The sequence below is a fragment of the Balaenoptera musculus genome, chromosome 18 (assembly GCF_009873245.2).
Source record: "Balaenoptera musculus isolate JJ_BM4_2016_0621 chromosome 18, mBalMus1.pri.v3, whole genome shotgun sequence".
NCBI classification, from domain to species: Eukaryota; Metazoa; Chordata; class Mammalia; order Artiodactyla; family Balaenopteridae; genus Balaenoptera; species Balaenoptera musculus.
In genome coordinates this window covers 18,616,131-18,688,219 of record NC_045802.1, presented here as the reverse complement: position 1 = coordinate 18,688,219, position 72,089 = coordinate 18,616,131, and the positions used below count along the sequence as shown (strand labels likewise).

Below are 72,089 nucleotides of genomic sequence, written 5' to 3'. Positions count from 1 at the left end.
CTAATTCTGGTGCCTATGTCTTGTTTTGCAGTGGTGGTGGTTCTGGCGTTTATAGTTTGCTGGCTGCCTTTCCACGTTGGCAGAATCATTTACATAAATACCAAAGATTCCCGGATGATGTACTTCTCTCAGTACTTTAACATTGTTGCCCTGCAACTTTTCTATTTGAGCGCGCCCCATCCTCTACAACCTCATTTCAAAGAAGTATAGAGCAGCGGCCTGGAAACTGCTGCTAGCCAGGCGGTCCAGACAGAGAGGTTTCTGCAGAAGCAGGGAGGCTGAAGGGGACCCTGGAGGAGACAGGGTTGGCTGCACTGAGACCAGTGCTAACGTACAGACACGGGCAACCAGCACGGCCAAACACAGCGCCTCATCCCATAGCTCTGGGACCTAAGGGAAAACAGGTCTGCACGAAGAAAAGAACTGCGAGAGGGGAACCGATGCTGTTAGGGAGAATTAGAAAGAGTGGTTGACATTTTGCAAGTTGGTCAGCAACTTAGCATGATTTTTTTTTTTTAAACAAAGGTATGAAATGTAACTGTACCAGTCTCTCTGGTTTTCCTTTCATGTACCCCCTTGAGGACGTTCATTTTATCCTCCTGAAATCCCACATCACAAAATGTTCTCTGGGGAGGCTTTGTAAGTCCTCATTCTTCGGCTCTGGGGAAATATGACCACTCATTTTCCAGTTAACAAGTGATCCAGAGAGATGCTGCCGCAAAAATTGTCACCTGTGAGGTCAGAGGTGTATTTTGTTTTATGTTTTGGATATAAATGTGATGGTGCATCTACAAGGAATCCAGGATAATGAGAGTTTTAATCCAAGAAATTACTTAATGCTTATATATGGCAGCAAAAAATGAAAGGAATTCTGGGTAGAGTCCAGTGTTCAGGGGTCCCGCCTCTCTCAGGCTCAGAGCAAATCATTAAGTTTAGGCACAGTACCCTCTTTCAGAACCTGGGTACGGAAGCCTGAGGGCAGGGAGCTGCAGCAGGATGTGGCTTCCACAAAGCGACTGTTGATCACATAGATAAGAGCTTTAATACGCCTTATTCGCCTCAGCTTGGTGGGATAAGCAATGATGGAACCAAGTCTGAGTCTGAACTCTTAAGAGCCTTACCCACTCCCACCCCGAGAAGCTGCACTAACAGAAAAAACGAGAGTCAATGGATGTACTCAAGGGTGAAAGAGACTGTGCTGGACATTCTGGCCAACGACTGTGTAACTTTGTTTTAGTTTTTACAGCTTAAATCATAAACCTGTTTTTGGAGGGCTGCTGCTGCCTCGCTGGACTCCAAAGGGCCTCAGTCAACCCAGGGTCTTATGAATGGCGCCCCCTGGAGGTAGGCAGGATACAACTAGGTCAGCTGTAAACTACAAATGGTGACTCCATAAACAAGGGTCCGCTCCACATGCTGACAAGGTCCTGTTGCTTTTTCATGTGATTGACTATGTACAGTGATGCCTTCAAGTCCCCTTGAAGTGTCCTAACACCCTGGCCCTTCCCTCAACTGGTGTGGCAGTGAAGAAGTCCCCCGTCTACACCGTGTTTCTTCCAACTTGGGGCAGTGGTCCCTAAACTGTGTTCTGCAGATTTTCAGGGAGTATTTGAAAAAAGGATTCTGTGGTCAAATATGGCAGAAGAACAGTGCACGCTGTACCCACCTTCCCAAGAGTCACAACACAAAATATCCCATCAGAGGCTCTGAGAAGTTGTTGCTGGGGACACTGATGGAGGGTCTCACGGTGCAGGTGCCAGCCTTGTGCCACAGCCACTCCCCTGCTTGGTGGCACTAAGTGGGGACATGCTGGAGATGCAACCACACAGTCTTTCTTCTCTCGGGAGTTCCTCTCTGGGACAGTCAGAAGCGGCTTCTTCCCTGTGGAAAATTGTGGCTAAGAAACTTACTGATATTTTATTTGCAGTATAATATTTTAGATATAGAAGCAAAGACCTCTCCTTTGAGTTTTCTCATTCAGGTTCTAGAAAAGAGGGATTTGCATCACACTTTCCTGTGACCTAGGTGTGTTCCCAGGTGTGGGCATGAGGAGGATCATCCTTTCTTGCCACTGGGTCCCTGAGATGGAGTATCTGAATTCCATCCCTCCTGTGGATCGCTGTGCACCTGTTTTCAGAATGCCGATCTTACCCATTAGTGGATTGTGAGATGAGTGGAGAGTGTCACGTTTCTTTATTGGGTTGCGAATAGAATAGAGAATCAGTGCATCACGAGTAGTAAGGCTAACTGTTGTGTTGTGAAACTTTTGTTTCAATTATATATTGGTGGGTATCTTTCATGGTTCATAAAATAAAATGTATTCTCATTGTGGGTCATGGTCAAAAATATTTGAAAAGCTGTTCTAAGGTCTAAAATTGTTCTCTGCCACAGAAGAAAGTGTCCTCTGGTGTTGACAACTGGCTATAAAGGGGAGGGGTGTCCTGGGAAGACTCGGGGTGGCCAAGTTAAGGATCACTGGAGAGGGATGGCCGGGCTGTGGGCCCCCCTCCGCCCTGGGGATGGTATCCTGGGTGCTGTGTCTGGGACCTCTCGTTGCCCTCGGACAAAGATGTGTGCTGGGTCCCTGCCGGGCTCCTTCTGTAGGCCAAGTCGCTTTTTTTAGGTGAGGCACCAACCTTGGGGAAGGGTTTGTGTTTCATTCATTCACTCCACAAATATTCACCAAGCAACTGCTAAGTGTTAAACGTGCATGTCAAAATACTCTAGAAACATTAGTCCATGTCATGGTGTTGAAATCAATCAACTTTTTAATGGTCTTTTTTGCCTTGAAATGTGTGATTGTTCATCTAGACTAACCTCAGATTCAGCTCACAGGCCAATAAAAGCACTCACATCGGATGGACCTGCAGAATTTCAGGTTAGTGTCATCTACACGACTTCCCTCCACCTTTCTACAGGAGACTTTTCCCCTTTTGAAGCAATTGCACAGCACCTCCGAGGACCCAGGAGTCCAGGGGACATGACAGCAATGTGTTCATGATGTTTGAAAGTCTGAACATGGCCTCTCCTACCATTTCTACCCAAGTAACAGTAACATTTGCTAGTATGTGGAACCATTCACATATAAGTATTAGTGATTGTACAAGTGCTTTAAGTGGAGCTTTAATAAAAGGCTTTCTTAAACGTAGCTGTGAGGCCATTTTCAATTGTGAGCCAACTTTCTAAAGATTCAGAACTCTAAATATTACAAAGAACCTAGTCAGCTCTGAGCAGCCTTCCAAAATCAGCATCCCCGCTCCTAGGAGCACAGGAACCTTTGTCATTGAGAGGCATGTGCTCTGTGGGTGGCATGCTTTGTGGCAGTCACTCAGCGTGTCCCTCACTCTATGTAAGCTACAAGGAGGTGACAGAGGCAGACTCTACTGGCCACCTTCTTAGGAAAACAACACACACACTTTTGAAAGATTAGCAGACGCTTGTGTAATAAAGGGCCAAAAAGTGCCAGCCGGACCAGGAGACCTGAGTGTGGGCAGTCAGGCGATGCTCTATGTGAATCTTTTTCACAGCACTTGGTCCGTCACATCTTGGGGACTGGTTCCCAGAGTTTGTAACTTGCTCCCTAAGGACAGACTGTGCTTTATCCCCCTTGGCATCTCTTGCCCACAGGTAGATATGTGTTGAACTCAACCGGACAGGGATCTTCACCCCAGTGGGTGGACAGAGATGGAGGCTGAGTAAGCAGATGACTGGGACGTCCATTCTGAGCCATCGGTCAGCCCGAGGGAAAGCACAGGACAGGGGCGAAAATGGCACACAGAGGGCGTGGGTGCTGAAGGGAGTAGAGGACAGGGCTCTGAGGAAGAGGAGAGGAGGGAGGCAAGGGCACCGGTGTAATCAGGAGTTGGAGCCTGCAGAGCAAATGAAGCAGGGTCTGGGGAGGCTGAGCCTGGGAGGCCAGCTGGGACCAGTTAGGTACTGTAATCCAGGCACAGGGCACTCGTGGGGTAGAGGGGTGACACTGGATCAGTAACACACCAGGTTCAGCACCTCCCATCACCAAGACGCCAGCAACCTCGTGGCCTCAGAACAGGGAACATGCCTTTCCCCATCCTCAATCCCCAGTGCCAGGCAACCCCACCTTATTTTCCTGCATCTGTGCCTTTGCACCCCACCCCAGCTCAGGCAGGCCCACAGCATGACGGGTCCAGTTTGACATCTCCTTTCCCTCATCTTTGCAGCGAGTGTGCAAGTCTCGAAAATGTTCCAATAATTCCTACGATTTACGATGATACAGAGATTTAAAAAAACTTAAAAAACATTTTTTGTTTTTGGAAAACCTGCAGTTTTCAAAGTCGTGGTGTCTTAATTTTACTATAATGGTTATACCTGTTCATAACTGGAACATACATAGGGCTCCACGTGATCTCTGTTTCTGTCTTACTTCCACAATAATTCATTACTTTGTCATTACAGTGATTATTAGCGCTCTTCCCTCAGGCTTTTTATTCCCCTCTGTAATTCTCTAGAGCGGTGGTTCCCAAACTTTGGCACGCGTGAGAATCACCTGGAGGGAGAGTTAAAACACAGCTTGCTGGGCCTCACCCCCAGAATTCCAGATTCCATGGGTCTGGGCTGGGACCCGAGAACGTGCCTTTCTCTCAAGTTCCCGGGGGATGCTGGTTCTGATGGTCTCGGGACCACCCTCTGGGAGCCGCTACGGTAGATGGTTGCTACAGAAAATGTGAGCCACAGGGCAGCGGCATGAGCATTACCTCTCGTCTTGTTCACATGCAGACTTTCAGGCCCCACCCCGGAACCTTCTGAGTCAGAATCTGAATTTTAACAAGAGCCCCAGGCGCTTCCGACGCACACTGAAGTTTGAGAAGCACCAATCGAGAGGCTAGACCGACGGCATCAGAATCTCTGGGGGTTGAACCCAGACGTGGTTTTCACAGCTCCTCAGGCAATTCCAATGTGCAGACAAGACTGCGAACCATCAGTAGGCTCTCCCTCACCGAAATCTCTTCCTTTCTCGCTCCACCCTCTCCCCCGCCCCACCCCTTTCCTCCCTTTCCCCGTATTTACCTCCGGATAAAGGAAAAGATACGAAGATAGTAAACAAAGATACTGCAGGTGGGTTTGGGCGGTGGATTCATGGGAAAGTCATTTATATTCCAGCAGAAAACTGTGGAATGACTGTGGTCCGGCGATGGCTCCCTGGCTCCTCAGCCCCCCGGTCCCCTTAACGTCTCCTGCCCACGCCGAGGTCCTTCCACGCGCGGGCCAGGCTGAGCCCACGCTTCCGCGACTGCTCCTTTCCGTCACCAGGCCTCCACCCTGTTTCCTGCTCTTCTAAACATCTTCTATTCTTCTTTTCCCTCAAGTCCTGACTGGCTCCGTGCGCTTTTCCTCAATTCCTCCAGAAAAGGCCTTCTCAGCTCTTCCTGTGGCCTTCTCGGGGGCGTGAGACCCCATGTCACCTGTGGCCCTGGCGGGCAGCCCCGGGACTTGTGCCTGGTGCTGGTTGCTGAGGTCAGCCGGGCGGGCGCGCCGGGCTGCGGGTCCCAGGGAGCGGGCCTTGACTCTGCGAAGTCTCAACCAGAGCTTGCTTCACGCTCCAAAGTCACGTCAGGTCTCCAACCTTTCAACGTTATCGTAACTGAGTCCCTAAAACTCAGAGGCCGCCTGCACACGGGAGAAGAGGAAGTCAGAACTCCAACATTTTAGGTCTGTTTGAAAGAAACGGGCTGCCAGGGGCCCGGGTGCGTGGCGCAGCGAGCGGCGCGAAGCGTGCGCGCCGAGGTCTGCCGTCTGCGCCTGCGCGCAATCTCCGCGCCAGCCCGGGCCGTGGGAGCCCCGGCCCTGCGGGGAGCCGCGTCCCGTCCCAGCTTCGCTCTCCGCGCGTCAATTCACAGGCGGACGTGGACAGACAACAACAGAAAACGGTGTTGCAGCAGCGGAATCAGCAATTTTGCACAGGGAGCTATGGGAGATGTTGCTTACTGTAGTTTGCCTGAAGTTGGGACAAAATTGAACAAACAAGAGGAGTTTGGTGCTTTGGAAAGTCTGAAAGCTGCTTGTCTACTCTTCTTCCTCCGTCAGAAGTAACTGAAATTAATGAAGCTCTGGCAGAAAATCCAGGACGTGTCCAAAAAATCTTGTTATGAAGATGATTGGCTGATCAATGTGACACTCAGTAACCCTTCAGAACTAGATGAACTAATGAGTGAAGAAGCATATGAGAAACACATAAAATCTATTGAGTGAAAATAGAACCCCTAAATAAACTAGTATGAAACAACTTAATCTAGCATAGTTGTCTTAAATTAGTTGTGGATAGATTTTTTAAAAAGCAATTTGTAGCAAAGGAAACTACTTGCAACATGTTACCAGAAGAAAATACCCCTTAACTTCCTAATGACTGCAGATAAACACTATGCATCTTTTCCACAGCACCCTATGATTTTTAGGCTAGGCTCCAGTTACAATACTCAGAATTCCTGAAATTATCTGTGGTAAAACTAGTTATAAAAATTATGTAATTCAAGGATAACATTGTTATCTTAAGCCTTATAACAGCTTACAGCCATCCCTGGATTGGGTCAAAATACTTAACGATCTTCCCATTGGAAATAACTGGCGGTGGAGAAGTTTTTGTTAGTTGTACAGTGTCAGATGAAGAACAATACTATCTTAATTTTGCAACATACTGTGTTTGCTGGTGCTATTTTTATAGAGTGAAGCTACAGCCTTGCAGGAAAATAAGAGAGAGTTTAATAATAAAATATTCAACTTAAAAAAATTAAAAAGAAATAGGCTGTAGAGGTGGTTTAGCAGGGGACAATAATGAATTCCATTTTCTTTTTTTAAATTGAAGTATAGTTGATTTACAATATCGTTAGTATGAATTCCATTTCAATTCATCTCTTTTCCAGTGACCCCATCCCGTTGTTGCATCCTCCCACAAGCACTGGGAAATAGGTCCCAATAGTCAAATCTTAAGAAATGCTGCAATACCATGGAAACTGGTTTTCTTTGGGGGGGGGGGCGGGGAGGGCAGGGAATTGCCCCATGGAAATTCTTTTTGACCATAGAGCTATTTTTTTTTTCCTCCCATTTTGTAACATTCCACAGAACACTCCAGTTTGAAATACGAGAGGGAAGTGTGGGTATGAAATCAGGGCTAATGATAAAGATTGGGGAGTCAACAGCTTAGAAGTGATCATTTAAACAAGTGGTTCTCAAACTTTAGCTTTCATCAGAACAACTGACGGGCTTCTTAAAACACAGATTGCTGGGCCCCACCCCAGAAGACCTGATTCTGTGTGCCTGGGCCCGGGCCTGAGAATGTGCATTTCTGTCTGGTTTCCAGGTGATATACTGCAGCAGCTAGTCCAGGACCACACTTGGAGAACCACTGATGTAAGTGATAGGAACAGATGACCTCTCCAAGGAGAAAGCTGAGAGAGAGAGAAGAAGAGGCTTAGGGTTACACGCTAATGTTCCAGCGCAGGCTGGAGAACTCACTGGACCAGGCAGAAGGGGCAGAAAAAGGGAACGGGATGAATTGATACTACCCAAAGGAAGAGAGTGTTAGGGATCAAGTACCCAGAGAATACAAAGAGAATGAAGTAGGGTTATTAGATAAAATACAAGATTACTAGTTCAATTTGAAATTTGGATGAACAACAAATGATTTTCTTTAGTATAAGTTTAGTAAGTATACATATGATGTACTTAATCCCAATTTACATGACTCATGATTTTTCGACTTAATGATGGTGTGAAAGTGGTACGTGTTCTATAGAAACCATACTTTGAATTTTGAATTTGATCTTTTCCCGGGCTACCTATGTGCAGTATGATCCTCTCTCGTGATGCTGGACAGCAAGCCATAAGCTCCCAGTCAGACCGTGATCACGACAGTAAACAACCTGTACACTTACAACAATTCTGTACCCAGACAGCTATTGTTTTTCCCTTTCAGTACAGTATTCAATAAATTACATGAGATATTCAATAACTTATTATAAGATTGGCTTTGTGTTAGATGATTTTGCCCAACTGTAGGCTAATATAAGTGTTCTGAGCACATTTAAGGTAGGCAGGCCAGGCCATGATGCTCAGTAGGTTAGGTGCATTAAATGCATTTTTGACTTATGATGTTTTAAATTTATGATGGGTTTATCAGGATGTAACCCCATCACAAGTCAAGGAAGATCTGTACTAAAAATATCATTCGTTATTTATCTGAAATTCAAATTTAACTGGACACTGTATTTTTATTTGTTAAATCTGGTATCCCTAAAAGAAGGGTAATGGAAAGGCCCCAGGGTTTGGCAAAAGGAAGGAACTTGGAGAGCCTTTCAATGGAGTGTTGAGGGCAGGAGCCAGAAGCTGCTAAGTTACAGAGGAAATGGCTGTGGAACAGGGCTGAGGTGGTCCTGCCTTGGGGCTTCCATGAAAAGGGATCCCAGCAGCTGAGTAAGGGACTTTGCTGCTGGTCCTGCCCTAACTTGTACCCCAGGCCAAGAACCAGTCTCTCTTGCTGTGGATTGTGCCCAAGCTCCTGGGAGCACAGGGCACTTGTGTGCTGAGTATTTGCAACTCACACTGATGTTCTTAAATCACAAAACTGAAGTAATGTGTCTGATTCAGAACCTCCTGAAACAGAGTATGTAATAAAAATGTGTTGAACTGAATGCATTTAATTTATATATAATCCATTCTTGGCAACTTTGAAAGGCCTTATTTATTTTTCTTTCTGCAAAGGTGTGGAGTAAGATAAAATTTTGTTAAGTGACCGATTAATTCACAAGGTTGAGGGGGGTGGTTCTCATTCTGGAAAAACGTATCTCTGTGTGACAATTGAGACCATAGATAATGAAGTAATATTTCACTGTATGTATAGAATCTGGCACCATGCCCAGCACGTAGTAAGGACTTAATAAAAGTACTTATATGTGTATAGAGAATACTACACATTTTGAGCAGGGAGAAAGACTGATTTCTTAAAAAGTTAGTGCATTGCAATATTATAATTGAATGTTTAATTACATAATTATTGCAATGTATTTATAATAATACAATGTACTTGGCACACTGTTCAGCATGTGGTAATCCTCAGTGTGAGCCAGCATTACTGTCCTCAGTTCATATGCTACTTTCCCTCGTTAGAAAGAATCAGTCTTTCTCCCTGTCCAGAATGTCCTCCATACACACAGTGGAGGCTGATCATGGAGTAGTGATGTGGTCAGGTATATACTGTGCCCAGTGAATTGCCTTCCAAAATGAAAGTCCTGCCCACCCAGCTTTTACAGAAATATTCCCATGGTATCTATACACTCTGCTCTTCATGGAAAGTCAGGGCTTGTTATTGTTATTGCATTGAGAACACCTGAGGAAGACCGTTCTCTTTTCCAACAGTCGCTGCAGGTGCTTATAGGATTTGACAATGTAATAGCTGCCCTTTGTCAGAGCATGGAAAAAGGTATACTAACTGAAGGAAATGGGCCTTCTTCAATAGGCAGGAGGATATTGTGCTTTTGAAATGTAAGTGGAGCTCTTGTAGGCCTTTGTTTTATATAAAGACAGTATAAAGAATGACACAGGCTGGAGGGAATAGCTTTATAGCTGGTCAAGCATTTGTGCTCTGTAGTACGTTAACAGATTTCTATTTCATTGGTTTCATTTGTCCTTCTTAAAAATGTCCCATCTTAACAAGAGCCGTTGGGGAAAAAAATCCAGCGACAAACTTCTGGCATCTTCTTGGCACCCAGCTGCTCGACTACTGTGTCACATTCATAAATGAAGTGATGGAAAATAGGGAGTTTTATTATGATTTCTGGTTTGAGGAAGCCACAGATTTGGTCACTAAACACGATAGTCAAATGAAACTTTGTGGGAAGTTCTGCAGGGCTTGCCAAGGTAACCTAGAATCTCAACTAACCTTTGAGGTTATTATAAACAGTCAATGTTCCAACAGTGGAGGACATTATTCAGTAACTTGGAGAAAGATTCCCAATCAGCACCTCAAAGTCCTCACATTAAGACACGGATCATCTCCAGCTCAACATGTCAGAGGAGCACTGTGCCAACACGTATAGAGTGACTTACCAATCCTGACACTCTCCGTGGAGATTCATTCCCAGAGGTTCAAGTGGAAAAAGAGGAAAAGATAAAGTGCTTCTGTCCACAATTTATGATGCTCTACAGCTGCCTGATATTTATGTATTTTTCCTAATGCTTCCATATTGCTTAAGGTCCTGCGGATTCTTCCCAGGATGAAGATGGAGAGGAAGCACGAATGCAAGCATCACAAAACACACCCCCAAACACAGACTCAACAGAGGTCAAGTCACGGGGCTTTGTGAACATAACTCTTAATACAAAACATGATCTGGATTTCATGAGACACACACAGAAAACTCTACACAATGTGTCAGAGCTTCCTAAAGTAATTCAGAAATCACTGAAAGTATCCAAGAAAATTTTTAAAGGTGACTTTTATTGGTTTATTAGGAGGCAAAGCTGTAAGGTACATGCAGGCCACTTAGTCATTGAAGGTAAATTTGCCAACAGGCCTCTCACCAAATCCATCAGCCACTGACCACTCACCTGTTGAACAGCCACAATCTGAACTTGCAGACTTTGAAGACTTCTGTGTTCTCCAAGAAGATGGTATTGAAAGTGCTGCTTTGAGATTCCCCCCTGGTGGCATAATGGCAGGGCTGAAGTCATTTGGGACATGATGTTTATTATCATTGATCTAATGACCAGGATTTGAGTTATCAGTTCTTTGAAGCAATAAATGTTGAGGAAGTAGGGAGTGAAAAGGGAGGAGAACACATTTATAAAGTGCAATGGTGCTTCTGACTTAAGTACATTATGTTTGGAGTACGTTGTTAAAAATCTGTAATGGCTGGTTGTGGAAGGTACCAGAAAGTGATAGAAGCCATGTGCTCACCTGAAGGGGATTTCAGTGTAGACTTTGTCCTCAAGGGAACGTAAGTCCACCCGAACTGGACATCAGCTTTTTAGCAGATGTACCATGAACACTGTTTCACAGGCGAGACAGAACCTGAGTTCGCAGATGTTGATGACTGATTTGTCTGGTTTTGCCTGTTTTCCTTTGGGTGTTTTTCCATAACCATATCTGCTTCCTCATCTTGATTTATATGCATAACCAGGGAAACTGGTCTTCTTGCAAAAATAGGAGTTTTGTGGTTTATCTAGGAAGAATACAGAAAATATTGCCTTCTTGTTGGTGAAGATGAACAATTTTGTGGTTTATTTCAATCTAATAAAATGTGGACTTTGTTTCAAAAATTAAACAAAAAAGCAGCACTGTAGAGTAACTGTCTACAGTACTTAGGCGGGATGAGGCGAGATAGGTGGGATGCACATGTCAGCCAAGAACATTCACCTTTGGTCATACAAGTGACCATGTAAATGTGAGTACATTATGTTTAAGTTGGTGTGTTAAGATATCACGTGTTGTTTTCTAAGTATGCAGATACCAGCTTCACTTCCCCCTTCATCCTCAAGGCACATTGAACTAAAGAATCCTCAAATTTGAACATTCTCTTTTTTTTTTTTTAGTTAATTAATTAATTTATTTATTTTTGGCTGCGTTGGGTCTTCATTGCTGCACACGGGCTTTCTCTAGTTGCGGCGAGCGGGGGCTGCTCTTTGTTGCGGTGCACGGGCTTCTCATTGCGGTGGCTTCTCTTGTTGCGGAGCACAGGCTCTAGGTGTGTGGGCTTCAGTAGTTTTGGCACATGGGCTCAGTAGTTGTGGCTCATGGGCTCAGTAGTTGTGGCTCACGGGCTCAGTAGTTGCGGCTCACGGGCTCAGTAGTTGTGGCTCACAGGCCCTAGAGCACAGGCTCAGTAGTTGTGGCAAACGGGCTTAGTTGCTCTGTGGCACGTGGGATCTTCCCAGACCAGGAATCGAACCTGTGTCCCTGCATCGGCAGGCGGATTCTTAACCACTGCACCACCAGGGAAGTCCTGAACATTCTTTTTGATTTAAATGAATTTGTATTCCAAAAAGGACAGAAGACAATTTACAAAAATGCCCCCAAATAAGACAAACATTAAGGAAATGGAGAAAGTAGAAACTAAGTAAAAACTAGTGTAGGTAACATAAGATTATAATACCAGAGAGAAAGTGAGGACACGAAACTCATGCCTTGGTGTCTGGTTAGGAAGGTCACATGATTCACAGGAGACAGGAGAGTTTATCCTGTGGGGACTCCAAGATGACATCCTATAAGCTAGAAAACCATAATAATCTTTACAGCATAATAATAACCAACAGTAATCTTTACAGCAATCAGCACTGAGTATCATAGGGCTTTTTCTCATCAGGCCAATGAGAAAAGTTATCCCACACTTGGAAAATGATAGAAGGTGATTACTTGATTTTTTTTTAATGCCTTTTCTATTATTAGAAAATAATATGGCTGCTTGAGTAAAAGCAGGACCTTGTCAAATGGAACTCTCACTTGATATTCTGGGGGAAGGCAAATTTGTTGGCACACCTTTTTTTTTTTTTAATTAATAACACAACTGATAAAAAACAGTGACAATTTATAGCCTGTGAGATGAGAGGTTTGCAGAAACTGATAAAGTATTAGGATTTTATAGCCTGGTAGAAAAGTTACCCCAAAGGTGTTATGGTTTAATCAGCCTGAAGAAAGTTAACTAGGCATATGGTATGGAGGGGGTTCAGAACAGGCTGCCCCAGAAAGTACCACTTCCACATGTGGATTATTTTGAACTGAAGGCAGTCAAGACCCAGCAGACTCAGGAAAAGCTTTTTACCTCCCTCTTAACTGCCTAAAAGAAATTAGAAAGGGGCCCTGTACCAGGAAGAGAGCTATTACCCGATATCACGTTTTCTTCTGAGAGACTTACCTGCACCTCTGGCAAACATCTGTTTACCAAACATCTGCTCTTCTCCTCTTCCCATGAATGGCCCTCCTCCATTTGAAGGCCCAGACCCTTGTCCCTTTTCTCAGCTCAGGGTGGTATATAAGCCTCAGTTGCCTGGCTGCCTTTTGAGTCTCCTATCTTTGCGGCTCTCCCTTACATAGTAATTAAAATGGTTTTTCTTTTGTTAATCTGTATTTTGCTACAAGGGCGTCTCAGCCAAGAACCTAGAAGAGTAGAGGGGAAACTGTTTTTCCTCCCCTACAGTATGAGCTATTTTACTTAGTCCTCTCCTTTCCAAATGTTAAGATCCCCATTCTTCAAATCCGCTCTGCACTAGGGCACGCTGCCATCACCAGAGGTTCCCTCGGTTCTGAGTTAAAGGAGGGGGAGTTGGTTGAGTTGTACTGGAAAACAAACACACTGATTTGTTTACATACTGACCACGGCTGCTTTTGTGACATGACAGAGACCCAATGGCCCAGAGTAAAATATCTACAATTTGGGCCTTTACAGAAAAAGTTTGTCAACCCCTGAATTAAAAAGAAACTTTGACTCCTGTTCCTAAACTGGTATGAAAATTTTGCTTTTCAATATCAGCTAATGTTGGTAGATGATGTGATGCCAAAAACAACTTATGGAAGCAACTCCACAGAGGGCCAAAATACTGCTGCTAAATACCAGGGACTCAGCATCTCCAGGGGTGGGTGGGGCCCAGGAATCCAGGTTTTAACATGGTCTCTGGGCAACTCACATGCACGTGCAAGTTTCAGACTCGCTGGGCCCTCTGGTCTAGACCGGCGGTTCTGTCCAGATTCTGCCTCAGCAGGTTTGAAGTGGGGCCAAAGATTTTGCATTTCTAATAAGCCCCTGAGTGATGCTGATGTTGCTGGCCCAAGGGCCTTAGTTTCCTTGCCTGTAAATTGGAGATGATGAAGATCTATATCATTGGGTTGTTGTGAGTATTAAATGAAGTGATGAACATATATATCCTGCTCCCACCCCTCTCAAGCTGTGTCTGCTTGATCAAGGTACTCAGGGTCTTGGTTCTTATAAGTAGGGGTAATAATAAAAATACCCACTTCATAATAAGGTTGCTGAAAGGAGTAAATGAGATAATATATGTAAAGTAGCCAGAATAGAGCCTGGAACATAGTAAATGCTGAGTAATGTAAGATACCATTATTATTACTATCACCATTGTTACATAAGCTGACTGATGCAAGCAGCTATTCCATCAGCATTAGTTTCCTCTCTATTCCCTCTTACCTGTCCTCTCATCCCTACCCCTCCCTCCAAATTCTGTTGATTTCTAACATGTCTAATTAGAGAACCTCTTCAGGCTGCTGATTCAGAAATGCCCAAACCCAATCCAGAGGATGCCACACTAATGGGGACCCTGACCCCATTTGGACCATGGTATCAGGCCCACTGCCTGCCCACTCCCAGGCTGCCTATGGCAGAGTGACCCAGGGTAACACAGGAAGTGGGCTTGCCGGTCCTTCCCATCTCATGGGGCACAGACGTTCTCAGGGTTCCTGGACAGTCTTACTTTGTAGCACATTAATCTATGTGGCACCAAGTTTACTTTTCTGAGGACACCATTAGGGACAATATATGGGAAACCTGAGAAGTCATTTCTCTTTGGCAGCACTACCCTCCATAACAAAGCAAATGTTCCATGAAGGGCATCTGGATTTTGTTTTGGCTTCTCTTTGCTTCTTTGGGGTTTTAGTGCTGCCAGGAACTGCCTTCCAAGAACTGCTTAGGAAACCTTAATTTCTGGATTCAGGGTGGTGTTTATGGTTACATCTTTGCCTGAAATGACCAAATTAGGACCAATCCTTTGTACAAGGGTGCACTGGCCACCAGGAGTCCCTATTGGTCCTGTGGCCGCCTTATCTCCAGGCATGCAAAAGACATGGTCACCGGTCATGTGTGCCTTCCACATACGAGAGCAAGACCGAGTGTGAGGTACATTTTCTTCTACAAGCCAGGTATTCAGTCTCTGCCAAACATCACCAGTATCAACAAATCCAGTATAGATACTATGTATGGATGATGAGCTCCATGGGACCTCAGCTTGTTTTGCTGTGAGAGGATTCCACACTGCTAGGACCAAGATTCCCAACCAACAGGACCTAGAATAAAAGGAAAAGATCTGGGTTATCTATAGAGAATAAGCAAATGAAACACAAAGTGGGGAGGGATACTAATTAATGATGCTGAGCACCTATTCTTTGCAGGAGCTGTGCTACTTGGAATCATTTAGTTTTCAAGAAAATTTGTGATAAACATATATCCCTCCCTCCCTTCCGCCATCCCCTCTATCCATCCCTCCTTCTTTCTTTCCTCCCTCCCTGAATAATTCAGTCAAAAAACCATTTGACAGGACTTCCCCGGTGGTCCAGTGGTTAAGACTCCGCACTTCCACTGCAGGGGGTGCGGGTTCAATCCTTGTTAGGGAAGTTCCACATGCTGCACAGTGTGGCCAAAAAAAAAAAAAAAGCCATTTGACAACCTCCCCTCCTCTCCTTTTCCCCTCCCTCCCCTTCCCTTGAAGGCAGAAGGGGCTGTAGAGGCAGCAGCACAGGGGCTGGGAAGCCAAGGAGGTAGCCACTGTGCTAGGGAGATTGGTCACATAGGGGGAATTGAGTGGGGAAAAAAAGAAAAAAAACTATATTGAGAATAATGGGAGCCAGGCTTCCCGCTGTTTGGAGAAGAGACTTGCAAGTATGGCAAGGGGGAAGGCTAGAAGAAACCCTGGTGTGCTAGACTGGAATTGAAGGTGTTGGTGTGAACTCTTTTAGCTAGCTAGCTATTGAGAGAGATACAGTTATATGAGTGTGTGTACATGTATTTATACACACATATATAGATATAAATGTTTTGTAGATCTAGCCTCTCAGAGGGTCTAGTGGTAATGACATACCAGTAGCAATGAGCACACTTACTGCCTAGATCTTAAGTTTTTAAACACTAAGGAGCGGGGGATTGGAAACAAGATGGTGGAGGAGAAGGCCCTTGAGCTCACCTCAAGGTCTCATGACAACAACAAGAACACAACTAACTGCTGAACAGCCATCAATAAAAGAGACTGGACCTACTAAAAAAAATATTCTACATCCAAAGACATAAAGAAGAAACCAAATGAGACAGTAGGAGGGGCACACATGTGATCTAATCAAATGCTATACCTCCCGGATGAGCAACCTACAAACTGAAGAATAATTATATCACAGAAGTCTTCCCACAGGAGGAAGAGTTCTGAGCCCCAGGTCAGGCTCCCCAGCCTGAGGGTCTGGCATGGGAGGATGAGCCCCCAGAGCATTTGGCTTTGAAGGTCAGTGGGGCTTGATCACAGGAGCTCCACAGGACTGGAGGAAACAGAGACTCTACTCCTGGAGGGTGCACACAAGGTCTCATACACACTGGGACCCAGGGCAAAAGCAGTGACTTCACAGGAGTCTGGGCCAGACCTACATGCTGGTCTTGGAGGGGGTTGGGGGGAGGGTGGCCATGGCTCTCTCTGGAGTCATAAAAGCCGGTGGCAGAAATATTGGAGAGTGTTCATCTACTTGAACTCTTGTTGGAGGCAAACATCTTGCTTGGGTAATTAGCACCAAGATCTGGCTCCATCCAGAGCCTGTAGGCTCCAGCGCCTCAGGCCAAACACCCAACAGGGCGGGAACACAACCTATCCATTAGCAGACAGGCTCCCTCAAGACTTCCTGAGCCCACAGCCACATTTAGACATGCCCTGAGACATGGCCATGCCCATCGGAGAGCCAAGACCCAGCTCCATCCACCAGTGGGCAGGCACTGATCCCTCCCACCAGGAAGCCTGCAAAAGCCTCTAGACCAACCTCATCCACCAGAGGGCAGACACCAGAAGCAAGAAAACTACAATCCAGCAGCCTGTGGAACTGAGTCTGCAAAGGCAAGTCAGAACCTACCCTGGGACCAGCTGGTCATTGGCCCTTAGATGACAAGAGGAGTGCACTGCTGGGGCATATAGGACAACCCCTACAGACGGCCACTTTTCCAAGGTCGAGAAACATAACTAACATTCCACATACATAAAAATACAAATAGAAATTGAGACAAAATGAGATGGCAGAGGAATATGTTTCAGACGAAGGAACAAGATAAAACCCCAGAAGAACAACTAAGTGACATGGAGCTAGACAATCTACCCAAGAAAGAGTTCAGAGTAATGACTGTGAAGATGATCCAAGAACTTGGGAAAAGAATGGATGCACAGAGGGAGAAGTTACAAGAAGTTCTGAACAAAGAGTTAGAAAATATAGAGAGCAACCAAACCGAGTTGAAGAATACAATAACTGAAATGAAAAACACACTAGAAGGAATCAATAGCAGAATAAATGAGGCGGAAGAATGGGTAAGTCAGCTGGAAGACAGAGTGGTGGAAATCATAGCCATGGAACAGAATAAAGAAAAAAGAATGAAAAGAAATGAGGACAATCTAAGAGACCTCTGGGACAATCACAAACACACCAACATTCACATTATAAGGGTCCCAGAAGCAGAAGAGAGAAAGAAAGAGCCTGAGAAAATGTTGGAAGAGATAATAGCTGAAAACTTCCCTAACATGGGAAAGGAAACAGTCACCCAAGTCCAGGAAGCACAGAGAGTCCCAGGCAGGATAAACTCAAGGAGCAATACGCTGAGACACATAGTAATCAAATTGACAAAAATTAAAGATAAAGAGAAAACATTAAAGGCAACAAGGGAAAAGCAACAAATAATATACAAGGGAAACCCATAAGGTTACCAGCTGATTTTACAGCAGAAAGGCTGCAGGCCAGAAGGGAATGGCATCATATATTTAAAGTGATGAAAGGGGAAAACCTACAACTAAGAATACTCTACCCAAGTAAGACTATCATTCAGATTTGATGGAGAAATCAAAAGCTTTACAGACAAGCTAAAGCTAAAAGAATTCAGCACCACCAAACCAGCTTTACAACAAATGCTAAAGGAACTTCTCTAGGTGGAAAAGGCTGCAACTAGAAACAAGAAAACTATGAGAAGACCTAAATAGACACTTCTCCAAAGTAGACATACAGATTGCCAACAAACACATGAAAAGATGCTCAACATCACTAATCCTTAGAGAAATGCAAATCAAAACCATAATGAGGTATCACCTCACATCAGTCAGAATGGCCATCATCAAAAAATCTAGAAACAATAAATGCTGGAGAGGGTGTGAAGAAAAGGGAACCCTCTTGCACTGTTGGTGGGAATGCAAATTGATACAGACACTATGGAGAACAGTATGGACGTTCCTTAAAAAACTAAAAATAGAACTACCATATGACCAAGCAATCCCACTACTGGGCATATACCCTGAAAAAACTGTAATTCAAAAAGATACATGTACCACAATGTTCATTGCAGCACTATTTACAATAGCCAGGACATGGAAGCAACCTAAATGTCCATCGACAGATGAATGGATAAAGAAGATGTGGCACATATATACAATGGAATATTACTCAGCCATAAAAAGGAACGAAATTGAGTTATTTGTAGTGAGGTGGATGGACCTAGAGTCTGTCATACAGAGTGAAGTAAGTCAGAAAGAGAAAACAAATACTGTATGCTAACGCACATATATGGAAACTAAAAAAAATGGTACTGATGAACCTAGTGGCAGGGCAGGAATAAAGATGCAGACGTAGAGAACAGACTTGAGGACACAGCGGGGGAAGGGGAAACTGGGACGAAGTGAGAAAGTAGCATTGACATACATACACTACCAAATGTAAAATGGATGGCTAGTGGGAAGCTGCTGCATAGCACACGGAGATCAGCTCAATGCTTTGTGACGACCTAGAGAGGTGGGAGGGAGGCTCAAGACGGAGGGGATATGGGGATATATGTATACATATACCTGATTCACTTTGCTGCACAGCAGAAACTAACACAACACTGTAAAGCAATTATACTCCAATAAAGATGTAATAAGATTAAAAAAAAAAAAAGAAAACTATTAAATGGGAAAGCTACCAGTAAAGGCAAACATACAGTAAAGGTAGGAAATCATCCACACAAATGTGATTTATAACCAGTAATCCTGAGAGAAGAAGAGTACAAATGCAGGATATCTGAAATGCATTTGAAATTGAGAGATCAGCAACTTAAAACAATCATGTATATACAGACTGCTATATCAAAACCTCATGGTAGCCACAAACCAAAAGGCTATAATAGATATACATACAAAAAAGAAAAAGGAATCTAAACACAACACTAAAGATAGACATCAAATCACAAGAGAAGAGAACTTCTCTTGTGAGGAAAAAGAGGAAAGGAAGACAAAAGACTTACAAAAACAAATCCAAAACAATTAACAAAATGGCAATAAGAACATACATATTGATAATTACCTTAAATGTAGACAGATTAAATGCTCTATGTCCAAAAGACATAGACTGGATGAATGGATACAAGAACAAAACCTGTATATATGCTCTCTACAAGAGACCTGCTTCAGATCTAGAGACCCATAGAAACTGAAAGTGAGGGTATGGGAAAAGGTATTCCATGCAAATGGAAATCAAAAGACAGCTGAAGTAGCAATACTCATATCAGACAAAATAGACTTTAAAATAAAAACTGTTACAAGAGACAAAGAAGGACACTGCATAATGATAAAGGGATCAAATCAAGAAGAAGATACAATTGTAAATGTATGTGCACCCAGCATAGGAGCACCTCAAAATATAAGGCAAATGTTAACAGACATAAAAGGAGAAATTGACAGTAACACAATAACAGTGGGGGACTTTAACACCCCACTTAAGTCAGTGGACATATTATCCAGACAGAAAATCAATAAGGAAACACAGGCCTTAAATGACACATTAGACTAGATGGACTTAATTGATATTTATAGAGCACTCCATCCAAAAGCAGCAGAATACACATTCTTTTCAAGTGCACATGGAACATTCTCCAGGATAGATTACATGCTGCGTCACAAAGCAAGCCTTGGTAAATTTAAGAAAACTGAAATCAAGCATCTCTTCCAAATACAACATTATGAGATTAGAAATCAACTACAAGGGAGTTCCCTGGTGGCGCAGTGGATAGAACTCCACACTCCAGGGGGAGCCTGGGTTTGATCCCTGGTCAGGGAACTAGATCCCACATGCATGCCGCAACTAAGAGTTCACATGCTGCAACTAAAGAGCCTGCGAGCTGCAACTAAGAAGCCCGTGAGCCGCAACTAAGACCTGGTGCAACCAAATAAATAAATAAATAATTTTTAAAAATCAACTACAGAAAAAAACTGCAAAAAACACCAACACGTGGAGGATAAACAATATGCTACTAAACAACCAATGGATCGCTGAAGAAGTCAAAGAGGAAACAGAAAAATATCTAGAGACAAATAAAAATGAAAACATGACAATACAAAACCTATGGGATGCAGCAAAAGCAGTTCCACAAGGGAAGTTTATAGCAACAAAAACTTACCTCAGGAAACAAGAAAAATCTCAAATAAACAACCTAACCTTAAACCTAAAGCAACTAGATAAAGAAGAACAAACAAAACCCACAGTTAATAGAAGGAAGGAAATCATAAAGATCAGAGCAGAAATAAACGAAATAGAAATGAAGAAAACAATAGCAAAGATCAATGAAACTAAAAGCTGTAGTGAGGTGGATGGACCTAGAGACTGTCATACAGAGTGAAGTAAGTCAGAAAAAGAAGAAAAATGGTCATGAAGAACCTAGGGGCAAGACGGGAATAAAGACACAGACCTACTAGAGAATGGACTTGAGGATACGGGGAGGGGGAAGGGTAAGCTGGGACAAAGTGAGAGAGTGGCATGGACATATATACACTACCAAACGTAAAATAGATAGCTAGTGGGAAGCAGCCGCATAGCACAGGGAGATCAGCTCGGTGCTTTGTGAACACCTAGAGGGGTGGGATAGGGAGGGTGGGAGGGAGTGAGACGCAAGAGGGAAGAGATATGGGGACATATGTATATGTATAATTGATTCACTTTGTTATAAAGCAGGAACTAACACACCATTGTAAAGCAATTATACTCCAATAAAGATGTTAAAAAAAAAGAAACTAAAAGCTGATTCTTCGATAAGATAAACAAAATTCATAAACCTTTAGCCAGACTAATGAAGAAAAAAAAGGAAGGGGGGCCCAAATCAATAAGATTAGAAATGAAAAAGGAGAAGTTACAACCAACACCACAGAAATACAAAGGACCATAAGAGATTACTACAGGCAACTATATGCCAAGAAAATGGATAACCTAGAGAAAATGGACAAATTCTTAGAAAGATACAATCTTCCAAGACTGAACCAGGAATAAAGAGAAACTATGAACAGACCAATTACAAGTACTAAAATTGAATCTGTGATTGAAAAACTCTCAACAAACAAAAGTCCAGGGCCAGATGGCTTCACAGGTGAATTCTATCAAACTTTTAGAGAAGAGTTAACACCTATCCTTCTGAAAGTATTTCAAAAAATTGCAGAGGAAGGAACATTTCTAAACTCACTCTATGAGGCCACCATCACCCTTATACCAAAACCAGACAAAGATACCACAAAAAAAAGAAAATTACAGGCCAATATCACTGATGAACATAGACACAAAAACCCTCAACAAAATACTACCGAACCAAATCCAATGATACATTGAAAGGATCGTATACCATGATCAAGTGGCATTTATCCCAGAGATGCAAAGATTTTTCAATATCTGCAAATCAATCAGTGTGATATATCACATTAACAAATTGAAGAATAAAAATCATATGATCATCTTAATAGATGCAGAAAAAGCTTCTTATAAAGTTCAATATCCATTTATGATAAAAACTCTCCAGAAAGTGGGCATAGAGGGAACCTTCCTCAACACAACAAAGGCCATATATGACAAACCCACAGCTAACATCATACTCAATGGTGAAAAGCTGAAAGCATTCTCTCAAAACAGAAACAAGACAAGGATGTCCACTCTTGCCACTTTTATTTAACATAGTTTTGGAAGTCCTAGCCACAGCAATCAGAGAAGAAAAAGAAATAAGAGGAATCCAGATTGGAAAAGAAGAAGTAAAACTGTCACAGTTTGCAGATGACATGATACTACACATAGAAAACCTAAACACATTACCAGAAAACTACTAGAGCTCAACAATGAATTCAATAAAGTTGCATGATACAAGATTAATACACAAATCTGTTGCATTTCAATACATTAGCAACAAAAGATTAGAAAGAGAAATTAACAAAACAATCCCATGTACCATTGCATCAAAAAGAACAAAATACCTAGGAGTAAACCTATTTAAGGAGGCAAAAGACCTGTACTCCAAAAACTATAAGATGCTGATGAAAGAAATTGAAGATGACACAAACGGAAAGATATACCATGTTCTTGGATTGGAAGAATCAATACTGTCAAAATGACTATACTACTACCCAAGGCAATCTGCAGATTCAATGCAATCCTTATCAAATTACCAATGGCACTTTTCATAGAACTAGAACAAAAAAATTTTTTAATCTGTATGGAAATACAAAAGACCCTGAATAGCCACAGCAATCTTGAGGGAGAAAAATGGAGCTGGAGGAATCAGGCTCCCTGACTTCACACTATATTACAAAGCTATGGTAATCAAAACAGTATGGTACTGGCACAAAAACAGGAATATATATCAATGGTACAGGATAGAAAGCCCATAAATAAACCCCCACGCCTATGGTCAACGAATCTATGACAAACGGGACAAGAATATACAATGGAGAAAAGACAGTCTCTTCAGTAAGTGGTAATGGGAAAACTGGACAGCTACATGTAAAAGAATGAAATTAGAACACTCTTTAATACCATACACAAAAACAAACTCAAAATGCATTAAAGACCTGACTGTAAAACCAGATACTATAAAATTCCTAGAAGAGGGGCTTCCCTGGTGGTGCAGTGGTTAAGAATCTGCCTGCCAATGCAGGGAACATGGGTTCAAGCCCTGGCCCGGGAGGATCCCACATGCCACGGAGCAACTAAGCCCGTGCGCCACAGCTACTGAGCCTGCACTCTAGAGCCCGCGAGCCACAACTACTGAGCCTGTGTGCCACAACTACTGAAGCCCGCGCACCTACAGCCTGTGCTCTGTAACAAGAGAAGCCACGCCAATGAGAAGCCCACACACTGCAATGAAGAGTAGCTCCTGCTTGCCACAAATAGAGAAAGCCTGCACACAGTAATGAAGACCCAACACAGCCAAAAATAAAAACAAATAAATTAATTAATTAAAAAAAAAACTCCTAGAAGAAAACATAGGCAGAACACTCTTTGACATAAATCACAGCAATATCTTTTTGGATCCATCTCCTAGAGTAATGGAAATAAAAACAAAAATAAACCAATAGGACCTAATTAAACTTAAAAGCTTTTGCATAGCAAAGGAAACCATAAACAAAATAAAAAGACAACCTACAGAATGGGAGAAAATATTTGGAAACGATGCAACCAACAAGGGATTAATCTCCAAAATATATAAACAGCTCATACAGATCAATATCAAAAAAAAAAAAAAACAAACCAAACAACCCGATCAAAAAATGGGCAGAAGATCTAAATAGACATCTCCAAAAAAGACATACAGATGGCTAAAAGGCACAGGAAAACATGATCAACATCACTAACTATTAGAGAAATGCAAATCAAAACTACAATTAGGTATCACCGGTCAGAATGGCCATCATCAAAAAGTCTACAAATAATAAATGCTGGAGAGCGTGTGGAGAAAAAGGAACTCTCCTACACCACTGGTGGGAATGTAAATTGGTACAGCCAGTATGGAGAGCAGTACGGATGTTCCTTAAAAAACTAAAAATAGAGCTACCACATGATCCTGCAATCCTACTCCTGGGCATATACCTGGAGAAAACCATAATTTGAAAAGATATTTGCACCCCAGTGTTCACAGCAGCACTGTTTACAAGACATGGAAGCAACCTAAATGTCCAACAACAGATGAATGAATAAAGAAGGTGTGGTATGTATATATATACCTATATATATATATATATATATAATGGAATATTACTCAGCCATAAACAAAGAATGAAATAATGTCATTTGCTGCAACATGTATGGACCTAGAGATTCACTTCATACTAAGTGAAGTAAGCCAGACAGAGAAAAACAAATATCATATAATACGGCTTATATGTGGAACCTAAAAAAAAATGATACAAATGAATTTATATATAAAACAGAAACAGACCCACAGACATAGAAAACAAACTTTTGGTTACCAAAAGGGAAAGAGGAGGGGGAGGGATAAATTAGGGGTTTGGGATTAACATATACATACTACTATATATGAAATAGATAACCAACAAGGACCTACTGTTTAGCACAGGGAACTATACTCGATATCTTGTAAAAACCTATAATGGTAGAGAATGTTAAAAAAAACAGAAGAATATATAACTGAATCACTTTACTGTACACCTGAAACTAACACAACATTGCAAATCAACTATATTTCAATAAAAATTTTTTAAAAAAAACCAACACTAAGAGGAACCAGGGCTACTTGGGGGAATGGTTGATTCCAGGTCTGGGGCAGGGAAGGAACATGATGAGCCTGGAGCATCTTGTTGCACCAGAATGTAAGAAAATGCTCAAAGAATGATGGGGTCACATCAAAAGAATAAAGGAGTCAACTTGTAGGGAATTTCATCAGCCAAATGTGGGACAATCTGAGAATTAAAATAAATAACAGATTACAAGCCACTGAATGAAATAGGAATTCACAAATCCATACTGATATACATGAATAAATGAATGAATGAGGAAGAGGGAAAAGCTCTTCCTTATAGTAGAATGACAACTACTACATGTAGAAGAAATGATGGAAACAGAAAATCACAATCGGACAACCGTCACGATGGTAGTTAATTCATGTGGGAATCCCCAATAGATGTCAAAGTTGGTGCGTGCGGGTTTAACATATATAGGGTATTGGCATAGTTTTGGGAGTATCTCCCCACAAAATACTTATAAATTACAAAGGGGAAAATAATGACTTTATGGTGTAGAAAACTGACAGGCACTAACTTGCCAGATGATTGAGGTTGGCGTCAACAGGGGTGGGATGAGTTAACACAGAGTTGCTTCCTGAGGTCATCCATGGAAAACCGCACAGCATCTTCTGCAGCATTCCCACCTGAGTCTGGTTGTGAGGAAACCTCAGAATGACCCCAGCTGACAGAAATCTTACAGAATGAAAAGCTTGTACCCTTTAAAACTGTTAATGTTGTGAAACAGAGGGAAAGACTGAGGAAAATGTTCCAGGCTGAAGGAAACTAACAAGATGCAAAACTCAGTGATTCTGGATGGGATGCTGAACCAGAAAGGAAAATGACATGTTGAAACACTTTTTGAAATTTGAAAGGGCCTGTGGGTTGAACAGTAGTGTCCAATCGATGGTGATTTCTTGTTTTGGATGGATGAATTAGCATGAGTTAGAGTCCTTATTTGGGGGCAGGGTGGAATTGAGTATACTGTCTTTAACCTGCTCTCAAATGATTCATAAAAAAGAATGAGGGGGAGTGGTGTGCAAAGGTAAGAGAGAGAGAAAGAATTATAAAAGATAGTGTAAATGTTGTAAAATGTTGAAAACTGCAAATCTGGGGAGAAGATATGGGAGCCCTTTGTACTGACAAGAGGTGAAGTAACAGGCAAAGGATCCATGACTGGAGGGTAATTTAGTAATATGTACAAATTTTGAGAAAAATATAACTTACCAAAAACTGACCAAGAAGAAATAGACAGTCTGAGTAGTCCTTTAACCAATAAAGAAATTGAATTAGTAGTGAAATATTTTTCCATTTAGAAGACACTAGGCTCAAATTGCTTTTCCAAGAGAATTTTAATAAACATTCAAGGAACAAATAATTCCAATCTTACACAACTTCTTCCTGAGAAAAGAAAAATAGGAAACACTACCCAACTCATTTAAGAGGTTGCCCTAATCAAGACATCAAAACCAAAGAGACCATGGTAAATTACACACTAAGCTCACTCATGAACACAGATTCAAAAATCTTAATAGGATATTAGCAAATTTAATCCAGCAATGAATAAAAAAATTACCCATAATGACCAAGATGGGTCTACCAAAGGAACACAAGGCTGGTTTAACATTAAGCAATCTTTTAGTACAATTCACCACATTAATTGATTAAGGGAGAAAAACTATAGGATCATATTATTAGATGCAGAGAATGCATTTGATAAAACTCAACATCCATTCATGATAATAATTCTCAGCAAGACAGTAGAGAAAGGACCTTTCTTAAGCTGATTAGAGGCATCTACCATGAGCATTTAATAAAGTTCAACATCTGATTAAAAAAAAAGAAATAGAAGTGAATTTGCATAATATGATAAAGGACAGCTATCAAAAGCCTACAGCAAAAACCATACTTTAAAGTCTAACATTGAAATAGTTTCCTCTAAAATCAGGAACAAGAAAAGATGCCTGTGCCTTTATCTCTACTCAACATTTCCCTAGCGATTCTAGAGTGCAGTAAGACAAGCAAATGATATAAAAGGTTTGAAGATTAGAAAGATACAAATAAAATTTTCATTATTTATAGATAATATAGGTTCAGTCTAGAAAACAAAAGAAACTAAAAATAAATAGTATTAGAATTAATAAAAGTTTAGCAAGATTGCTTAATATAAGATTAATATATAAAAATCACTTGCATTTCTATATATTAGGCACAAATACATACAAATACAATTTTTAAAAAGATGTTATTTATAATAGCAACAAAAAAATAAGATTAAATCATAAAATATATGCAGAATCTTTGTGGAGAAAAATTTTAAAACCTTTTGAAAAACCCAATATACAAAGTTAACACAGAATCACCATGTTCAGGGATGGGAAGCCTCTGTATCTCAAACTGATCTATAAATTCAATGCACTTCCAATCAACACGTCAGAGGAACTTTTTGAGGAATGTGACACTATGATTCTAAAACTTACATGGAAGATTAAAGGGTCAAGAATAACCAAGAAGGACTTCCCTGGTGGTCCAGTGGTTAAGACTCCACACTTCCAATGCAGGGGGCCCGGGTTTAATCCCTGGTTGGGGAACTAGATCCTGCATGCATGCTGCAACTAAGAGTCCACACACCACAGCTAAGAAGTCCGCATGCCACAACTAAGAAGCCTGAATGCCACAACTAAAGATCTCACATGCTGTAACGAAGATCCTGCAGGCCGCAACTAAGACCCGGCACAGCCTAAATTAATAAACAAATATTTTTTAAAACATTAAAAAAAAAAAGAGAGAATAACCAAAATATTCCTGAAGAAAATAAAGTGTTTTTTGTGGGGGGGGAGGGTAAGGGGGCAGAGGTGTAATCAACCAATGATATACAATATAGAGCCCAGAAACAGACTCATGTGTATATGGAAATTTGATACATGACAGAGGTGACATTGTAGATCAATGAGAAAATAGTGCTGGGATAACTGATTATCCAAGTGGAAAAAAAACTGGATCCCTACCTCACATCATACACAAAAATAAATTCTAGATGAATGAGGATACAAATATAAAAGGAAAAACTTATGGCTTTTAGAGGAAATATAAAAGTTATTTTTTAAAAATGGAGGTATAACTGACATAGAAAAATTAAAAAAACTTTATAACCTTGGGTAGAAAATGCTTTTTAAAAAGATACAAAGATACAAAACCCATTTAAGAAAATTATTTGTACATTTAGCACATTAAAATAAAGAACTATGCACTGAAAAACATCATTAAGTGAAAAAGCAAGTGACAAATGGGGAAAAGATATTTACCGTACACATACCCAACTGAGAATGAATATCCGGGATGTATAAAAAATGCTTACAAATGAATAAGAAATAACTACCAAATAGAAAAATGGTTAACAGGTATTTCATAGAGAGGACACATGTATAGCCAATCTATCTAAGTAGAAATCAGGGGGAATCACAACCACAAGATATCATTTTATGCCAACCAGATTGGTAAACATTAAAAGTTTGACAATACCAAGAATTAGTGGGGATATACAGCTATGTAAATTGGCCCAGTCTCTCTGGGAAACTTTTCAGCATTATCAGGGAAACTTGACAACAACAACTCAAGAATTCTACTCCTAAGTGTAGTCCCTAAAGAAACTCTTTCATATGAACATAAGGAGACATATATAAAAATGTTTAAAGCAGCATTGCTTGCAATAGCAAAAAGCTGGAGATAGTGCAAATGTCTTTTGACTCAAATATGGATAAATAAATTGTGGTATATAGCTACAATGAAATACTATACAGCAGTGACAATTAATGAACCACAGTCATACCCATCAACACTGAAAATTCTCTCTTTAATCCTTTACAAAATAATGTACTTTCATAATGTTGGCTTTTGCTTTCAGAGTCTCGGAGCAGTTTTTGTGTCTCACTATTTTTAAGTATTTCAAGTTGTGATAGCGCAAGTTGGTGATGGAAAACAGGCTCTGAGTCACTGGTGGAGGGAGGGGCTTCATTTTGAGTCATGCCTAGGACACTTACAAAACAATAAATTGCACTGGTCACAAATCCACAATGTCAGGTACTTCTCAGATTTTCCAGGGGCCACTTCCTCCTATCTTCAATTTTCCCACAACTACAGTTCTACCTCTTAACGTCTTCATGTGTTTAATAAGAAGCAGAACGTTCCTGTGGTGGTCCCTGGCACTAAGTTCCCCAGGACTGGCCAATCTTAGAGGATAACAACAATCTGGACCGCCCAGCTCCCACCCCGTTCGTCTCCCAAATTCTCCAAGACCTTGACCACGACAGACTGGGCAGGTTTCCATTTCAATTCTCCTTCGCTCTCTGACCAAAACTCTCATGTATGCGAAGCCCTCATCACCCTCTGAGAGTCTGCGCAACTTGGGACTTCGAGCCAAGACATCCTCAAGCGACCAGATTTCAGCAAAACCTACGAACACAGTCAAATACAAGTGTCAAATGATTTATTGTGTAGTGTTTCCTACCTACACGGTCGCGCCCGAGGAGCAGCCCTGTATTGCCTCATCCACGCCTCGCCGTGACGTCACACAGGGCGCCGGGAAATGGCCGCCGGGCTCCTACGTCATTCGGTCGCGCAGAGTTGGTTGTTGCTGTACAGTTGCTGGGAGGAGGCGAGAAGTGGGGTAGCTGGGGCAAAGGATCGTGCAGTACAGCGAAAGGTTTCCAGGGCAGCAGAGGCCGCTGGGCTGGCGATGAAAGAAGCAGGGCAGATGCAAAATCTGGAGAGCGAGGGGGCCGGACGGTCAGTCAGCACCCAGACTGGCAGCATGACCGGTGAGTGCCCCGAATCCTTGTCCCGCCACTCGCCTTTCGCTCTCCTCTGTGCGTCTCCCGCCGTTTCACTCTGGGTTCCCTGCCTGGCCGTCTTCGCCTGCGTTTCTGCTCCTGGGTGTCCCATCCCTGCCCTGGGCGCGTCCCCACCTCGGTCACCGGAATCCCTTGGCCCGGCTGCACTGGCTTTTGAAGTTGCGCTCACTACTCCCCTTTACTTTTCCTCCCAGCACCTGGAGCTGGGATCGACGAGCCTGCAAATTCCCCAAACTGTGTTTTTTATTCGATTTCAAAATTAACCGCACGCGACGCTTTCCTGTATTTCAACTGCTTTATTTTTAAGGTCACCGTATTTTTAGTTTTGGGTTCTAACCACTGACCTTGTTGCAACGCTTCGTCACAGTGCAAAGTAAAGGTTGCTCCACGATGATCTCAGATGCAAGGACTTTTCATAACTTTTTTTGGATTGTTCCCATAGCTACGTGTATCAGCTGTACTATTTTCTTCTGCTGGGTGAAAGAGGGCCCAACTTTGGAAAGTGCTGGAAGAGGTTGCCGGCAAGGAGGTTGAAATCAGTCTTCTGATAAGAAAGTGCTTTGATTCTCTTGCACACGAATCCTTTTTCTCTGCCTCCTGCTAAAACAGCTGAGCTAAGGCTGCAGCACCCAAGTGGCATTGAGCTTAGTTCTTATTTTCATCATTAGTAAAATGTTAAAATGTTTGCCCTCTCTTTTGCAGGTGAAATACCAAGGCTTTCTAAAGTCAACCTTTTCACTCTGCTCAGTCTCTGGATGGAGCTCTTCCCAGCAGTCAAAAGTCAAAGACAAAAGTCTCAGGTATAATTTGTTTCCTTGGACAGTTTTTCCCCTTAGACAAGCGGTGGTCTAAAATTTTATTTTATTGCTCTAGTTTCGGTCACACTTAAACTCAACAAGGCTTCAAATTTGCAAAATACCTTCATGGTTTAGTGTGATACTTGCAATTCATAGCTGTGATAGTTTCTCTTTCCAGTCTAAAAGTGGAATACGTAGTTACCCTCTCAGACTGCCATCTGTATTTTCTTTGGTCAGGTGTCTGTTAAGGTCTTTGGCCCATTTTTTAATCAGGTTGTTTGTTTTCTTACTGTTGAGTTTTAAGAGTTCTTTATATATTTTGGAGAACAGTCTTTTATCAGATGTGTCTTTTATGAATATTTTCTCCTAGTCTGTGACTTGTCTTCTCATTCTCCTGACATTGTCCTTTGCAGAGAAGTTTTAAAATTTTAATGAAGTCCAGCTTATCATTGATTTCTTTCATGCATCATGCCTTTGGTGTTGTAATTAAAAAGTCATCGCCATACTCAAGATCACCTAGGTTTTCTCCTATGGTTATCTTCTAGGAGTGTTATAGTTTTGTATTTTACGTTTAGGTCTATGACGCATTTTGAGTTAATTTTTGTGAAGGGTGTAAGGTCTGTGTGTAGATAGGGAATTCACTTTTCATGATAAAATGATATCTCTTGGAGTAGTTTTCTCCCAAGACCTATGTAAAATGTTTTATAAATAGTAAAACATTATTTAAAATATTATGCATTTTTATTCCCTATTTTTCAACCACTCCCCTAACCCCCACCCTGGCTCCACATATTATTAATGGCTTTGAGAAAGTTCTCCATTTTTTTCATGGATTTTGAAGTCCTTTATTCTTTCTAGTTATTAACAGCTTAGTATTATTTTATGAAAGTAGAAGACTTCTAAGCTGTTGGGTTTTCTGTTTTTGTTTTTTGTTTTTTTGTTTTGTTTTGTTTTGTATTTTGCGGATGAAATTTCTCTTGAAGAGACAGATTAGAAGCAAATGTTCAGAGATTTACGCCTTTTAAAAGTGCATTTAAAAAGCTGGGCTTTGCAGTGGAGTGTTATTCAACCACGGGAAGGAAGGACATCCTGCCATTTGCAGCACTGTAAATGAACCTTGAGCACATTATGCTAAATGAGATAAGTCAGACAGAGAAAGACAATTACTGTATGATCTCACTTATATGTAGAATCTAGAAAAGCCAAACTCAGAGAGAGTAAAATGGTGGTTACCATGGGCTGGGGCCGGGGGGGACAGGGACAGATGTTGTTTAAGGGTACAAACTTATGAGTAGTAAGTAAGCCCTGGAGATCTAATGCACAGTGCAGTGAATGTAGAAAACAATATTGTATTATAATCATCAAACATGCTAAGAGATAGAGGTGCTAATTATTATTATTGTTATTATTTTATTTATTATTTATTTTTTTTGGCTGTGCCGGATCTTAGTTGAGGCACATGGGATCTTTGTTGCGGCATGTGGACTTGCTGGTTGTGGCATGCGAACTCTTTTTTTTTTTTTTTTTTTTTTGCGAACTCTTAGTTGCGGCATGTGGGATCTAGTTCCCTGACCAGGGATTGAACCTGGGTCCCCTGCGTTGAGAGCATGGAGTCTTACCCACTGGACCACCAGCGAAGTCCCTAGAGGTGCTAATTATTGCTACAATGGCAATCATATTACAATATATAAATGTATCAAATTAATATATTATACACCTTAATATTGTGCAATGTCATATGTCAAGTATATTTCAGTTAAAAATAAATTAATTAAAGGCTGGGCTTTTTACAAATTGAGTAACAATTTTGAAGAACTTTTTTTTTTTTTTTTTTTTTTTTATTTATTTCTAGTTGTGTTGGGTCTTCGTTTCTGTGCAAGGGCTTTCTCTAGTTGCGGCAAGAGGGGGCCACTCTTCATCGCGGTGCACGGGCCTCTCACCATCGCGGCCTCTCTTGTTGCGGAGCACAGGCTCCAGACGCGCAGGCTCAGCAGTTGTGGCTCACGGGCCCAGCTGCTCCGCGGCATGTGGGATCTTCCCAGACCAGGGCTCGAGCCCGCATCCCCTGCACTGGCAGGCGGACTCTCAACCACTGCGCCACCAGGGAAGCCCGAAGAACCTTTTTTAATATCAAGATTTGGTCTCATTTTAATTCATTCACACACACACACACACACACACACACACACACACTCACACACCTCAAGAATACATCCTGTTCTTTTTCAGCAGAGAGGCACATTAAATTAAATAAATAATTCCACTATTAATTGCACATGATGTTCATAAAGTTGATTAAGATCTTCTTCCTATTAAGAGAAGAAAAATGTTCTTTAAGCTAAAGTAATAAATTTGTTTCACTTAAATTATTTATCCTGCTTCTGCTATACAAATTAAGTCACAGAAACTCTAAGATGCAATTTCACACGTACTTGTATTGGAAACATTGCTTTTGACACTTTACAAACCTTTGTCTTTTTAAAAATAAAATATTTTTATGTGTTACGAAAGTAATACATGTTTATTATTTATAAAATTGACAGAAGAAAAAAAAAATCCCTCATAATTCCACCACCTAGAGGCTACTATCATTTTTGTGTTGTTTCTCAATCTTTTTTCTCTATTTCCTTTACTCATTTGATATCATTTAATTCTGGATCCTGCCCTTTTCACTTAACATAGGAAAATCCTCATGCTGTAATACTATTATAAACACTGGAGTGGCAACTTAGTCTAATGCTTTGGGAGTAGCCAGTGGTTTCGCAGTTAGCTTGCCTGGGTTCAAATCCTAGCTCCATCTCTTACTAGTTGTGTAACCTTGCGTGAGTTACTTTACCTTTTTCTGTGTCATCTTCCTCATCTGTAAAATGGAATGTTACTGGTACATATTACATGGAACTTTTATTGAAAAATGAATGACTTAATATTTGTAAAGGTCTTAGTGCTTGGCATATACTATGTACTTTATGTGTTTGTTATTTTTATTTTATTTTATTTATTTATTTTTTAAAGTAGAGGGAAGGATTATTTATTTATTTATTTTTGGCTGTGTTGGGTCTTCGTTTCTGTGCGAGGGCTTTCTCCAGTTGCGGCAAGCGGGGGCCACTCTTCATCACGGTGCGCGGGCCTCTCACTATCGCGGCCTCTCTTGTTGCGGAGCACAGGCTCCAGACGCGCAGGCTTAGTAATCGTGGCTCACGGGCCCAGTTGCTCCGCGGCATGTGGGATCTTCCCAGACCAGGGCTCGAACCCGTGTGCCCTGCATTGGCAGGCAGATTCTCAACCACTGTGCCACCAGGGAAGCCCTGTTTGTTTTTAGATCCCACATATAAGAGAGATCATATGGTATTTGTCTTTCTCTGTTTGACTTACTTCACTTAGCATAATGCTCTTGAGATCCCTTTGTGTTGTTCCAGATGGCAAGATTTCATTGTTTTATGGCTAGATAATATTCCACTGTGTGTGTATGTATATATATGCCACAATTTCTTTATCCATCCATCTGTTGATGGACACTTAGGTTGTTTTCATATTTTGGCTTTTGTAAGTAAATGATGCTTCAGTGAACATTGGGAGTGCATATATCTCTTCAAGTCAGTGTTTTCATCTTCTTTGGATAAATACCCAGAAGTGAAATTGGTGGATCATATTGTAGTTCTACTTTTAATTTTTAGAGGACCCTCCATACTGTTCTCCATAGTGGCTGCACCAACTTACACTCTCACCAACAGTGCCTGACAGCTCCCTTTTCAGCACACCCTAACCCCAACACTTGTTACTTCTAGTCTTTTTGATAATAGCCATTCTGACAGGTGTGAGGTGGTATCTCATTGTGGTTCTGATTTGCATTTCCCTGATGATTAATGATGTAGAGTATCTTTTTGTGTACCTGTTGGCCATCTGTATATCTTCTTTGGAAAAATGTCTATTCAGATCTTCTGCCCGTTTTTTAATTGGATTTGTTGGTTTTTTGCTGTTGAGTTGTATGAGTTCTTTATATATTTGGGATATTAGCCTTTTGTCAGGTATGTGATTTGCAAATATTTTCTCCCATTCAGTAGGTTGCCTTTTCGTTTTCTTGATGGCTTCTTTTGCTGTGCAGAAGCTTTTTAGTTTGTTGTATTCCCAGTTGTTTATTTTTGCCTTTGTTGCTTTTGCTCTTGGTGTCAGATTCAAAAAATTGCCAAAATCTATGTCAAGGAACTTACCACCTGTTTTCTTCTAGGAATTTTATGGTTTTTATTATCATTTTATTGTCCTCTTAACGATTGCATAACAGTCCATTGTAGCAGTGTAACATGTTTATTCCCTTATTATTGGACATTTAAATTGTCTGTCATTTTTACCAGCCTTATGGAATTATTAACTACAGCCACTTCAGAATATAACTACTATCTGAGTTTTCTATGTTGTCAAATATTTACAGTGTATGAGTGTGCCTTGAGGATTGTTCAGCAAGTTATATATTGAGTATAAAGAGTAAGAATTTTTAATAATCCAGTCTAAAACTAGATAAATGAGTAGGAGAGAAACTATTTATGAGACTTCTGAGGAAAAAAACCATAAGTACTTAAAAGTTTTGAAATAGAAATCGAGTACTGTTGAACACGGCTGTCATTTAAAAATAGTTCTCTCTCCTACTGGTTTATAGTTTTAAATTTCAGTTAAGTAAGACTTACCTAAATTGCCTGAATGTTACTTTAGTAAGAATTAGAATAACTGCATTGTTCCCTCATATTTCTCTGCACATCACATATTTGTCTTTCTCTCCCAGCTCTTCCCATTGTGTCCTCTGGTGTTGTACCTTATCTTTATGCTAAAAGACCTCACATACTTTTCCAGAACAGAAGTAATATAGGATAACAGTGAAGACAATGGATTTAGGGCTCAGATCCTTGCTTACCCATTTATTAGTTATGTAACTATGGTTGAGATATTTAATCTCTATCCACAATTACTTCATCTGCAAAATGGGAATAATCATAGCTACTTTTGTAAAGTTGTAAAGATTACATGAGGTAATTTAGGGCCTGATACATGGCCAACACTCAGTAAATGTTGGGTATTATTATCATACATATAATCAGCATCACCACTACTACCATCCACACCCCCATAATTACATTACCAACATAATTACTTCCTCCACTTCCTGTTCTGCTTGAACAGAAACCTCATTCCCAGGACATGGCTTTTCTTGTAAATTTCTTAGAGGTTACTCCTTTTCTAGCATCCAGCCCTTGTTTCAGAAAACTAAGAGGTCAACATACACCGAGTTTGTCATTCCCACTTTCAAACTTTCTTCGATTTATTGCATATCCCACCTACTTTGGGGCTCACAGAATTCTGCTATTTCACTCTGTCATCTACTTACCTCATAATCACTTTCCTGTGTGCGTAAATCATAAGCTCTATAAGAGCTGCATCCTGAGCAGCTGGGTTTATGGCTGGCACATAGAAAGGGTTCAATAAATATTTGTTGAATTAATAAATGAAAAATAAATCTGCTAAGAAAATTTGTGTTCAAAAACTGGTTGCATGGATGGATGGATGGATGAATGAATTTATCCCCTGGTTCAAAACTTTCTACTTGAAGTTTTACTTTTAGAGGAGACTTATGGACATTCCTATATTAGTGTCAACAAAGTTCATGGCTTAAAACAACACAAATGTATATTCTTACAGTTCTATAGGTCAGAAGTCCAAAATGGGTCTCACTAGACTAAAATCAAAACGTTGCCAGGGCTGCATTCCTTCTATAGACTCTGAGGGAGAATCTGTTTCCTTGCCTTTTCCAACTTCTAGAAGCTGCCCACATTGCTTAGCTTGTGAACCTCTTCTTCCACTTTCAATGCCAGCAATGGCGGGATGAGGCTTTTTCATGTTGCATCCTTCTAGCACTGACTCTCCTGCCTCCCTCTTTCACTTATAGGACCCTTGTGGTTACATTGGTAATGTGATTACATTGCCCAAATAATCCAGGACAACCTCCCCATCTCAAGATGATTAGCAACTTTAATTCCGTATGCAACCTTGCCATGTAATATAACATAGCCACAGGCTCCAGGGATTGGGGCCGGGAGGTCTTTGGGGGACCATTATTCTGCCTACCACAATCCAGTTCATATCCTTGCTACATAGTTCTTCACCTTCCCAATGCCAGGTAATTTACCTCTATTCCCCTTTAGTCCTTCTTAGCCATGGCCACACTAGGACTTTTCCATTGCTCAAAACTGCCCCAACTCTGAAACCTTAAACTACAGAATTTTATTTTCAGTTCTTCTGTATTTTGGAAAAGTATTCAGGGGCCAGATTATAAAAGCCTTATTTTCTAGGTTGAGTAGTCTGAACTTGAACCTGAACAAAGCAGGAAGTCAATACAGAGTTTCATCGAGGAAAAAAATAAATGGCCACAGCCAAAGAAACCAGTCTTTAAATAGGAAATATTGAATTAATCGCATCTTATGTACTAATCTTTTTTTCCCCCCTTAATCTGCGTTTAATTAGGAAAGGGAGGAAGGCAAGCATGGACCCTTAGGAGATAATGAAGAGATGGCCAGAGTATCTACTGACAAAAAACAGGTGAATTTTTATGATTTAAAAAAAAGATATAGGCTCATAATAACAAAGCAAAAGGAATGGTATAAAGTAGAATAAAAGTCTCTTTTATACTCAAGTTCCCCATTCCCACTTCCAAGAGAGTTTTTGTATCCTCTTCTAAAAATTATACATTTACAAGACTATACATGTCTCTCCAAAGGTTGGGGGTGGTGAGGGAGAACAGATGGGATTATGTATTCTGTAATATGTTCCTACATCTTGCTCTTTCTTAAAATTTTTCAAATTTAACTCTTCTCACCTTCCCATATTAGTTTATATAGATGTGTTGAGAAACACTCTTCATGTTCTTTCAAACTCCCAACACATCCTGCCGGTCTTGCCAAGAATGCAAGGCCCTAACTGTTCTTTACCTAGGCCATTTCTCAAGAGTTGTGTTTGCCACAAGCAACCCTGAGGGTTGAGATAATGTCTCCCTCTGGGACATAGAGCAGGTTTGCTCACTATTTGCAATAAAACACAACAGATTCCCGAGCTCAGTGTTCCTCTCCTGTAACACAACCCGCTTCATGTCCAGGACTCCATATGGACCCATCTGCATGACCCCTTGTGGGACTTGTGGGCAAGGGCACCATCACAAACATGATGCTCACACGGCTTGCTGTGCTGTGAACCATAAAGTCCTTTGTTTCTGACCCAGGAGTTTCATGTCTTCTGCTAGCATCCATGAAACAGTAACAGGCTAACTTACTAGCTTGTAAGTAGGGTAAAATCAAAGCCCAAACCTGGCAAGATGAACCTTGTTCTTTTTAATATTGCATAGTATTTCCTTGCTATTTTAATCTTTTGAGTTTTCCAGAGAGATTCTGATTCATTGGGTGTGAAGTGGAGACATGTATATTTTGAAAAAAGTTACCTTGATGATTCTGATGTACATTCCTGGAGATTTCCTGATTATTTCTGAGAGTGAGTCCCTAAAATGCCCAACAAGAATATAGAAATAATTTATTTTAGAATAGTTAGATGTTTTTAATTATAAGAAAGGCAAAAGGGAAAAAGAGTTGTGAATTGCCATTTAAGTAAATGTACTAGTTCATTTACAAACCAGACTGTCCTCTTTTGCCTATGTTTTAATGTAAAACTCTGTGACTAGGATTACATAGACACTTGCCAAGGTGTTAGTGAAGTGAAGCAAAATCAGAATCCAGAACAGTGATTCACTGCAAAGATTCAGTCTTCTGGGAGTTGGAGTAAGTGGAAGTATCGAAATGAATGCAACTTAGGCTTTTATTGGTTTGGTTTTGTTTTCAGTTTGGGATGGAAAAATCTTGGTCTCAAACTTGATATTTTGGCCTTAACTAGAAACAAAATGGAAAAAAAATGTATATATTTTCTGAAGTGAAAAGGACTCTAGACAAAAAAGTGATAAACTTGGCCTAAAAGATTGTTCCAATAAAAAAATAAATTGATGAGTATGTTTCCTATTTTTTAGGAATAATTTTTTTTAAAGTCTTTTGTGGTCAGGGTTTCTGGCTTTATTTCTGTCTGCATAACTGCTTAGAAAATCTAAAGCTAAAATCATTTAATTGCAGCCATTTCCATTGGTCACAATTGGTTCATTTAAATAAAATGAGCTCTAGTCTACTGAGATCTTTTGATAAGGCCTCATCAGTGATAATTTTTTTAAAAGCTTGCTGGAAGTATCTAGAAGTAGATACTAACATATTCTTTATGTTTGAGGAACGTAAAGCTCTTACGAAATTTTGGGATAGGGAGGGGAAAGGAGTCAAGGTAAATTTAAGGCTTATTTTAAAAGCCAGTATAGACAGGTCTTTCATATTTAATCTATGGTTTTGGACATATATTTTGTAAGGGAAAGATTTTTGTATTCCTTTTAAATGTCCAGAATGTTTAGGAGATGGTTGATTACCTCTGAAAGGGAATTCTATGAAATCTTCTCTGTTCCTTCACATTTCACAAAGTATCATTCTCCATAGTTTCAAAAATTTATACTCATAATTGAAACCGAAACTTGACTATTTTAGTAAATACAGCTTTGGTCTGATCTTTAAAGTGATTTCAGATGTGTCCTATTGGGAATAACTGTAGAGTAAAATCCCTTTGAAAGGGAGTAGGGAATAATGGACGCTCTGTTCTCAGCCCAAGTTCCCCTCATATTGTAAAATCCCTTATGAACCCAAGGATTAGGTTTACATTCCTTACTTCAGGATCTTTTGCTGTGAAAACAGCATAGACTGTTGTGCGGCTTATGTAGAACTGATTTTTAATTCTTTATTTATTTATTTATTTATTTATTTATTTATTTATGGCTGTGTTGGGTCTTCGTTTCTGTGCGAGGGCTTTCTCTAGTTGCGGCAAGCGGGGGCCACTCTTCATCGCGGTGCGCGGGCCTCTCACTATCGCGGCCTCTCTTGTTGCGGAGCACAGGCTCCAGACGCGCAGGCTCAGTAGCTGTGGCTCACGGGCCTAGTTGCTCCGCGGTATGAGGGATCTTCCCAGACCAGGGCTCGAACCCGTGTGCCCTGCATTGGCAGGCAGATTCTCAACCACTGCGCCACCAGGGAAGCCCTAGAACTGATTTTTAACCTTAGTCTATTTTATCTGATATTAATATTGTTACAGCAGCTTATATGATGAGTATCTGTGTAAGTCAGGATACTTTAGGTTTAAAGTTACCACTCTTTAGAACTCCAGCCAGTGCTCGGCCTCTGGGGCTTAAAGCAAAGTCAGCCCAGTCCCTGACTGTGGGTGGGACGCTGCTGAGATAGCTGCAGTTCACTGCTTTTGCTTTGAGTTCTCTCTTCCTTTCTAACACCTGAGGATTATGTCTTCCTTTCTTCTGAGCTTGACTATGCATTTTAAAACATTTTTAAAATTATAAATAATCTATATATTTGTAGGAGGTGGGTCCTACCACATTAGTCCAGACTGCCATAGTCCTAAAAATTGTTAGAGTCAATTTTTAGAAAGAAGTTGAGAATTATCTTTATTTTAATCAGTATTTAAAATATTTTAAAATTTAGTAGACGTAAGCTATTGTATATAGGATGGATAAACAACAAGGTCCCTGTATATCACAGAGAACTATATTCAATATCCTATCATAAACCATAATGGAAAAGAATATTAAAAAAAAAAAGAATGTATATATATGTATAGCTGAACCACTTTGCTTTACAGCAGTAATTAACACAACATTGTAAATCAACTATACTTAAATAAAAAAAATTTTTTTGAAAACTTAATATGACCTCTGATTTAGTTCTGCCTTTTACCATCTATGGGTCTTTCAGAAAATCATGTAAACTCTGGGCTTCACTTATCCATGTGTAAAATCACAGGGTTTTCCAAGTTTTTCCTTATTATCTAGAAACTTAATACTAAGTAGTCTTAGACTAGATTAAGAAACAAGTCAAATCGACTTCATTATTGCCCTTTACTAGGTTAAAATGTATTCATTTTTGGGCCGCTCTCACCTTCTGAGATGGCCCACACTCTGTCTGTGGAGTGTGTTTCTAAATAAATCTACTTCTTACCTATCACTGTGTCTCTCACTGAATTCTTTCTGCCATGAGACATCAAGGACCTGAGCTTCATTAAGTTCTGATCACACAGGAAGTGGGACCCCTTCCAGGGACCGAGAGTGGGCTCTTGTCTAACACTCAGAAATGAATTGCCCGAGGAGACATATGTGCTGACAAAGCAAGAGACTTTACTGGGAAGGGGTGCCCAGGCGGAGAGCAGTAGGGCTGCGCCGCACAGCCTGCGGGATCTTAATCTTGATCAGGGATCGAACTCGAGCCCCCTGCAGTGGAAGTGCAGAGTCTTAACCACTGGACCGCCAGGGAAGTTCCCCAACCCCTTCATTTATAGGTGAGGAAAATGACAACCAAAGTCAGACAGCTAGCAGGGAGCACAACTGTCTTTGGAAGCAAGATGCTTAGAAAGTAGGTGTCATGAGCTCAACTCAGTAGTGTTTCCTGGGGCTTCCCTGGTGGCGCAGTGGTTGAGAGTCTGCCTGCCAATGCGGGGGACACGGGTTCGAGCCCTGGTCTGGGAAGATCCCACATGCCGCGGAGCAACTAAGCCCGTGAGCCACAACTACTGAGCCTGCGCGTCTGGAGCCTGTGCTCCGCAACGGGAGAGGCCGCGACAGAGAGAGGCCCGCGCACCGCGATGAAGAGTGGCCCCCGCTCGCCACAACTGGATAAAGCCCTCGCACAGAAATGAAGACCCAACACAGCCAAAAAATATATATATATAAATAAATTAATTAATTAAAGAAACGTTTAAAAAAAAAAATAGTGTTTCCTGTCTGAAAGAGAGGTATCTGCCATCCCTTCCCAGCCTCCACCTCCTGGTTTTGCACAAGCTTGTGCCCCTTGCTCCTGACAGCCACACCTTCGGCAAGCCAGCTCCTAGCTATCATTCAGACCTCAAATTAAATGTCACCTCCTCTAAGAAGCCTCCTCAAAAAAAAAAAAAAAAAAGTATTCATTTTTTACTAGGGTAAATTTATGATAATTAAATGCATAATTGCTTGGTTAATAAAGCCTAGATTTAGAAAATTTCTGGTAGAAAGTCAACATTACACTTTCAGAAAAAATTTTGGACCTAATGAGAAATGTGCTTTTGTTCAAACTGTGTTCAGATGAAGAACTAAACAAAACTTTCATTTTATTAATAAATCAAGTATAATCCATGATACAATCATTAGATATTATAACTAATCACATAAATTATAAAATAAATTATTATTTTGTATCTTAATGTAGGTGAAGAGAACTGGTCTTGTGGTGGTGAAAAACATGAAAATTGTTGGTCTCCACTGTTCAAGTGAAGATTTACATGCTGGGAAAATCGCTCTGATAAAACATGGGTCAAGGTTGAAAAACTGTGATCTTTATTTTTCCAGAAAACCATGTTCTGCTTGTTTGAAAATGATTGTAAATGGTAAGTGCAGATAGGCTTTGTTGGAGATTAATAGCATTTATCTGAGAACAAATCAAGTGGGAACAAATTGCCTAAATACCACAGAGATAATTTAGAAATATAAATATATATCTGAAGACAGTTTGATGTACTGTAAGAAGAAGAGTTGGAAAACATGGATTCTGGTCTCAGCTCTGTCACTAACTAGTTAGATTACCCTCAGTGTATTGGTAGATTTAATACTAGCTGCTATAACAAATAAGCATCAACATTTCAGTGGCTTAATACACTAGACACTTATCACCCATGTAATAGTCCAATGCAAGTGTTGCTGAACAGCAGACAGCTGTTCTCCATGTGGTTGATCCGTGGGCCTAGGCATCTTCTGTCTTGTTGCTACTGTCATCCTTCTGGCCTCCTCTGCATCTAGAGACAGAGAGTAGAGAAGGCATACCTGCTTCTTAAAAACCCTGGCCTGGAAGTCACAGACATCATTTCTGTTCACATCCATTGTGGGAACTGTAGTTTCTGGCTGGGCGGCTGCCTCCCAATGACCACTCTACCCTTTGGAAGGAGGAGAACAAAGTATTAACATATAGCTATCTATCTCTGCCACTCTGGGCTACTCACTAATCCTCTTTGTGCTTATGATTCTATTTTGCACCCAGGTAAGTATTCAGACCACTTTCCTATTTAAAAAATAGTATATCTTTTACATAGGCACTGTGATAATTGTGATTTATAATATGAATTATATACTTAGTCTTCATTCCATTTTGGACACAGAGCAACTAAAATCTTTTGAATTTCCTGAGTGTTAAGAATGAGAAAGGTATCTTTTGTTATTCATAACAAGTCCCTTTCCACCATTACTGAGTTTATGTTAATGAGGTAACTTTTGGGAATCCCCTGTGGATGGGGCCTGGTTGCCAGGGGAACCAGCCAGGTGACTAGAGGGTTGGAACTTGCAGCCTCACCCCCACCAGACCTCTGGGGAGGAGAGACGGGCTAGAGTTTGAGTTCAAACACCAATGGCCAGTGACCTAATCAATCATGCCTATGTAATGAAGCTTCCTTAAAACCCAGAAGGACAGGGTTCAGATTGCTTCTGGGGAAAAAAAAGGCTAATGTAGTTCCTAATCCTTTCCCTCAAGCTGTTATTTGGGGGCAAAAACCAATTTAATGTAACACATCATGTAATACCAAATGAGTAATAACAGCTGTAAATGACATATGAGCTCAGAGGAGAGACAGTGATCCCTGCAGGCTGGCATGTTATAAATAGCTGGGGCTTAAGCTGGACCTTCATGGGTCAGATGTAGAGGAGGAGGAACACATTCCTGGTCAGGAGGACAATGCATGCGGGGTCATCAAGTTGTGAGAAGCAGGGTTCTGGGGGTCAGTGTTTGGAGTGGAAAATTATTCTTGAAGAGAATAGTGGCAGAAGGATTATAATGATAGGTTGGGGCCTTAATGGAGAACTTTGAAAAACTGTCTGGCCTTTGGGCTTTATCTTATAGAACAGAGTTGCTAAACTTGCTTTCAGGAAGAGCGGTTTTTTTTTATATCAAAGTCTTAAGAGTAAGGATCAGATCGGTGATCAGGGCAGTTCCCTTAAGCTACAAGTGGAAGCACTTCCAGAAGAAATGGTCATGTGGCTAGAGCCTCCTGGCCTGCATCGAGTATTTCAAGCTGGTAGGTAGGCATCTATGATAAGTTATTAGATTCTGTAGTCTTTCCCCTGCAATTACAAATAGAGAAGGTAAGTGTGATAGTGGTGGTGACATTTTTTTCTCCTTTTCCCATTGAAGAGTTTTGAGCAGGATGTAACATGATTAAGATTATTATTTGTTGTTGTTATTGAATTAGAACATGGAAAGATAAAGAGGTTGAGAGCTTGATCAGTAGACTGTTGCATTAGATAAGGTGTAAAATAGGGTTCAGGTGGCGGCATTGATCTAGAAAGGAAAGAATGTGAAAGAACCAGACATTTGTCGACTCATCTCTTCTAGAGTCAAGAGAGAAGAATGAATAAAAGTCGTGTTTTGCGCTGAGTTGACTACACTCAAAGCACTCTTAATAGCCTCAGAGCCAAGAATTAGAAAAATGTTGGAGTACGAGTAATTCACCATTGCTTGTGTCTTTGAGTTCAGACACTTAAACCTGGCAAGAGAGATAATGCAATGTGGAAAATCAGGAAGGACATGCAATGGAAATGCTTTTATGCTGGTATTAGAGCCATATATAAATAAAATTGCTATGTTTGATTAGGCTTATGTATTATTTACTTATCTTGGAAAGGGGCATGGTTTAACCCCATGCTCTAGCTAACTTATTTCAGTTATAATTACTGTTACCTCAGTTACAAAGCAAACATTTCTAAAGCATAGTGGTTCTCAAAGTGTGGTCTGTGACCTCCTCACGGTCCACAAGGTCAAAACTATTTTCATAATAACACTACATTTATGCTAATAGTACTAAAAAAATGTTGAGTAAAACTACTGTTGCAGTTGTATGAATCAAGGCAATAGTAGTCATTGTACTCTTACATAGCCACCTATTTGGAGTTTAAAAATAAAGGTGGAGGGTGTAGGGTTTCATGTAAGAATGTCATTGATGAAACAGTAAAAAAAAAAAAAAATCAATTTTATTAAACCCAACCCTTAGTACGCATCTTTTTAAGATTCTGTATGAGAAAATAGGAGGTGGACATAAAGCACTTTTGCTCTAAACCTAAGTATGAAGTTTGCCTTAAGGAAAACCGCTTATGCAATTGTTTGAGTCACAAACTGAATTATCCAATTTTTTTCATGGAACACCATGAACTAACAAACCATAGTTACTTAGACTTGGCTATCTGGCAGACATTTTCTCAAAAATGAATGAAGTGAAACCATCACTTCCAAGAAAACAACTGACAGCATTTATTGCCACTGATAAAATTTGAAACTTCAAGTGAAAATTAGAATTTTGAAAAACTCCTGTCTACCATCATCATAAGCTTACAGCTTCCCACTGCTTAAAGACTCTTCTGATGAGATTGGTGGTTATATTAATGAATGAGTTTTTTGGTTTTTTTTAAGTATTGTGAAATCAGTAAACTCTTGTTTTCCAAATGACCAGTGCATGATGCTAGAAAATCATGTGTGAGTGAAAGAGCCATTCTAAGTGTAAGATAGACCAGTGGACTTTAACGTAACAGTACAAAAAGTTTGTTGTGTGATTTCAGATTCCACACTGTAACTCACCTCTAAGAAACTATCCCTTCTCAAACTTTTATGTAGTGTGAAAGAATATTCATAATTAGTTGAAATGGCTGTTAAAATACTCCTTTTTTAACTGCGTATCAAGTGAGGCCGGACACTTTTTATATACTTCAATGAAAAGCTAAGGCAAGAGGTTGAAAGCAGAAGCAGATTTGAGAACCCAACTATCTTCTATTCAGCCGGATAATAAAGAGATTTGTATAAACTTTAATGCCATTCTTCTCAACTAGTTTTTGTTGTTGTTTTAGAAAATAGTTATTTTTTATTGAACTATGTTATTTATATTAATTTATGATGGTTCTTATTGCTATTTTTTAATGAATTAATATTTTAAAATTTTGTTTAAATTTTCTAATGCAGTAAATATCAGTAGATATAGTCCACATGAAAAAAAACCCTTTGGGGTCCTCATTGATTTTTAAGAGTGTAACAGAGTCTGAGACCAAAAAATTTGAGAACCTTTGCTGTAGCTTCTGATACTAGTACATGAAAATACATTTAAACATTGGTCATCCCCTCTTCTTGAATCAAGATTACTAGAAGCAACCAGAATGCAAACAAACTTTTCCTATAAAGGGCCAGATAGATAGTAAGTATTTTAGGCTTTGCAAGCCATAGGGTATCCATACAGCTATTCAGCTCTCAACTCAGCTACTCCATTGTAGTACAGAAACAGCCAGAGACAATGTCAAAGATTAGGTTTGTCTGTGTTTCCACAAATCTTTATAGGCACTGCAATTTGGATTTTATATGATTTTCATGTCACAAAATAGTTTTCTTTTGATTTTCCAACTATTTAAAACTGCGAAATCCATTGTTGACCTGCAAGCTGTATAAAAATAGGCAACAGGACAGATTTGGCCTGTGGCCGTAGTTTGCCAGCACTTGGGCTATATTATTGGTGACTTGGTGATAGACTTTTATTATATTGGGACCTTTGGACCTACTGCAGTGATACGGTGGATTTATTAAGAAAACCCTTACTTTCAGCATGCATCTGATAACTACCTTTCATATTTTGTATTTCAGCTGGAGTTAACCGAATTTCATACTGGCCTGCTGATCCAGAAATAAGCTTGCTTACTGAGGCTTCTAGTTCTGAAGATGCAAAGTTAGATGCCAAAGCAGTGGAAAGATTGAAATCAAACAGTCGGGCCCATGTGTGTGTCTTACTTCAGCCTTTGGTGTGTTATATGGTGCAGTTTGTAGAGGAGACCTCTTACAAATGTGACTTTATTCAAAAGATTTCAAAAACATTGCCGGACACTAACATTGACTTTTATTCTGAATGTAAACAAGAAAGAATAAAAGAATATGAAATGATATTTTTGGTTTCCAGAGAAGAAATGCATAAGCAAATACTGATGACTATAGGTTTGGAGAACCTGTGTGAAAATCCGTACTTTAGCAATCTAAGGCAAAACATGAAAGACCTTATCCTTCTTTTGGCCACAGTAGCTTCCAGTGTGCCCAACTTTAAACACTACGGATTTTATTGTAGCAATACCGAACAGATTAATGAAATTCACAATCAGAGTTTGCCGCAAGAAATTGCAAGGCACTGCATGATTCAGGCCAGGTTATTGGCATATCGAACTGGTGAGTTACATGCTTAGTTCATAAATCGGGGCTGCTTGGGTTGTATTTGTCTCAGAAGTAAAGTGGTGTTCATTTCATCTATGGTAGCGTTTATTGACTCTTAGATACTAAGGTTTAGTTGGTCATACAAATAAAGAGAAGTTAGTGAGACCCTTGAGTAGACAACTCTTAGAGTAGTTTTAGGATTTCTTGTGGCCTATATCGGGTGCTACATTTATAAATCAGGATCTGATTAGGCCCTTTCTGCTTCTTGCTTTTATCATTTCACAGTTGAATGAGCCTTCCACTAGAGATAGGACAAAAAGAGAGGGGGGAGAGAACCAGAATTATTCATTTTTTTCTTAACTCTTCAATATTCTGTAGGTATTCAGTATTTAGTAAAAACTTAAAAAATCTTTAAACTAAAAATATGAATTCAAAATAATGAATAGAATCAAAGTAAAGGAATTTTGTCATATTCTTCCAATTTCCGGTATGTCTTCAATCAGCAAGTAGAGAAATCAAACATTTTTACTTTATTATATTAAGTTGTACCTGAGTAAGTATGTGAAAAAGGAAAATATTACTTGGGAATTTTCTCTATCATGATAAAAGGTGGTATCTGTATTTCCAATTATAGAACAGTGCTTTTATATCTCAGCAGACATAACATTTTTCAAAGTAGAATCATGATCACTTTTTAAAATGCGACTTTGAAATAAGGAAAAGAAAATGCAGGCAGGAGGAGCAGTAGAGTAAGATTTGGTGAGTAGGCTATAGTAGGAATTTTTAAACTTATCCCAAGAAAGAAGGAGAAGAGAGAAAATCTTCAGAAAAAGTCCATACAAATGCCACTGGTCTGCAGTATATGCTCAACAAAGACCACAGGTTGAAGTAATTTCAGTAAAATGGAGGTTTTCAAATGGCAGCATGTTAGAATCACCCTAGAAACTTGTATTAAAAGTACGAATGCTCAAATTCTAACCCAGACCTACTAAACCTGGTCCCTAAGGGTGTGTCCTAGGCCTGTGAATTTTTAAATTTCTGTAAGGGATTCCAACATTCAGTAGGGTTTATCGTCACTTGATTCTTATTAAAGAATTTGATTCTACTATAGGCACAAACTGCATGATGCCCAACAACTGAATTATGTAAAGGTCTGACTTAATGTAATTATCTTGTTTCGTGGGCTATATGTTAGTCTCTGCCAACTCCAGCTTTATAAAGAATTTTTCTCCCAACCATTCTGGAAGGACAGAAACATAAATGGAAACAGCTGTTACAGCTATACTTCACTAATTCTCATTTGCTAATTAGCATTCAGCAGATTCCAGAGTGAGCGTAAGATGGGAGGTGTGAGTCTGTTGTTTTTTCACTTGATCTCAGGAGCTCCTCTCATAATACCTAATAATACCATGTATGACTCCACTGTTTAAAGATGCAGTAATGTATAGATATAAATTTGCATATATATTCTTTATTAGATACTCTACTACTATAGTTATAGTATTGTAAATTTATCTGCTGTTGCTGTGCAGAGTTTTGTACTTATGCACTTGATGGGCGATTTAAAAGGCTTTTCAAGGTTAATTTTTTGTCTATGTATGACTTTCTTGCCTGGAAGCCAAGTCCTGAATAGAATGCGACCCTTTGTCATGTGCTCCTTTCCACTGTGAGCTCTTCCAGGGGAGAGACCATGTCCTCATCATTGTTTTTTCCTTAGCACAAAATAAATATTTTTATATACAAAGATAAATGGTCCACAGTCCCCTACCCAAAGCTCTTGAAGCCAGATGAAAAGGAATTCAGAATTTTTCAGATTTTAGAAAAATAATATGTACGTGCTATATGTATGTGTGTCAAGCTGTTTTAAAAAACTTGATATAAGGGATTGCAGATAAGGAATTCTGGACTGATACTCCTCATTGATGATAATAATAAATAACAATTTATTGAGCACCAACTATGTGTCAGGCACAGAGCTAGGTGATTTATATATATATGTACCTCACTTAACATTGAGGACAATCCAGCAAGGTAGATATCCCCTTGACTTAGTGTGTTTCTAATAACTCAAACTTTAAATTTTACGCTGTTCAGCTCACATAACTTTATTACACTCTAATAGGTGAAGAAATCATTCCGTTAAACCATTTCATTTAAAAATATACATATGATTAAAAAGAATGCCAAAACTTCTAACAGAGTTCTAAAACTAATTGAAAGTAGGTAATTAATAATTGATTTTTGAATGATGAGTAAATAGGATCCACAGAGGTGTCATTAAAAGTATGTTTCTAAGCTACTTTGAGGGTAGAAAAAAAGTGACAAAATTTGATTAGACTCTAGGGGAAAAAACAGAGATAGGAGGGCATCACATCTTACCTACCTGGTTTAAGTGTGAGTTTTGATTTCTTTTTATGTCCTGTTTCCCATTAGACTAGGCGTTTTCCAAAGCTGACGATTATGCCTTCCTCCTGAACCACAACGCTGATGATGAAAGTAGGTTGGAGTAGCCAAGAAAGTTAACTGTTTCAAATCATAACTCAGCAGTTCTCAACTTTTAGTTGCCTACGAATCAGAGGTGATGCTCATGAGAAGTACAGATTCCTGAGTCTGCCACCTCCCGTGGAGAGGTTGATTCATGGAATTTCCATGGGAGCCAGGAGTCTGCCTTTGTAACAAGCGTCCAGTCATTCTGATGCAGTTGGTTTGTGAACCACACTTGGACAAACCCTGACATGACCACAGTATTGGGAGCTAAAATAACCATGCCTGTGTTCCAGAACCATAGGATAAAGAGTCCTCTGACTTTCAGTGACCAAAGAGTCTCAGGAATTTGGCTCAGTGATTTTAAGTTGACCTTTCCTTCAAGGGTATACAGAGAAAATCCTGCGAATGACCAGATCCTGGGGAGCAATTTACAGACATGAAAGTTTTTTGAGAAACTTTACATAAAAATTACTGATGTGAAAAGATTTTTGAGAAATTACCTCATCTGTCATCCAGCCTTGGGGGCTGGGTGAAATCTACTCATCGTATATGGATGAAATTTTATTCTGATTTCAAAAGACATGTAGTAAAGAATATTATCTTGGTGAAACTAACCTTAGCTAAGCAGTAGAGCTTTATTTATTTTTGGCTGCGTTGGGTCTTTGTTGCTGCGCGCAGGCTTTCTCTAGTTGCGGTGAGTGGGGTTACTCTTCGTTGTGGTGCGCAGGCTTCTCACGGCGGTGGCTTCTCTTGCGGAGCACGGGCTCTAGGTGTGCGGGCTTCAGTAGTTGTGGCATGTGGGCTCAGTAGTTGTGGCGCACGGGTTTAGTTGCTCTGCGCCATGTGGGATCTTCGCAGACCAGGGCTCGAACCCGTATCCCCTGCATTGGCAGGTAGATTCTTAACCACTGTGCCACCAAGGAAGTCCCTGAGCTTAGTTTAAAAAATCACATTTTTTTTCCTCCTGACAAGATTTAGGCTGTCCCTAGACTGAAACAGAAAAAGTGGCTCCTGGACTAAAAAATAATAATATGAAAAATACTTAGTGTCAATGGTAGGAAAAGTAGACTCTTGATATGAAGAGTTTCTATTTGAGTTTTTCATTTTCTGTTTCAGATTTATGCATGTATTAAGTACAATTTTACTTAAAGGTTTTCATTTATAATATAAACGAAATATAATCTTAGGTTTTTAACTTCTATACTACTTACCTTAGAAATGAGCATAAAGCCATAATTATATTCTTTTCCCTTCATGCTATATTCTGACAATCTTGGAAGGAACAAAACTTTGTTTACTGCAAAATTCCTTTCCTGACAGTCTCCACTCTATAAAGTATGTTTCTCCCATACACTGTTCCTCAGCATCCTGCTCCTTTCCTTCATAGCCCAGCACAGCACCTAGGTTCTTAGATGTTTCCTTGTTACCACCTTCCTTCTCCATCGGACCATAAGCTTCATGAGTATAGGCACTCAGGTATTCAGTAAAGGGGAACCTTTGTTACAAAATTCTTCACATCGGAGGGAGGCAAGCCAGTTGGGTGTGGAGGGCTAAATTTTAGTCACTTAATTTCTTTGCCTGTTTTCTCATCTAGAAAAGGAAATTTTGTCTGCTTTACCTTTAGGATAAAAATGAGATAATGGATAACAAGTGCTTAAAATAAATTATAAAAATGCTTTGTGGTATAATTTTGAAAACCCAAGCTTGCTTGACCTGAAGATGGGGAATTTCATTATAGTATCATAATTTTCTTAAAAAATTAACTTTATCAGGCATCTAGTTTTTCATGCATAGGTAGAATAATGTTTCTTTGTACTTGTACTAGAAAAGTATTTAAATATGTTATTATTGGAATGATTAACTTTTAGGAAATTGTGGGGTGAAGCCACAGTTTCGTTTAATCCTCATCAATATGAAAATGCCTGAGGGCAAGTTCACAGATAATTTTCACTTTCTCTGTGTAAATGTACCTACTTAACTATATTGGTCTCTTATTAAGATTTTGATAAATACTATGGTTTTTATAATTTGTGTATAATTGTCTTAGAAATTTTAAACTCACCCTTAGTAGTAGTAGAAAGAAAAAGTCAGTTCTTAATATGTAGAATTTCTATTTTGGTTTTGTATTTTCTGTTTAAGGTTAATAGTTTTAAGAAATACAGCCTTTCTTGTTGAAAAGTAAATAGGTTGGTTCTGCAGGGAAATTATAATCTTATATTTGTGACTTCTGCCACTTGATTTAGAAATGGGCATCATGTCACTAACTTGGCATTCTTTTCCCCTCAAAGTAAACTGTGAAGGTCAGGGAAAGGACATCATTTTGTTTAAATCAAAATTCCTTTCATGTACCTTCCAGCAAAAAAAAAAAAAAGGTATATATATGAAAGCCCATAAAGATTTGTTTATGTTTGTATTATGAGTTTGAACTTTTTTCATAGCAAGAACACTTTCATGAAATGTATTTTCCATGATTAGAGTGCAAAAAATGCTAGGAGAAGACAGATATGATTGTTGTGAATGGTTATTACACTAAATCCATTAGTTCAGAAACTTCTTTCTTAATTGATTTTATCGTCTGTTAGAAATAGTCATTTAAAAACTGACTTGTTGGTGGAAATTCAATAAAGTTACACTCAGTTCTGGTTACAGCTTTGAAGTCACCTGAGTGCGGGCACTGCCATTGTGTTATCTCTGCACATAATTCATGTGAGATTGGGTTGGTAGTGACACTGTCTATAAGTTAGTTCGTACCTAGCTCCCATATATTCTATGCTTGACAATATTTGCTTTGACAATATTTGCTTGACAATTTGATTTTTATCAAAAGTATTTTCATACTTTTTCCGTAATTAGTGAGGTTGTCAAGGATTGCTGCTACATTTATGAAGTATATTTCAATAAACACATGTTTATTATTTTTGGAAAAAATGTATTTCTGAAACTAACAAATCATTGATTTTTACTGAGTTACATGCCATGTATCTTTCAGAGGATCATAAAACAGGAGTTGGAGCAGTCATCTGGGCAGAAGGAAAATCTGTAAGTAGGAAAATAATTCTTTATAAACATTTAAACTTGATTTTGTTTAAACATATTTTGATCTTAAGCACATGACATTTTGTTGACCCCGGGGGATTAATATTTCTTATTGGTGTATTTATTAAGTTTTATAAACATTTGCATATTCTCTCAACAGTTTTTTATATAGATTTATTCATTTAGTGAACATTTATTAAACACCTTCCACAGGGTGGGCTCTGTGCCACAGTGAACAATGGGGAGTTAAGGACCACATGGTCCACCCTTCATAGCCTTATATAGTCTAGTGATGGAGACAGAGGTGAAAAAGAGACTGGTATATAACTGTAATTATAACCTGATACCGTGAGAGCACAGAGGAGGCACCTTTACTCCGCTTGGAGAAATGAGTAAAATACTCTTAGGGGAGGTCAGGTGCTATTAGTCTTGAAGAATGAGTAGGAGTTCAACAGGCAGAGCAAGTTAGTGGGACTAGAAGAAGGGTAACATGCAGAGGTAGGGCGTGAGAATGTGGGGAAATGCAAGTGATTTGGCACGTTGAAGTCCAGGGTCCTGTGTCTAGCACAGTAGCAAAAAATTGGGCTGCACCATGAAGAACTGTATACCACGTAGAGAGTTTAGACTTTATCCATCAGACAGTGGGATACGCTAGCACAGTGCTAACCAACAGAAATAAAAGGCAAGCCACATACGTGATTTAAATTTTTTTAGGAGCCACATTAAAATAATAAAAAGAAACAGGTGAATTGATTTTATGAATATATTTTACTTGGGACTTCCCTGGCGGTCCAGTGGTGAAGACTCCGTGCTTCCACTGCAGGGGGCACGGGTTCTTAGTTGGGGAACTAAGGTCCCACGGGCCGCGCAGCGCGGCCAAAAAATATACATATATATATTTTACTTAATCATCTGTCCAGAAATATTATCATTTCAACATGTAACCAATATAAAAATATTGGTTAATGTTTTTAATAAAATATTTTGCATTTGGGGGGAGTATAGAGTCTTCACAATCTTGTATGTATTTTATACTTACAGCACCTCTCAGTTTGCACTGACCACATGGGGCTACTGGCTACTATATTGGACAGAGCAATCCAAGAATATTTTAAGTGGGAAAATGATTTGATTAGATTTGCATGTAAAAAATGAAGTGGGGCTAGACAGGAAATAGGGAGATTAATAAAAAGAGATGATGAGGACTTGGAATTATGTGGATGGGTTGGGAGGGCATGGAACCACGAGATACTTCGTAACTATGAGGATGACTAAAAGATGAGTAGGGGCGCCTAAGTGTCCTTCAACAGACTTTATAGCAAGTAATTTGACTATTTGGCTGGATATGTCATGAGCCCCTCAAGTTCAACCTAGCCAATACATTCAGTATCTTCCCTGCTAACCTATTCCTTCACTAGTGGTCACCATCCCATTCCCCATTCCACTCAAACAATCAATCACCAAATGCTGTGAATTCCACCTTCAAACTATCTCTTGACTCTTATTTCTTCCCAAATTGTTAGCACCTATTAGAATAGGTTCCTCTACCAGAAACTCCCATAGTATTCTGTACAACTCAGTGGTGACGCTCATCACAGTTAAATTTACATGTCCAGTTTCTTATCGTCTCCAGATCAGAAGGTTCCTGAGGGCTGGGATTCTCTGTCACATTTACCAATGTATTCCCAGAACCTAGCACAGGGCCTGGCCTATGGTTGGAACTCTCCCTTGGATTTATATAAATGCTCAGCAGCCTTTTGGCTTAACACCTGGTTCTCAACTACTTTATGGAGAATTTAGGTTTCCAGTTATATTATCTAGAGTGTAGGCAGCATGGTAAAGTGGAAGGACATGGGTTTGGAGTCAAGCAACCCATCCTTGAATTCTGGCTATGTTGCTTACCAGCTTTGTGACTTTGGACAAGTTATTTAATCTCTCTTGGCCTCAGTTTCCTTATCTATACAATGGGAATAGTAATAGTACTACTGTCTAGGATGTTGTGAGGATTAATTAAATGAAATAACACATATAAAAGTGAGCATGATGTTTAACCTTTAGTGAATGCTCAAGGATAATTTATTATTAATGAGATAATATTTTATTCGTAAGCTTCTGTCAGCTCATCATAACAATGATTTTTATCAAGCTGCTATAGTAGAGTCTGTTGAAACTATCACGTGAGTAACTATGTATAATATATTGAAATTTAATGAGGTTTATAGCATATTCCAAACTATTATAAACAGTTCTGATTTATAAAATATTTTACTTTTATAGTTGATAAAACATTCATATTGACACCTAATATGCCACTGACCAGGAGAAATAAAAAAGCCACTTAAGTAGGAAGTTCTATTACATACACACACACACACACACACACACACACACACACACACACACAAACACAGTAGAGACTCAGTAAACACGAAAATTAAAGGAAAGTGCATTACTTATTTTCCAACTATATACACTAGCACATTTTTAGCCCAAAACAGAAATTGTCTGTTCAAAATATTTTTAGGATTTCTGGCTTGCTAACCAGTAGTAGCACAGCACAGAGCATATAAGAAATTAACAATAATTTATTGAGTACCTGCTGTGTATGGAACACTGTAATCGGTCTACGTTAAGGGGTAGAAAGGAGGTATAAAACATGGTTTCTATTCTCTAGGATCTTATAACCTATTCAGGGAGAGGTGTCTGAATCAAGTGAAGCAGTTTGTGAATTAAGCTAGTATTTAATTAACTGCTAAAACAAAGGACTGCCTTGAGATTATATACTAGAGATGATCAGGCTGCTTGAAGTTTAACTTTGACAAGACCACACTGTGGAAGGAAAATCTAATATTGTATTTTTCTGATGGCTCAGTTTATCATGGAAAAGTGAATTCATTATAAGAAGTATGATACTAGGCTTTAAAGATACAATGTAAGATGCCTTTTCAGAATGTTGAAAACAGCTTTGTTGGTTTGCTTACTTTTCATAGAGAAGTTGTGATGGAACAGGAGCAATGTACTTCATAGGATGTGGTTATAATGCTTTTCCTGTTGGATCTGAGTATGCTGACTTCCCGCACATGGATGACAAACAGAAAGACAGAGAAATAAGGAAATTCAGATACATTGTACATGCAGAACAGAATGCCTTGACATTTAGGTATGAAATTTGTTTGCATGTATTTTCTATAAAATGTAGCAAGGGTTAGTTAAAATTAGTTTTCTTTTAGCTGTAATTTATTGCCTTTTTAAAAATTCCAAGAAATATTCTTTTCAGAAGTATAACTTTGGTCATACTTGGTCTTTGCTACCTGACCTGAGGCCATTGTCAGGGATCCTGCAGGCCTTCAAATTTATTGAGCAAGTCTTTTTTCCTTTCTTCCTTCTCTCTCCGGTATAAAACTGCTTGAAGTTTGTCCTTAGGGTCTTGCATATTTCTGCATTACATGATCAGCTTTGTTTTCTAAATGTAGAGCACATATATTTATATTTATGAATATATAGATTTTATTATGAACCAAATTGCTTTAACATAGTTTTTGTTAGAGATTATAACTGGCATTACCTCCTTCTAATGTTAACTTAGATCATTTCCACAAACATTTCTCAGCATTTACCATTAAGTGGGTGATCTTAGGGGATTTAAATCTGCGTAAGTCATGGTTTCTGTCCTTGAGGAGCTTATAACGCAGTATGGGATATAAGACTGTATTCAACCTAACATGGTCAGTTCTGTGGGAAAGGCCAACACAAAGTGGGTGGAAATTCAGGGGCTGCTACGGATGGAGGGGGAGTGAGAGGGAAAGGCTTTATGGAGAAACTGGCATTTGAGCTGTGCTTTAAAGGTTTGGTAGGATTATGGCCATTGGAGATGCTTACTTGAAGGGAAACCATTCTTGCTTCAGGCATAGCAGTGGGCTAGAAGTAGGAAAATGCTTGTGTGTTTAGGAACACAGATGTTCCACTTAGGCTGCACCATGGAGCACATGGGATCGGTTGGGACTGACAAGAGAGGACTTTGAGTTTAGACTTCATTTGGTAGGTAGTGGAGAAATTGAATGACATTGACAGAGCCACACTAATGATTACTTAGGTTGCAGGCACATTGTTTGAACAGACTAGATGCATACAATTCTGCTGCCCTAGTACAGGGAAACAGAATGAGAATCTGAACTAAGGACATGGATGCGGAAGGCTGGTGGTGGGGAATTAAGACTGAGAGCAGTGTAAACCATAGGACCCAGAAGTACAACTCCTGTATCCTCAAATGAAGCATTCCTTAGTCCTAAACTACCCCTGGCATGTAAAATTTCACCAAACTCCTCTGTTTTTTTTCCTTGTGCTCTTCATTACAGATTACTTGCTTCGTTTTGTCAAATCCAAATGCTTGTTAAATAAAATTATCCCGTGTTAGGGAAGGGAGTAAGGGAACTATAACTCAAAACAGAACTCTAATATTAATGTATCAATTTAGTAAGCATTTATTAAATATCTGTTAGTTACCAGATAAGAGGTAGACCTTTTGGCTACCATGATGACTTAATGTCTAATCACACATGGTACATTCTTAGGGAGGGTGTTAATTAGGTGTTAGCCCCTAATTCTGGCATTATAAAGAGTTTCTTACTTAGAAAGCATTGTTTTCTCTCTATCTCTGTTTTCATTTCCTTTGTAATGTAATACTGAAAATCTTGCCACTGACTAATTCAGCAAGCATAAGGCTTGATCATTATTGTGTATAATGTTGTGAATCTGTTCCTAAAGCAGCTCAATTTTAATGTTTAAAGATTTTTCTAAAACATAACTTACCCTTTTAGAAACTATCTTCCTAATATTTTATATATATTTTTTGTAGGTGTCAAGAGATAAAACCAGAAGAAAGAAGTATGATTTTTGTGACAAAGTGCCCATGTGATGAATGTGTACCTTTAATTAAAGGTGCGGGCATAAAACAAATCTATGCAGGGGATGTAGATGTTGGAAAAAAGAAGGCAGACATCTCTTACATGAGATTTGGGGAACTTGAAGGTGTTAGCAAATTTACAGTAAGTAGATACACATTTTTTCAAATATACTTTTTATTATATTGTTAGGTACTCTGCTGCATATTTTAAATTAGTGATTCTTACCCTTTTAAAGAGTTATCATAGAGTTTATTTTTATGTGCAAGCACTTGCTTAACTACAAATGTTCAGCTTAGGATCTGCCGTATGAATATAGATCTCTATCGAGAGTTGTGCATTGACCTTACAGATCTTGAATTAGTTAGTCCTTTGGTGCCATCTGGTGGCTAACAAAATCCTTGACCCACCTCTTCCCTCACCCTTCTTTCTGGATTGAAGTGGTAGACAGAGGTGAAAGTAGTTTAAGATTACCCAAAAGAAGGGGACACACACACACACACACACACACACACGTGCATTTCTCATGAGAAAAATCAGGAAAAAATTAGAAGAATTTAATATTTGACATTTCCAAAAAAGTGCTGAGGTGGTTTGTGGAAAACTCAGAACTTTAATTCTTTGTGCTTTTTTACTACTTTGGTTTCTAAAAAACTTTTTGTTTTTAGAAATAATCTCAAGCATACAGAAGTTACAAAAATACTACAAATATTTTTTTTTCCAGAACATTTGAGAGTTAAGTTGTTGCTATGATGCAAGATCACTCTCAGATACTTTCTTGTATATTTCCTCAAACAGTATATTATCCTACATAACAACAATACAACCACAAAACTCAGGAAATTATCATTGATATGTTGCTACCATTTAATCCACAGAGTCCAGTCAGGGTTTACCAGTTGTCCCAATAAAGTTCTATACAGCAAAAGGATCCTGTCCAGAATCATATGTTGCTTTGATAATTCTGGCTTAAAAAAAAAAAAAAAAAAAAAAAAATTATTTATTTATTTATTTGGTTGCACCAGGTCTTAGTTGCAGCTCACTGGCTCCTTAGTTGTGGCATGTGAACTCTTAGTTGTGGCATGCATGAGGGATCTAGTTCCCTGACCAGGGATCGAACCTGGGCCCCCTGCATTGGGAGCACAGAGTCTTATCCACTGCGCCACCAGGGAAGTCCCATAATTCTGGCATTTAATATAACATTTATATACTGTAGTTTGCAGTGGGTACAAAAGGCATATAATAGAACTGTTTATAAATTTCAACTTTACTTTTCTGTTTGAATCCAGGGTGCCTGGAACATATAAGGCACCTAAAAAATACTTACTAAACCATATATATATTTAAAAATTTATTTAAAAATTAATATAACAACACACTATTTAGTTTCCTAGTTTATGTGTGTGTATGAAGAATCATTTATTTTTATCCTTTTCATTTTTGTCATATACTTTTGTTTTTTATTTCCAGTTGTCTTATTTAAAAGACATGATTTTAAAAAGAAAAGGGGGGCACTGAAAGAAGGGAGAGATGGGACAGATGCCTCTTTTGTAAAACTAAACAAGTTTGTATCCATCTAATCAAAAGGGAAATCACCAGTTCTGTATTTTTGTTTTCTGTTCCTTCATTCCTCCTGAAGATTGGGAAGAAATAATTCTCTTTATAAAGTGTAAGTGACCTAGCTCTTCAGGACTGTGAGTGCTGGGTTAAGCGAATTCTGAAATATCTTGCTTACTGGTGGATTTCAGTAGCTTTTCCATCGTAAAGAGAATGAAGAGATCAGAAGAATGTAAGAAAGGGCAAGAGAAGCAGGAAGAGACAGGAAGACAAAGGGAGTGAAGGCCCCTCGGGCAGAGATGGGATTCAGAAATACCTGTTGGGCCAAGACCCACCCAGGAGTGCCCTCATTCAGGTACACCTGGTCTCTCTGTACTCCTTCCAGTGAAGATTAGCTCTCCACGCTCTCATCCTTTCAATGATTTAAACTACTTGGTTAGCTAAATGCCTAGTTTTGTAAATACCAGTAACTAACACGAACTAGTATTTGTTACAAATTGGAATTTTTATAATGATTATATTGCTTTTAGACTGTCAAAAGTAGTATGAGTACCAGTAAATTTCATTTTTTTAAACATTAAACCAATTGAAATTAATTGTGTTTGAAAATTTTTTTCTTTTCTCTTTGAGGTGTTACCATATGCCTTGAGATAAGAGGTTCTATTCTGTGGGGTTGTTGCAGACTAAGCTAGGGCTGGGCAACAGTATTTCCAAGAATATATTTTACCTGTGTAAACCCAAGTCCATTTACTGAGAAACTATTTTTTTTTCTGTTTAATACATGTGAATTTTTCTTTATTAGGTTATATTACTTTTTTTTAAATTGTGAAAGTAACGTATGCTCATTATAGAGGAAATAGAAAAAAGAACAGATATATAGAGGAAAATAAAAAAAGAACAGATATTACCCCACAGCTCATAGATACCACTGTTAACATGTTGCTGTATTTTCTGTGTCATTGAAAATTCTTCAGAAATAATTTTTAATGATCACACAGTATTGCAACCTATGGACATAACTTATTTAACCATTCCCTTTTTGTTGGACACCTAGATTGCTTCTAAGTTTTCACAGTTAGACATAATCTTTTTATGATGATCCTTAAATGTAAATTCAAGGTTATTAGTTTTTACTTTGCCCAAAGTAATAGATTTTAGTGGTTTGACATGTTTTGAACATGCCTTTTTTTTTTTTTTTTTTTTGTTAATTTCACATATATCTTCCCATTGCTTGGAAATCCTCCTTTTTCCTGGTGCTAATCCGAACCATCCCATTTCTATAGGTGACCAAACAGTTCTAGATGTCTTCCCTTTCCAAGGACTTTTTTATACGTGGTAAAATGTCTGTCTTATATCTCATTCTCCCTCAAGGCCCATGACATTAATTAGTTCATCTGATGAACTAATTGATGCTTCTGGAAGAGGCTCCCAGGAACTATCCACTTAATTGTGTCTTTCTGGAGAGAGTGCCCTAGTGGGGCTTTTTTGGTTAAGTCATTAGTGATTCTGATGATGGGGATTTCTAGGCAAATAAGAAAGGAAGGGTGTGCTTTGAGATATTGATTACACTCAATTTTTCTTATCTGCTGCTCCAGTCATCACTGTAATATCTGAGAATCTTCATGCTTCTCTATTTCTTTCTGAATGATTGAGATGGAAAACTGTAATCAGAGGAGATGTGATATGGGGAGGAGATGAGACAATAAAGGGGATGGCTAGGAGAAAAATAAGAGGAGATAGTATATTACTATATTAAAAGGCAATATTACTATATATTACTATATAGTAAATATTTAATTATTACTATATTAAATTGTAATATATTAATATTACTATATAGCAGAAGAGGAGGAGAGAGAGGAAGAGAAGGAGAGGAATATAGACGAAGAGAGGAAAGAGAGGACGACAGGAAAAGGACGAGAGGAAAGGTGAAGAGAGACGAATGAGAGGGATAGAGAGGACGAGAGAGAGGGAGAGAGACGTAGAGATATTACTCTATAATATACATACTATATTATACTATACTATTTACTATATATTATATACTATACTATATTAGTATATATATACTATACTAATATATAGTAATATATTATGTTATATATTGAATATATTACTATATATTAATATATAGTTAATATGAGTTACATATAGTAGTATATATATTAATATATAATTCATGATATATGTTTAATATTTACTATATTAAAATTTACTATATTAAATATATTACTATATTAAAATTATTAATATATAGTAATATATTGAATATATTACTATATTAAAATTGTCCTATTTTCATTCTTTCTATCTAGGCCTTCTCTAGCTATTATAAGATTCTGTAGGACCTGGAGCTAGAATATGAAGTGGTGGAAATTCTATAGTATTGGGCATGGGCAGACCCAGGTTCTGGTGCTACTGCTGTCTTTAGTCAGTATGTAACCTTGGGCAACTCACTACGCTTCTCTGGTCTTCCACTTCCTTACCTGTAAAACGAAGGTAAAGGAGGATTTTTACACTTCCTTCTCTAAGAATATTGATTCTCATTCCAGAAGTCATATCATTCAGGGTCATTCAGAGTCGTTATTAGGGCTTGGTTGGTACGACACACTAACTCTTTTTTCTTACATTGTTTTAAGCTGTTTTGATATTTGAAAGCACAGTGCTGAAATGCTATTTATTAAACATATAAATAAAATGTTTGTGTCCTTTTACAGTGGCAACTGAATCCATCAAGAACTTGTGTTCTTGAGCAAAATGAGCCTGAAAGCAGAGAGAGTAAGTATTTACAAGTCCTTTATTGAGGTTGACTTTGCTGCTAAGAAGAAAAGAAACATAGGGAATTATAATGATCAGGTGTTGGAAATTGCTGTGGTTGGAGATGGAGCATATTCTTTTTGCAGGTTACATTTTTGCCATTCAATTTGTTCACAGACGTTTGTGTATCTACTATTTGCTAGGTGTCATGGAAACTGCTGATTAAGGACTAGTCCTATGGGCTCTGCAGTTTAATACAAATAATCATGTACAAATTGAATTTATAAATTAAATTTACATGAGAAAGTAGATGACAGTGCTCTTCTATACCAAAACAAAAGCCTCTTGGGCAGTTAGAAAGGAAAAATACATATAATTAATACAGATGGATCTAGGGCCAAATTATGAGGATATGTACATTCTTATTAGAGTAAAGCCACATTAGCTCAGATTGGTCAGAGAGTGGAAATATTCTGGTTATTTGAATAATCTAATTAAGAGTCATCACAGTTACCATAAATGAATTAGTAATCTTCAGAGCTTTATTATTTGCATATTAACACACATACTCTTAATGTAATACAATCTTTGGGAGATCTTGCAATTCCTCAGGCACATAATTTGGAACATTAATTATTATTAACTGTACAATATTATGTTAAAATATTAGCCATGTTATCTTTCTGTTTCGATTCAATTCAAGGTAAGTAGAAGTTTAGTATAATAAGTAAAATTTTCTTGATAATAACAATGATTTGACTACTCTGAAAAATCAGGAAATACAAGTCTTTATGGGCAGAAGCAAGAAAGAAAAATCCTGTGGAACAAAAACCACATTCACAGAAAGATAGACAAGATGAAAAGGCAGAGGGCTATGTACCAGATGAAGGAAGAAGATAAAACCTGAGAAAAACAACTAAATGAAGTGGAGATAGGCAATCTTCCAGAAAAAGAATTCAGAATAATGACAGTGAAGATGATCCAGGACCTGGGAAAAAGAATGGAGGCAAAGATTGAGAAGATGCAAGAAATGTTTAACAAAGACCTAGAAGAATTAAAGAACAAACAAACAGAGATGAACAATACAATAACTGAAATGAAAAATACACTGGAAGGAATCAATAGCAGAATAACTGAGGCAGAAGAACAGATAAGTGACCTGGAAGACAGAATGGTGGAATTCACTGCCGCAGAACAGAATAAAGAAAAAAGAAAGAAAAGAAATGAAGACAACCTAAGAGACCTCTGGGACAACATTAAATGCAACAACATTCGCATTATAGGGGTCTCAGAAGGAGAAGAGAGAGAGAAAGGACCCGAGAAGATATTTGAAGAGATTATAGTTGAAAACTTCCCTAACATGGGAAAGGAAATAGCCACCCAAGTCCAGGAAGCGCAGAGAGTCCCATACAGGATAAACCCAAGGAGAAACACGCCGAGACACATAGTAATCAAACTGGCAGAAATTAAACACAAAGAAAAATTACTGAAAGCAGCAAGGGAAAAACGACAAATAACAAACAAGGGAACTCCCATAAGGTTAACAGCTGATTTCTCAGCAGAAACTCTACAAGCCAGAAGGGAGTGGCATGATGTACTTAAAGTAATGAAAGGGAAGAACCTACAACCAAGATTACTCTACCCGGCAAGGATCTCATTCAGATTCGATGGAGAAATCAAAAGCTTTACAGACAAGCAAAAGCTAAGAGAATTTAGCACCACCAAACCAGCTCTACAACAAATGCTAAAGGAACTTCTCTAAATGGGAAACACAAGAGAACAAAAGGACCTACAAAAACAAACCCAAAACAATTAAGAAAATGGTAATAGGAACATACATATCGATAATTACCTTAAACGTGAATGGATTAAGTGCTCCAACCAAAAGACACGGGCTTGCTGAATGGATACAAAAACAAGACCCATATATATGTTGTCTACAAGAGACCCACTTCAGACCTAGGGACACATACAGACTGAAAGTGAGGGGATGGAAAAAGATATTCCATGCAAATGGAAATCAAAAGAAAGCTGGAGTAGCAATACTCATATCAGATAAAATAGACTTTAAAATAATGTTACAAGAGACAAGGAAGGACACTACGTAATGATCAAGGGATCAATCCAAGAAGAAGATATAACAATTATAAATATATGTGCACCCAACATAGGAGCACCTCAATACATAAGGCAACTGCTAACAGCTATGAAAGAGGAAATCGACAGTAACACAGTAATAGTGGGGGACTTTTAACACCTCACTTAACACCAATCGACAGATCATCCAAACAGAAAATTAATAAGGAAACACAAGCTGTAAATGGCACAATAGACCAGATGGACTTAATTGATAGTTATAGGACATTCCATCCAAAAACAGCAGATTACACTTTCTTCTCAAGTGCGCACGGAACTTTCTCCAGGATAGATCACATCGTGGGTCACAAATTAAGCCTCAGTAAATTTAAGAAAATTGAAATCATATCAAGCATCTTTTCTGACCACAACGCTATGAGATTAGAAATCAATTACAGGGAAAAAAACATAAAAAACACAAACACGTGGAGGCTAAAGAGTACATTACTAAATAACCAAGAGATCACTGAAAAAATCAAAGAGGAAATCAAAAAATACCTAGAGACAAATAATGAAAACACGACGATCCAAAACCTATGGGATGCAGCAAAAGCAGTTCTAAGAGGGAAGTTTATAGCTATACAAGCCTACCTCAAGAAACAAGAAAAATCTCAAAGAAACAACCTAACCTTACACCTAAGGGAACTAGCGAAAGAAGAACAAACAAAACCCAAAGTTAGCATAAGGAAAGAAATCATAAAGATCAGAGCAGAAATAAATGAAATAGAAACAAAGAAAACAATAGCAAAGATCAATAAAACTAAAAACTGGTTCTGTGAGAAGATAAACAAAATTGATAAACCATTAGCCAGACTCATCAAGAAAAAGAGGGAGAGGACTCAAATCAATAAAATTAGAAATGAAAAAGGAGAAGTTACAACAGACACCACAGAAATACAAAGCATCCTACGAGACTACTACAAGCAACTCTATGCCAGTAAAATGGACAATCTGGAAGAAATGGACAAATTCTTAGAAAGGTATAACCTTCCAAGAGTGAACCAGGAAGAAATAGAAAATATGAACAGACCAATCACAAGTAATGAAATTGAAACTGTGATTAGAAATCTTCCAACAAACAAAAGTCCAGGACCAGATGGCTTCACAAGTGAATTCTATCAAACATTTAGAGAAGAGCTAACACCCATCCTTCTCAAACTCTTCCAAAGAAATTGCGGAGGATGGAACACTCCCAAACTCATTCTATGAGGCCACCATCACCTTGATACCAAAACCAGACAAAGATACTACAAAAAAAGAAAATTACAGACCAATATCACTGATGAATATAGATGCAAAAATCCTCAACAAACTACTAGCGAACAGAATCCAACAACACATTAAAAGGATCATACACCATGATCAAGTGGGATTTATCCCAGGGATGCAAGGATTCTTCAATATACGCAAATCAATCAGTGTGATACACCATATTAATAAATTGAAGAATAAAAACCATATGATCATCTCAATAGATGCAGAAAAAACTTTTGACAGAATTCAACAGCCGTTTATGATAAAAACTCTCCAGAAAGTAGGCATAGAGGGAACCTACCTCAACATAATATAGGCCACATACTACAAACCCACAGCAAACATCATTCTCAATGATGAAAAACTGAAAGCATTTCCTCTAAGATCAGGAACAAGACAGGATGTCCACTCTCACCACTGTTATTCAACATAGTTTTGGAAGTCCTAGCCACGGCAATCAGAGAAGAAAAAGAAAAGGAATACAAATTGGAAAAGAAGAACTAAAACTGTCACTGTTTGCAGATGACATGATACTATACATAGAGAATCCTAAAGATGCCACCAGAAAACTACTAGAGCTATTCAATGAATTTGGTAAAGTTGCAGGATACAAAATTAATGCACAGAAATCTCTTGCATTCCTATACACTAATGATGAAAAATCTGAAAGAGAAATTAAGGAAACACTCCCATTTACCACTACAACAAAAAGAATAAAATACCTAGGAATAAACCTACCTAGGGAGACAAAAGACCTGTATGCAGAAAACTATAAGACAATGTTGAAAGACATTAAAGATGATACCAACAGATGGAGAGATATACCATGTTCTTGGATTGGAAGAATCAATATTGTGAAAATGACTATACTACCCAAAGCAATCTACAGATTCAGTGCAATCCCTATCAAATTACTAATGGCACTTTTTACAGAACTAGAACAAAAAATCTTAAAATTTGTATGGAGACACAAAAGACCCCAAATAGCCAAAGCAGTTTTGAGGGAAAAAAACGGAGCTGGAGGAATCAGACTCCCTGACTTCAGACTATACTACAAAGCTACAGTAATCAAGACAATATTGGTACTGGCACAAAAACAGAAATATAGATCAATGGAACAGGATAGAAAGCCCAGAGATAAACCCACACACCTATGGTCAACTAATCTATGACTAAGGAGGCAAGGATATACAATGGAGAAAAGACAGTCTCTTCAATAAGTGGTGCTGGGAAAACTGGACAGCTACATGTAAAAGAATGAAATTAGAACACTCCCTAACACCATACACAAAAATAAACTCAAAATGGATTTGAGACCTAAATGTAAGACCGGATACTATAAAACTCTTAGAGGAAAACATAGGAAGAACACTCTTTGACATAAATCACAGCAAGATCTTTTTTGATCCACCTCCTAGAGTAATGGAAATAAAAACAAAAATAAACAAATGGGACCTAATGAAACTTAAAAGCTTTTGCAAAGCAAAGGAAACCATAAACAAGACGAAGACAACCCTGAGAATGGGAGAAAATGCAAACGAATCAACGGACAAAGGATTAATCTCCAAAATATATAAACAGCTCATGCAGCTCAATATTAAAAAAACAAACAACCCAATCCAAAAATGGGCAGAAGATCTAAATAGACATTTCTCCAAAGAGGACATACAGATGGCCAAGAAGCACATGAAAAGCTGCTCAACATCACTAATTATTAGAGAAATGCAAATCAAAACTACAATGAGGTATTACCTCACAGCAGTTAGAATGGGCATCATCAGAAAACCTACAAACCAAGGAATGCTGGAGAGGGTGTGGAGAAAAGGGAACCCTCTTGCACTGTTGGTGGAAATGTAAATTGATACAGCCACTATGGAGAACAGTATGGAGGTTCCTTAAAAAACTAAAAACAGAACTACCATATGACCCAGCAATCCCACTACTGGGCATATACCTAGAGAAAACTGTAATTCAAAAAGACACATGCATCCCAATGTTCATTGCAGCACTATTTACAATAGGCAGGTCATAGAAGCAACCTAAATGCCCATTGACAGATGAATGGATAAAGAAGATGTGGTACATATATACAATAGAATATTACTCAGCCATAAAAAGGAATGAAATTGGGTCATTTGTAGAGACATGGATGCATCTAGAGACTGTCATCCAGAGTGAGTAAGTCAGAAAGAGAAAAACAAATATCGTACATTAACGCATATATGTGGAACCTAGAAAATGGTACAGATGAACCGGTTTGCAGGGCAGAAATAGAGACACAGATGTAGAGAACAAACGTATGGACACCAAGGGGGAGAAGCAGCGGGGGGTGCGGGTGGCGGGTGTGATGAATTGGGAGATTGGGATTGACATGTGTACACTGATGTGTATAAAATGGATGAGTGCTGTATAAAAAAAAAATAAAATTTAAAAAATAAATAAGTTTAGTGATTAACTGATATACTGGCTGGCAATCATTAGGGTGTCAAAAAAGCAAAATTGGAGGAGCTTGAGTTAAAAAAAAAAAGTCTTTATGGAAATAATTTCTATGTGAATATATTGATTTTCTATGTTTTGAGTTAGCTTTATTTTATTCAAGTAGTAAATTTTTTATTTGTAATCTGGAAAGAAATACATATCCACTCCATCTTTCTTTTTCAGAATTTATCAGGAAAAGAAAAGCGTTTAAAAAGAAAGGAAAAAATATGTATCTGTTTAAAGAATGCGTATTCAATAACAGTGTTTTAAGGGGTGAGAACAATTCCCTGCTGTTAGGGAAAGGACACCAAAAGCACTAACCATAAAAAAATGAATTAATTTATCTATGTTAAAATTAAGAACATCTGTTTGTCAAAAGATACCATTAAAAGAGTACAAAGGCAAGCCATGGAAGAGGCGATATTTGCCACTTATTATCAAGATGGGTCTTGTGGCCAGGATTTATTGTCCCTAGATCACTAAGGAAGGGCAAGACATGCTGTGGGTGGAAGTATGGGAAGGAGGAGTCGTGATGGGGGAGGGGATGAGAGGAATGCTTTTGCTTTGCTTGCACTGCTGTATTTCTTGACCTGGCTAATGGTTAAATGTGTGTTTGCTTTATGATTGTTCATTGAACTGCAGATTTATGTTTTGTATGTATTTTTTAACAAGTGTTTTATATCAACAAGTAATATCGCTATCTCTTTTTCAATTTTATAAGAGCTTTATTGAGGTATAATTCATATATCATAAATTTGCTCTTTTAAAGTGTAGAATTGAGTGGGTTTTTGTAGATTCACAGATTTGTGCAACTGTCACCACAGCCTAATTTCAGAACATTTCCATCATCTCAGAAAGACTCCTCTTACCCATTTGTAGTCATCCCTATTTTCCCCTACCTCCAGCCCCAGGCTACCACTAATCTACTTTGGTAAATACATTATGATGCAATTCCTATATAAAGTTCAATAAGAAGGCAAATAGTGTATTGGTTAGTACATGTAGCAAAATTATTTTTAAGAAGTAATGGAATGATAAACACAAAATTCAGCATAGCGGTTACCTCTGAATGGGGGTGACAGAGGGATAGGATTAGATTGCGGAGCATAGCGGAGGTGGTAGCATTCTAGTTTTGGGGTTGGGTAGTAGGTTCTTGAGTGTTAATTTATTATTAGGCTTTAGAGCTCCCATCTGTATTACACATATTCTTTTTTTTAATGTTTCCAGTATTACATCATAAGAGAGAGAGGACTTTCCAGATCTACCTCCACCTGTGTCCTTAAGACTAGGAAGACAGAGCAAAGCAGGACACAGAGGCTTGGAGAGCAGGCAGATCCCTGAAAAGACAGGAAGCAGGGGGGCAAGAGGAAACTTTTGGAGATGATGGATATATTTATCACCTTGACTGTGGTGATGGTTTCTCGGATGCGTACTTGTGTAAAAACCCATTAAATTGTGCGCTTTAAACACACACAGTTTATGTACCAGGAAAGCCATGGAAATCAAATGATGGGAAGAGCTTCAAGCCAGGCCCTTCTCCCACCTGACCAAGGAGATGGGTCAGTTTTCCCTCCTGTGGAGGAGTGGGAATGGCGGGGTGTTCCCTCACACCCTCCCTGCCCCACAGATGGCTCCCTTCTCTCCCTGGAGGATAAGTAGGTGCATTTTGTTTCCTCCAGCCTAATAATAATAACTCTCCCCCCAAAACAGTTTTATGAATTGTTGGCTATACACTGTTGAATGAATCCAGTTTTTAGAAGGTCAGATATTGTGTTACCTGAGTGAGTTATCTAGAATCTGTTCTTCAACAGTTGAGAATTATTTTAAGATAAAATCAGTATTCCTTTTTAACTTAAGCATTATTTTGATCTTACAACCTCTGTGACTTTAACAAATAGTCATTTATTTGAAGTGACATTTTTCTGACGTTAAGTTATTCTTGAACGCTAGATGGTGTGTTGGGACCCATACCCCAGGATGAAGAACAGCACCAAAACAAGAAGCTGCGTCTTGCAAACCACTAAGAAGTCTTGTCTAAACTGGGGTGAAGGCCTCAAGAATTTTTATTGCACTTTTAAAATCCAGCCTTGTTAACTCAGAAAATAAGAATGGATTTTGGATATAATTGAAAAATTTTTAAAGAAAGCTAATTTATTACTAGCATATGAATGATATTAATGAGAATATTTTTATTTTAGATTTGTGTGTTTTCCAGAGTATAGTGGTGTGTTTTTTTATTACACTGAATGAGGTATCAGTAATTTAATGAGACCAGTTCAGTCGGCCATACAGATTGATTTCTCCTTGTCTTAGCTTTACATTAACCAGTTTGAAAGGGGCTGGTTTATTGGAGCGTACATCTCAGCAGAGAATTACATACCTTTTCAGAAATATTAATTCTTTTTTTTAATAAATTTATTTATTTTATTTATTTATTATTTTTGGCTGCGTTGGGTCTCCGTTGCTGCACGCGGGATCTCTCTAGTTGCGGCAAGCAGGGGCTACTCTTCGTTGTGGTGCGTGGGCTTCTCATTGCGGTGGCTTCTCTTGTTGCGGAGTAGGGGCTCTAGGCGCGCGGGCTTCGGTACTTGTGGCTCGCAGGCTCTAGAGTGAAGGCTCAGTAGTTGTGGCGCACGGGCTTAGTTGCTCTGCGGCATGTGGGATCTTCCCGGACCAGGGCTTGAACCCATGTCCCCTGCATTGGCAGGCGGATTCTTAACCACTGCGCTACTAGGGAAGCCCAGAAATATTCTTTTGGATTATGAAGGTGATAATTAGTAAACTACTCCAGGAAAATAAATGGCAACCTGGCCATTTTTAAGTCAGTGTGTGGCTCACCAAAAGTTCCCATTTATACTCAAAGCTTTCTAATAATCAGAATTTACTTAATTAGGATTGAGTCATAAAAATGAACTTGGTGGACCTGGTCTCCTTTATAAAAGTATATTTCTAACAAGGTTATTAATTTTTCTTCAGTCTTTCGATATGTAGAAATCACGATCATTTGTTGGACTAGGGTGTTTTTATATCACTGATTTTGGGTAGGAAAAGGAAGAGAATATAATTCTGAGACAGTATTACTATTTGATATCACTGACTCTTGAAACCACTAACAACAAACTTCAAATTTGGTTATGATGTTAACAGAGAAGAAATATTTTAGTCTGGAATACTGAAACTAGCCTTTTTCAAGTTCCATTCGTAAATGCTGCCCATTATTCCCTCCATATAATTAGCACAGAATGTCTCATGGCTTTGAATGGAAAGCCTTATAAAAACATTTGCAAACCTTAAGAATACTGAAAGTCTTGAAAGTAAACATTATGGTCAGTTCAGTTATTTTCCAAATTGCTCTTGGTGAGTGCTCTCATTTTTATTGCTGAGAAACGTTCAGAAAATTAGCCCAAAGATGAAGGTACATGTTTTCTACTTTCCTAGAGTTAGAGAGGGATTTGCATGGCCTGGGGCCTGCAGGCCTGGGGCTTGACATGCTGAGGAATGACTGCCCTGGCTATATGCGGGGAATCAGGTTCGCCTCTGCTGTTGCCCCCTTTCTTTCCAGGGCATCACATATCATCACAAGGCCTCCTATCAGTTTCTCAGAATTTTACACAGGACAATCCACATGTTGACCGATGTCCCTGCTTGGACAGCAGTGTGCTTAGGTCCTCCGGGAGTTCAGTCATCAAACCTGGCAGTTGAGAACTGCTGTAAACATTTCACCACAGATGTAGGACATGGAATAGAGAGGGATGGGAGGAAAGATGCCTTTAGAGGTAACTAAGGCTAATTTGAAAACCAGTGGTTAAGCTATTTAACATTTATCGATATTAAATATTGAGATTTGCTTACATTATGCTTAAGTTCATCTTATATGATGTGTTGTTTTCAACTGATATGTCAGCTACATCAACTATTTTGTAAATCAGCAAATGTTTTGCCAGTTTTGTGGATCTATGTGTTGGACATAGTGGGGAATATCGGAAGGGAGAAACATACAAATGGGCAGAGCTATGATTAGGAAATGGAAAACTGGTTATTTCTGTAGCACTGTTAAAATGGTCATGGTAATGCCATATTTCCTTCTGTGCAACTGGCCAGATTTCAACATCTATTGAGAGTTTACCATGTGGTACCACGAGGAAAGCTCTTTGAGTGCAGAGATGCCTGTGTGTGTGTGTGTGTGTGTGTGTGCATGTGCATGTGTGTATTTAAACTGCTGAATCCAGTGCCTACAACAGTGTCTGGCACATAACAGGCATTCAATAAATATTTGTTGATTGACTGAATGACTGCTAGACTCTGGCTAGACCCCGTAGACGAGATGTGTAAGACATGCATCCTGACCTCCAGAAGCTCACAGTCTAGCGGAAGACGCAGGCATGAAATCAAGCAATAGAGTGATTCTCAGAAGGGGGTCCCTGGACCAGCAGCATTAGCCTCGCCTGGGGACTCGTTAGAAGTGCAAGCTCTCAGGCCCACCCAAACCTGCTGAGTCAGAAACTCTGGGGGCGGGGCCCAGCACTCCCTCCAGGTGATTCTGATGACCCTCAAGGTTGAGAACCGCCCTGTGGATGTAACTGTAGGAACAGTGGTGGCACAAAAGAGGACAAGCATACGCTCTGGTGAGTCACGGAGAAAGGGTCTTGTAGAAGTGGAGGTCCTGAAGGGGCTACAGGGTGTTGCCAGGCAAACAGTGGGGGTGAGATGAACTTCTGGGAGAAAGTAATGGAGATAGATGGTCACAGTGGGAAGCAGGAAAGGGAAGTGTCAGGGACTCGCACAAAGATTGCTGAGCTGTACCAAGAACGCCCTGGGGTAGCCCCCTGCCTAAAATCTAGGAATTCACAGTCAAGAGGGTTCATCCCTAAGGGTGAGAAATCAAAATTTGCACTTAAAAATACATCATCCTTAATTCCAAAGATGGGGAGGATAATAGTGAATTCATAATTTGAAAAAAAGAGGTCTGCATTTGTTTAC

At 39.1% G+C, this 72,089-nt stretch overlaps 2 protein-coding genes and 1 pseudogene across 3 annotated transcripts in view; all 3 read left to right on the top strand.

The window, feature by feature from the left end:
- The window catches only part of MLNR (motilin receptor), a 2,312-nt gene extending 1,918 nt beyond the window's left edge, over window positions 1-394 (top strand). Inside the window, 2 exon segments of the mRNA XM_036832059.1 lie at window positions 32-173; window positions 175-394. Coding sequence (XP_036687954.1) covers window positions 32-173; window positions 175-394 — 362 coding nt within the window.
- Window positions 395-4,582: 4,188 nt separating this feature from the next.
- Window positions 4,583-6,228, top strand: LOC118884406 (annotated as a pseudogene).
- Window positions 6,229-28,390: 22,162 nt separating this feature from the next.
- On the top strand, window positions 28,391-69,559 carry CDADC1 (cytidine and dCMP deaminase domain containing 1). 2 transcript variants are annotated; one of them, XM_036831687.1, is made up of 10 exons: window positions 28,391-29,312; window positions 30,048-30,145; window positions 36,650-36,724; window positions 41,497-41,674; window positions 45,949-46,518; window positions 51,980-52,029; window positions 55,017-55,186; window positions 56,882-57,071; window positions 61,202-61,262; window positions 69,060-69,559. In XM_036831687.1, exons 1-10 carry the CDS (start codon window positions 29,081-29,083, stop codon window positions 69,131-69,133), a joined length of 1,698 nt encoding a protein of 565 aa, XP_036687582.1. In that variant the 5' UTR covers window positions 28,391-29,080; the 3' UTR covers window positions 69,134-69,559. The 2 variants fall into 2 exon arrangements, with proteins under 2 accessions (XP_036687582.1, XP_036687583.1); XM_036831688.1 differs by lacking the exon at window positions 36,650-36,724.
- The last annotated feature ends 2,530 nt before the right edge of the window (window positions 69,560-72,089 follow it).

Excerpts from the sequence above, each read along its gene's own strand:
- CDADC1 (XM_036831687.1), top strand. The coding sequence starts at position 29,081 with ATGGCCGCCGGGCTCCTACGTCATTCGGTCGCGCAGAGTTGGTTGTTG. Across the intron at positions 41,675-45,948 it reads TTTGAAAATGATTGTAAATG|CTGGAGTTAACCGAATTTCA; the intron begins GTAAGTGCAGAT and ends TTTGTATTTCAG. Across the intron at positions 46,519-51,979 it reads GTTATTGGCATATCGAACTG|AGGATCATAAAACAGGAGTT; the intron begins GTGAGTTACATG and ends TGTATCTTTCAG.